At 45.9% G+C, this 71,006-nt stretch overlaps 3 protein-coding genes, 1 long non-coding RNA gene and 6 other non-coding genes across 10 annotated transcripts in view; 5 read left to right on the forward strand and 5 right to left on the reverse strand.

Annotated features, from left to right (window-relative positions):
* Nucleotides 1-2,128, reverse strand: part of LOC132884563 (uncharacterized) — an 8,529-nt gene extending 6,401 nt beyond the window's left edge. Inside the window, exon 1 of the mRNA XM_060918419.1 lies at nucleotides 559-2,128. Coding sequence (XP_060774402.1) covers nucleotides 559-2,128 — 1,570 coding nt within the window. The remainder of the gene's footprint in view (nucleotides 1-558) is intronic.
* Nucleotides 2,129-21,243: 19,115 nt separating this feature from the next.
* LOC132884564 (uncharacterized) lies at nucleotides 21,244-23,294 on the forward strand. The gene is made up of 4 exons (XM_060918420.1): nucleotides 21,244-21,525; nucleotides 21,647-22,224; nucleotides 22,422-22,447; nucleotides 22,960-23,294. Exons 1-4 carry the CDS (start codon nucleotides 21,244-21,246, stop codon nucleotides 23,292-23,294), a joined length of 1,221 nt encoding a protein of 406 aa, XP_060774403.1.
* Nucleotides 23,295-24,850: 1,556 nt separating this feature from the next.
* trnaa-agc (transfer RNA alanine (anticodon AGC)) lies at nucleotides 24,851-24,923 on the forward strand. The gene has a single exon. It is a non-coding gene; the product is annotated as a tRNA-Ala (tRNA).
* An 805-nt stretch (nucleotides 24,924-25,728) lies between these two features.
* Nucleotides 25,729-25,801, forward strand: trnaa-agc (transfer RNA alanine (anticodon AGC)). The gene has a single exon. It is a non-coding gene; the product is annotated as a tRNA-Ala (tRNA).
* Nucleotides 25,802-31,513: 5,712 nt separating this feature from the next.
* Nucleotides 31,514-32,157, reverse strand: LOC132884357 (uncharacterized). The gene is made up of 2 exons (XR_009654445.1): nucleotides 32,070-32,157; nucleotides 31,514-31,944 (listed from the first exon to the last, which is right to left on the reverse strand). It is a non-coding gene; the product is annotated as an uncharacterized LOC132884357 (long non-coding RNA).
* A 19-nt stretch (nucleotides 32,158-32,176) lies between these two features.
* LOC132884565 (uncharacterized) lies at nucleotides 32,177-35,150 on the reverse strand. The gene is made up of 6 exons (XM_060918421.1): nucleotides 34,349-35,150; nucleotides 34,172-34,252; nucleotides 33,427-34,063; nucleotides 32,971-33,295; nucleotides 32,313-32,856; nucleotides 32,177-32,244 (listed from the first exon to the last, which is right to left on the reverse strand). Exons 1-6 carry the CDS (start codon nucleotides 35,148-35,150, stop codon nucleotides 32,177-32,179), a joined length of 2,457 nt encoding a protein of 818 aa, XP_060774404.1.
* Nucleotides 35,151-41,124: 5,974 nt separating this feature from the next.
* Nucleotides 41,125-41,197, forward strand: trnaa-agc (transfer RNA alanine (anticodon AGC)). Its single transcript has one exon. It is a non-coding gene; the product is annotated as a tRNA-Ala (tRNA).
* Nucleotides 41,198-48,310: 7,113 nt separating this feature from the next.
* trnaa-agc (transfer RNA alanine (anticodon AGC)) lies at nucleotides 48,311-48,383 on the forward strand. Its single transcript has one exon. It is a non-coding gene; the product is annotated as a tRNA-Ala (tRNA).
* Nucleotides 48,384-68,512: 20,129 nt separating this feature from the next.
* LOC132885563 (U2 spliceosomal RNA) lies at nucleotides 68,513-68,705 on the reverse strand. The gene has a single exon (XR_009654612.1). It is a non-coding gene; the product is annotated as a U2 spliceosomal RNA (small nuclear RNA).
* A 187-nt stretch (nucleotides 68,706-68,892) lies between these two features.
* Nucleotides 68,893-69,007, reverse strand: LOC132885575 (U5 spliceosomal RNA). The gene has a single exon (XR_009654616.1). It is a non-coding gene; the product is annotated as a U5 spliceosomal RNA (small nuclear RNA).
* Nucleotides 69,008-71,006: the final 1,999 nt, after the last annotated feature.

Consider the following 71,006-nt stretch of genomic DNA (forward strand, 5'->3'; position numbering starts at 1 on the left):
GGTAGGTCTTTTGGAGAGCCTCAACTGGGTGTGAATGAGGGGACAGTCCCAGTTCGGGTGATGTGAAGGCCCGCTGTATCTTGTACCGCTGCTGCGGTTGACTGAGGGATGACACAGAGAAGGACACTGACCTCCCCGGCACCGTTCTGATGTCATGACGGATGGTGCGGAGGGCCAGATTCTCACTCTGTCCTTTGAGGCCAAGCTGCTGCGCTGCTTGGGGGAGGAGCATGGTGCGCTCTGACCCGTCATCGAGGATGGCGTAGGTCTCCATCTTCTTGCCCCCGTGATGAAGGAGCACCTTCACCATCTTCAGCAGCACACAACTACCTCTCCGTGCTGGGTCGAGGTAGTAGGTGGATGGCTGGCTGGGTGAAGACAGTGTCGCAGTCTCCGGCCTGCTTTGTGCATTCACCTCATGCAGTACCTCGAGGTGCCGGCGATTGCACTTCGGGCACCGTGCCTTGAGGTAGCACTGAGCTGCTTGATGGTCGCGTCCACACCTCCAGCACTTCTTCCCGGTCTTGATCCACTGGAGCCTTGGTTCCAGTGACATACTCTTGAACGCAGTGCACTGGTTGAAGTAGTGCTCCGTGCTGTTGCAGAAGGGGCAGTACTTCTTTGGAGGCTCCACCTTGGCGGGTGTACGTGGAGCTGACTTTGATGGCTGCTGAGCTGACTTGGCTGGGGGGTCTACCAGCAGGACCGTGGTGGAGCGTGTGGCTGCCGGCTGCTTGCCTCTGGTGCTCCGCTGCCGCTCTGCCTGGCTCGCTGTTGCCTTTGGCGGGTCGTTGGTCTCGTCCAGCTGCACACCAACCTCGTGCTGTAACCATGCGGTGAAGTCCAAGAGTGTGGGGACAGGCACACGGTCTGGGTCGATGTACCGCCTGAAGGCAGTACGCAGCTCGTGAGGCAGCTTGGGCAGCAACCGAGACACATGCGAACCACACCGTAGCTCAAGCTGTTCCTGGGTCTCCATCTTATCCAGCATCCCCACCAAGGACTGCACCTTCAGGGCGAAGTTCCTGAAGCCTCTCTGGTCACCGCTCCTGACAGGGGGCTCAGCCAGGACCTGGTTGATCTGCCTGAGTGCCAGTTTGCGGGGCTGCCCAAAGAGCTTCGTGAGGGCTGCCATCGTATCACTGTAGGGATAGCTGCTGTGGCAGTAAGCATCCGCTACCAGGACAGCATCCTCTAGCTTCAGGTGGTCCAGCAGGATCTGATATTTGAAGCGCTCTGTCGCGTCGGGTGGTAGGACGTTGTCGAGCGCCAGCTGCATCCTGTTGAACTGCCGTGGGTCGTCCTCGGTGAACGCTGGGATTCTCATCTTGGGCCCGCGGTAGGTCAGCTCCTGAGGGGGAAGAGATGTCAGTCGCTGTGGGACAGGTGACAGCCTGTGATGATCTGGTGCCACTGCCCTCTGACCGCCCGACACCGGTGATGACGTCCGCTGTCTCTGAGCAGACGAAGGGCGCCGTGGGCTGAATGGCGCTGAGTACTGTGGGGTGGCAGGAAAGGGTGAGGATGACGTGAATGAATGACCCCGTGGCAGATTCATGCTCCTCAGGTGCTCTGTCAGCTCTGCCGTCAGTGGTGTTGGCAAATGGGGAGCTCCTCCGTGTGGCGGTGTGGACGTCGCTGCTTCAGCTCCTGCGATGTGTGGCCGAGGTAGAGGTGACGACTGCTCTGCCACCGGGGCGCGGCGATGTCCACTGGTTGAGTCAGCAGGGCTGTATGTTCTGTCATGCTGCAGTGGTGATGATAAGACTGCTGGGGGGGTTCCAGGCGTGACGGCTGGAACCTGGATGTCCCTCGCTGGAGTGCGTGGAGGTGATGCATAGTGTTGTTGCAACAGGTACTGCACATCCCGCTGCAGCTGCCGATTGTCCTCCCGTATCTGCTGAAGGGCGAGGAGGATAGCTGCTGACGTGTCCAGGGGAGTCTGCCCAGCAGGGGGAGTGTGTGATGGCTCCCGGGGCCTGCTGTCTCCCACATGGGAAGAATCATCCTGGGTGTGTGCGCCGTCCTGTGGCAGCCGTCGTTGAGCCTGGGTCACCACGTAGTCATCCAGGTGCCTGGGGTGGTGGTGCTCACGGCGAGGACGGGCACTGCCATCATGAGTGGACATCCTGACTGTGTAGAATGCTGTATCCGGCTCGAAGGACCATATAAAAATGGGTGTCCGGTGATGGACAGGGTAAAGGACTGTATAAGGGGGACACTGGATCGGGTATACAGCAAGCTACACAGGCTGTCCGGTTAGAACAGGAATTAATGGATGTCCACTCACGAGAAACCGTGTAAACCGTGGTTTTACTAGAAAACAGAATAAAATACAAATACAACAAGACATGAGCAATAATATACACACAAGCAATAATGTAAATAATAACAATGATATAAATACAAATACACATCGCATTAAATATATATTAACGCAAATGAATAATAATTATATACAATGTAATACAAATATAAAACACACAAATGAATACTATATAAGTAAAACAATGTAAAGCCCAATGAATGCTATTTACACCCCATAATAAATAACACAACACACTAGATACTGACTATATACACGATATGTACACAATATGTACAATGTGTACAACGTACACGGAGGATGAGGATAGCTGCCTACAGCAGCTATCATTACCAAGGTGCGTGGTGCAACTGCTTACAGCGAGTCACACCCGCATGAAGACACAGAGTGTGTCGGCTGAATGAAGGGGAGCGTGGCTCCTTTAAGCGCTGCCCCGCGCTGTATTGCGCATAGAAGGTTAGAATATGTGGCGCGGTTATGAACTGTACATACCACCACTACACTCCCAACACGGCAATGGCTAATAATGAAATGTGCTCCCGTAACAAACCGTGGTCGAGAAAACAAGCGCTATCATTACATGGCTACTGAACAGAACAGAACAAACACGTAAGAAAATAGACAGACACAGGATGAGAGAAAAGGAGAAGAAATACTCGCTAGCCTTACCGCTACATGTAACAGTTACAGATAACGAGTACACACATAACACAGTAGCTACGCAACAATAAACAACTTACATTCAAGGACGCACGGAATGCACACACGGCGCAAATGATGGACGTTGGATCCTGACACGTCCGCGATAGAAAGATAGAAAGCACGAAAGAAATGAAACCGAGGGAGAAAGAGAGAAACGGATCCAAATGTTCACTGATGAGAAGCAGGTGTTGCATGGAGTCCCCGTCTGTTGTGTGCCGTGTTTTCCTCGATGTTTGTGCGCATCTTATATAGTCCACGCAGCACAGTGTGATGGACAGTGGCGCCAGGGTGTCTGAAGTTGGCGTGTGATGGACAGTGGCGCCAGGGTGTCTGAAGTTGGCATGTTGTAACATGCCCTGACAACTAACGAGTTGGGAGCCACTATGTCTGACAAGGGTGCCTGTTTACTACTTTTAAAGGTCAAAATAATTAAGACCTGGCACCGCAATTCTGAACAGGAAAGGTAAGGCAAAATGATTAACGCAACATACTGCATGCATGCATATTAACAGTTGGTGAATACTGAAAACCACTTACAGGGTTTCACAGGTGACACAAGTTTTTTGGCCAGCTGTGAGGGAGGCAAGTGTTTGCCACGTGCCAGCAGAGCTTTTACAGAGGCAGGCGTCCGTGGACCCGTTTGGATGGTGGTAGGTGACGGGGCAGGAGAAGAGGCGCTGGCACTGGAGGCTGGAGATGGCTGATGCTCCCTGGTACTGGTACCCTCAGCTGACCGTCTTTTCAAAATATATGCCTTGAAAAGGGCCATGTTGGTGTTGAGCCATGCATTTGACTGTAGCACGTACCTGACGAGTTTCTGGGCCCCGTGGCTCTGGTCCTCGTACACCTCTTTCAGAGAGCGGCCCTCAAAGTCTCCAAACTCCAACAACAAACAGCCCGTGTCTCCTGTTGCCTGCGCTTGAGCCTGAAGCTCTTTCTTCTTGGCGTATTTCTCCACTTCTCCAGGCAACTCTTTAATGTGCGATGTGTACTGAAGAAACAGTTGCTTATTTTCTGACAGAGGGTTTGGGAGTGCTGTTTCATTGGAAATGCTATGCAGCATTTCCATGAACATAGGCTGTTAGCTGTAGTCATCTTCAAAACAACTATACTATACTACAATAAATGTATTACGCCATGTAATTTAATTTAATTTCTACTGATTACTTGTCTACCCTTACTCTTAAAATAGCTGGACCTGTATGGGGTAGTAGTAAATCATGTAATGATTTAACCAGCTGGCATGCATTCTATTTAAGTGTGGGATTACAACATTGATTGCCTTCCCCCATGCTTAATGGCAGTGGACAAAAGACGGCATTCCAGTGGTGGAAAAACACGACCCATCTACATAATTGCCCATCACAGGTGATAGAAAATAATGACCACCGAAACTTCTCACAATAGCCTTATTTTCTCATTGTCGTTAATGAGTTTCTCCTCATGACCGCAAGATCTCGTAATTAGGCGACTGTAAAGACTGTTTCTTTTTTAACACGAATAAAATAAAATCTGCTATTTTCGATATTCAAACCGCTTGAGACATTAATATGACGGAATATACTAGAGCATACATCAACGTCACATATTCTTCTGTTTACTCGACATTCGGTAGCACTGTTTACAGTCTTTACATCTGCACATTCCTCATTGAATCGGCTAAACCATGGTCGGTTTTAAAACAAATAAACCGTTTTGAGTACATACAAATACATTTCAGTACGCAGTTTGCCTTTTACATTTAATCGGTTTAGTCTGATTAAACAAATGCGACAATTTCCCCCTTCCTCATACAAGTAAGCCAGATTTCAGGTGGGCAGGCTGTTTGTTTGACCATTTAACCCGTTTTCACCAGAAATGAAGCACAACAACAAATTTTAAACCGTTTGGGTTTAATATCTTTTCGTATAAGTAAGAGATTTCCTTTACAGCCACCTACGTTAATGGTAGTCAATTACCACAGGCAGAAGAACAACACCGTGTATCACGAAACTTTACGAATTTTACGCTCAGCATTTTATGTAAAATCAAGAATCAGTAGCGACTACATTTCTCCGTATCATCCACCAAAAATCTCAAAGTTACATATACATTTACCGAGGAGAAATGCAAGTCCACTTACCTCGTTGAATCGCTGTGATGTTCCGATCACGAATGACAAGAGAAAGAGCGGGCAGGGCCTAAAGTAAGCCCATGGGAGGCAACCTCATTGGTCAAAAGTAAGCCCACTGGCCCAAAGTAAGCCCATGGGAGGCAACCTCATTGGTCAAAAGTAAGCCCATGTCGGACCTGATTGGCCACTGTGGGCTTACTTTAGCGGTAACAGTGAGACACAGTAGGCGCACGTAGGAGGTAGTGGGATCGATGCCCACATTCTCCAAAGCACCCACTGACCTTGTGATTGCATTTTACAGAGAAAAACTTTCTTGTCATCTTGCAAACCAGCCGAATCATCTGCACTTTCAGCCAAGTCAAGATCAAACTTCTTTCGCCACATTCAAAGCAGCACATCTGTGAAAACAGCCACTATTTGGATTAAACCCACAACCTTGGCAATGACCAAATCAACTAACTGCACACTACTTTTCTGCTGATATGCTCCTCTGATGAGCTCCGAAGGTGAGCTATCACAGATCCCTTTCAGTTTGCTTGGCTTGATTCCTTGAATTGCCGAATGACCTCAGTATCTCCAAGTCACATTTTTCAACAGGCTTGTCATATTCCCACCATCCACTATGAAATTCTAACTCTCGCTCGAGTGCAAAGTCAGCTGAGACAGCTTTTACAAACTGAAAATATGATGCTTACCTGCTTGTATTCTTCAAGCTGCTGGGGAAAAGCAAGCTGCTGTCCTGAAAAGGCACTTTTCACCACCTTCCGGCCAGCTTCTCTCATTTAACAATGAAGCAACAAATGCTTCCTGAGGCCTGCCCCCAAAGTGTGAGAAGCATGCCAGGGACTCCATGTGAGGAGATTGGGTTGTTTTAGGGGCAAAACCCTTGAAGCTCACCAACTGGTATTCATGCAAATGGGAGTCAGAACGCACTCCCCCAGAACAAAAGTCCGCTTCTGGGCAGTCGCTCACTTGAAAATAAACAAACAACCAATGGAAACTCAGGCATGGTTCCAGAGAGCAACGAGCAGGTCAGGAAGTGTAGTTTGGTGGGCTTACGGTAGTTAGTTGGACAAACCCTCAAACACAGCAGGGGATTTAGCTCATGGCCGCAGCTATCAGGGATTGGACTGTATTCTTAACTGCTAACCATTCCTAACAAAATCCTAACCGTTTCTAAAGAAGTCCTATTAAATCCTAACAAAGTCCAAACAATTCCTAATAAACTCCGAACTAAAGTTGTAACATCCTAATAACAGGGGCAAAAGAGCCAATGGCGTTCTTCACCACTCCCATGGCGACAAGACAGCCGATCACAGCTTGCAGGCTAGAGACGGCGGCGATTGTGAACAAGTTTATTCTGAGGCAATTTCTCTCGGCGGCGTTTTCATCTTTCTCGACACTAATATCCGAATGACAAGTGTTTACAAGTAAGTACAATTCACCAAAATGACATAAATGAGTGAATTTAAGTTGCGTTGGTATATGACTTGTGATTTTGTTATAAATATAGCAATGTAAACAAAAGTTAGCGGTGTTTGATTAAGGTCGAGGTCTGTGATGTGATGCTGTGATGTTTAATAACACCAGGAATATGTTGAATTCATTATTGATAGAGAACAGGCGGTAGCCTCTTTAAATTTTGTCATAAAATAACATAACCAGATATAACCACAATCTGGTATATTTGTTCCGTTTTATGTCTTTTCTATTTGAGTGATTCCATGTTTATGGGTACTGAAATGGGGACATGAACTTATAATAATTATTTTTAAAAATTCACCTAAAACCATTTCTTTTTTTACCATCAGGTCACAAAACATGTAATCTTTAATAATTGATATGTTAAAAGATAACTTTAATTTTCTGAGATGTAATAAAAACATATTTATATGCCAAAGTCAGAACGTAACAGAAGTGTTGTGGACATATATATTCTCAATTTTAACAATGTAGAATTACTTTTTGAAACATAGGAAGGTGATGTTTTAGCAAATATAATTAATAAACATGTGTAGTAGAATAAACATACACATTCTTTCAATAAGATTAACATGGTATATAGCTAGATTGTAATTAATTTGTAACAGACGCGAGATGGACAATCGTAACAGAAGTAATGTAACAGACATCATTTTGGAACTCATAGGCTTGACTTTGGCATATAAATATGTTTTCATTACATCTCAGAAAATTAAAGTTATCTTTTAACATATCATTCATTAGAGATTACATGTTTTGTGACCTGATGGTAAAAAAAGAAATGGTTTTAGGTGAATAAGTTCATGTCCCCATTTCAGTACCCATAAGCGTGGAATCACTCATTTGTAGTTGCAAATGCTTTTTGTAATATATAAATAAGGACCGTTGCATACACAACAGCAAAATTGCTGTTTCAAGTATTTGCTTTAAAAAAAAACATAAACAAATAATAAAAAAAAAGCACACAACTCTTGTGGTGTAACAGTAACATGTCCACCCTTTGGGTGGGAGACTCCAGGTGCAAGAGTGTGCACTTTGATTTAAACTTCTCCTCTACATGCAAATGTAATGCAGCTTGTTGTTCAAATAATACATAACTTCATATGGAGGGATATTGAGGTATTATGAATATTTCACTTGGAAACTTATGGAAACCTGGAATATTCCTTCTAATTTGCATATTAAATTTCAAAAATAAACTATTGATGACACCTTAAGATTAATAAAATCTTTAAAAGGAAGGCAACAATGTTCTACAAACACACCCCTCAGCTATGATGATGTAATGTGCCAGTACATGGAAGATGGTTCTTTCTGTTTGAGTTCTAGATGAGAACATGCCCATTATTTCACTGGATAGGCCATTTAAAGCTGCTACGGAAACACCTACAAGATCACACACCAATGTTGTTGTCAAGCTCTTACAAATAGCAAATAAAATATCTGAATGGCTGGTTTGCAAGGTGCAGATTCAAAAGTGTCTGTCTTTTATTTTTCACAAAGTGAACATAGCTGACTTTTAGACATATTGTTTATAAGGTTATAATGGTACTGTATTGAAATAAAAAAAACTCATTTATTTACATTGACTTGACTGTTTTTATTGTTCTTGAAGATTAGAGCCAAGATTTTAACAATGTATGTAACTTTTGCAGGAATGTTTTTAGAGGAAGAATTTGAAAATGTCAAGGTTTAAAAAGACTGAAATCATTCCAATGTCTCATACCCAAAAAAATATTTTTTTCCTATTTTTTCCTTTTTCTCTTCTTTTCCCCCTTTTCTTCTCTTTCTTTTTTCTTTTCTTCCCCCCTTCTGGCAATGGACTGCTAATCCATTGTGCTCTGCATGAGTGGGTTCGAATCCCACCCTCGTCACAGGCCTGTTGTTTTGGGCGGCATGGTGGTGTAGTGGTTAGCACGGTCGCCTCGCAGCAAGAAGGTTTAGGGTTGAACCCAGCAGCCGGCGAGGGCCTTTCTGTGTGGAGTTTGCATGTTCTCCCTGGGTCTGTGTGGGTTTCCTCTGGGTGCTCTGGTTTCCCCCACAATCCAAAGACATGCAGTTGGGTTGACGTGGGGCGGCCTTGGGCTGAGGTGCCCTTGAGCAAGGTGCTGCTCACTGGGCGTGTGTTCACTGCTTCAGATGGGTTAAATGCAGAGGATGAATTTTACTGTGCTTGAACTGTGCATATGACAAATAAAGGTTTAAAAATAAATTAATATTAACATAGAGTATATAAAATGCTATTTTAACAAACAAAGGTTTAGGAAAAATGTAAACACCTGTAACTGAATTCATGACACTTTTTCTCTGTTATCTGTACTATTAATTCAGATTTATTCCCTTTGCAGACTTTTTAATTCAAATCAATGTCTTTAAGTGTCAGATAGAAACACATCCTGGCTGATCGCTTCATTGGGGGAAATGGGGGAACTGTCCTTAAACTGCTCACACACACAAAATACATTATGATTTAATGCTGTGACAAAATACAGACAGACAATAATCAGCAATTATTGGTCGATAGTGATGGCCGTCTGAAGCCGAGGCTCTGAAGCGCGTGCTGAATATAAGGGGGGCGTGGCAGATGAAGCCCCGCCTCGAGGCGTGGATCGTTCGGAAGAAAACCATGTGAGGGAACCACGTGAGGCTGGGGAGGGAATTTCTAAGAAAAGGAATCACCTCAATCCAAAGACAGTGAAAAAAAATCTGTTCCAAAACAAGAATCAATAAAGATTCCCCTAAAAGTTACTCTGTGCACTGCACGGCTGCAGTAGCACTCACAGTCCCATCACACAAGCACTGAACACAAAGGTTACTCCCTTTATGTTTATGTACACCTTTTTATTGTGTAGACAAAATTATACTGACCATAAATCCATAGAAAGAGACAAAGGCCCAATCCCAATTCTAATTTCTACCCCTCCCCCTCCCCCTTCCCCTCCGCCTTCCCCTTGGCCCTTCCCCTTGAAACTGAGCTACAAGGGATAGGGCTTGAAATTCAACCCTTACGTATTGGGATAGCCCTTCAACGATCGCATACGTCATCGCGTACCTCCGTCAGCGTTTACGTTAGCAAAACGCGACGCGTCATTGGCTGCGACCAGCCGCTACAGTCAGAGCCAGAGGCAGAAATCTCTGCTGGCAGGGTGTGATTTGTTAACTAACACCACTGAATGGGATATCTTTGGCGCTTCGTGCACCACATCCGACAGAATGAGGTGTCAGAACACTCATGTAAACAATAAAAGCGAGAATAACAGAACAAAACATACGCAGTAAAGCAACCGAAAACAATACTCACTCCCAAAACTTTTTAGCAGCAGCTTGGATTTCAGAAATCGCTGCTCATTCTCAGCTCGAAAGCGAATCAAGCGGCGTGTTTCCTCTGGATAACAACTTAAAACACGTAAATAATGGAGAAAATACATTTATGACAATCTTTCGCCGCGGGAACCGCCATCTTTCTGAAATCCGCATGAAATCTCGCTGAAATCCGCATGGCATTGTGGGAAATCACTCAAACCCCTTCGTTCGGAGTCTGCTCCAGGAAAATCTCCGTTTGGAGGGGTACAGAAGCCCTACGCCTTCCCCTACCCCTCCGCGTTAACTGGGATTGGGATGCCCCTACCCCTTCACGTGAACGCGCAAAATGGAGGGGAAGGGCTAAGGGGTTGGTCCAAGGGGTGAAATGGGATTCGGCCAAAGTGTGTAAAATTTACTGCGATTGGTTTCAAATGATTATAATTTCATTTTCAGTCAGACTTCAGATGAGCATTTTAGACGGATTTATTTTTGAATATGTAGTTTTCACATTTTCATAACAGGCTTATTAAATAAATATACAGCAATAATGTGTGTGTAAGAGAGAGAGACAGAGGGTAAAAGGGTCAACACCAAATAACAAATAGGCAAATAAATAAAACAAACAAGCAAAAAAAAATCTGATGACATAAGTTATTTTAAAATGGAACATTGTGCAAATTACTGTACATGCAAAGAATAATGTAAAGTGGCAGAACATTGACATGAGGTAGAAATTAAACATACTGTACATTTCTCTTAGCAGTAGGTCGCTAGTGAAGTCTGCTGAATGAGAGTCTGAGTAATGAACCTTTTAGTGAATCACAACCGAGGCCTTGTTTATCATGGGTCATGTGGTTTTCTGCTCAACGATACAAAGCCTCAAAGCGGGGCTTCATCTGCCCCCTTTTTCTTGATATGCGCTTCGAAGTCTCATTTGGCCATCACGATCTTTAAACAGTGATATCAATTAAAACTATGGTCAAGTTAAGGTAGGACAACAAATGCAAGTGTATGTTGATCTTTGTGGAGCTTATTAAATATATAGCTCAGTAACTGGCAAGGCAAGTCTAAAATGCCCATGAGTCTTGAAAGTATTTGTGTGTGTGTGTGTGTGTTTTGAATATATTATGAAGCCACTGACAACAACAACAAAAATCTACGAAATCATTGTACTTAGCAACCAAAAAGTGTGATCCTGAGTGTGAACATAGATCTGGAGCAGGAGATCGAGCCAAGACACCTTATCTCATCTCATTATCTCTAGCCGCTTTATCCTGTTCTACAGGGTCGCAGGCAAGCTGGAGCCTATCCCAGCTGACTACGGGCAAAAGGCAGGGTACACCCTGGACAAGTCGGGGTGACACATAGACACGGAAAACCATTCACACTCACGGTCAATTTAGAGTCACCAGTTAACCTAACCTGCATGTCTTTGGACTGTGGGGGAAACTGGAGCACCCAGAGGAAACCCACATGGAGAACATGCAAAATCTAAAAGGTCCTTGCCAGCTACGGGGCTCAAACCCAGACCTTCTTATTGAGAGGCACCAGCCATTACACCACCATGCCACCCCAAGCCAAGACACACTGAATATATATTTTATTGACTGATCTCACCCCCCATTTATTTATTTTAACTCATTATATCATTGATATTATATCATCTGGAATTATGTAACTTTGACAAGTGATCAGCCTTCAGTATAACGTAACTGTGTGAATGTTTTTGTCCAGTGCAGTTGGAGTTCCTGTCACTGTGGGCTGCAGAGCACAGTAGTATAGTGCAGAGTCTGATACAGCAGCAGAGGAGATGAGCAGATCCACTTGGTTATTCTTTTCATCAACTTCAGCAGAGAGACGTGGTGGGATTAAATCACTCTTATATCCACTTTGTGATATAAAAAGAAGGAAGTCAGGTTTAAATTTTGGATATTGTCTGTACCATTGCAGGTAGTTTCCTGTACCACTTGATTTGTTGCTGCAGGACAGAGTAACATCACTGCCTTCATCTCTAATTGTATGAGTGAAAAGTGGCTTTATTGAAGCTGCCATGGAGTCACCTGTCATAGAGAAGAGAACATGTACATTCTGATTTTTCTTCCCACCACACAGAAGAATAAATCACTAATTCAACACTTAATATTTCTGCAAGAACAAAAGGTCAAAGTTAACTCACTGAGTGAAAGCCACAGACACATGAATATAACAGTGAACATGATGAATGGTCTCAGCTGAGTGAAAGTATTCTTTCTGTACTATGATATGTTCACATCATAAAGGTTCATGAAGCTCCAGCCCACAGCACCACATGACAGTGTCACCATTGTTACTGACAGAGTGTTGATTCTTACTGAAGCATCCTGGCTTTACATTCAGCCTCACATGGGGAACCTGTATTCAACTCTGACTGTCAGCAGAATTCATATAATTATGAAAAATCAATCATTCTGGTCTGTAAAAATATAATCGAATAAATAAATCTTTAAATTTCATGTTACATTTGTTTTTAAAAGTGGTTTTGCTGCATTAGGGACTTTGGTCTTATCAGAAATTGCTGTGAATAAGTCATGATAAATAATTTAGTATAAAAGCTACTATTATTATAATGTGATTGATTTATTGACTTTGTAATAATGAAGCCTGTTATTTCACTGAGGTGAGGAACAAACCAGCTGCTGCTCTTGGTAATATTATGAAAGATGCCACCAAGCCATTAGCTTATAATCAAAGGCTCGAATTTAGCTTTTCCCTGCTATTAAAAAACACAACCTACATAGTTAATGGTATTACATTACTGCACTGACGGTTAATGCAAAAACAGTTAAAGATTATTAAACTCACCTGGCACTGATGCTGCATAAAAAACTCACGAGTCTCTCGACAATCCAGTTTTCCAGTTGCACTCACTACAGACAGTGTTGTATTGCTCCGCTTATTTTAACAGGCCATTGTTAGGGAAATAGTCTTCTTCCGCCGGTGGAAGAAGTCCCTTCTTGTTTACTGCAAAATGTGTATATTTTGGATAGAATTCAAAATATGACTTATCTGCAATGTATTCCCATTCTTCAATGTTGCCTTAAAGACACTGCAAATAGTTGTTTTTTTCTGTAGCTCCCATCCCCCATTCCAACCTTATTTTTCCTCTCCTTTTTTCCAACTGATGACTTACAAACCCAACTTCAATCAAATCTGACAAATTCCCAAATAGTCAACACAATGAATAACTCAGTTTTAATTTCCCGCCTTTTTTCTTCTCCTTTTTTTTCAACTGATGACGTACAAACCCAAGTTCAATCAACACATACAAATCTGCGAAATTCTCAAATAGTCAACACAATGGATAGCAATAAGTTTTACTTTCTAAAACTCATAAAGTTGAGTTCAAAATCCAAAAATGTCAGAGCTCTTTGTGTTAAAGAGAGGTAGTAAGTGGACATAACTAAATGAGGCTGCAATTTTTTACAGTGTACGGTTATTCCGCAGTTTCAAATGCATTACTGTTTCTGAAATTTGATCAGGAAATTTTACTGGATCACAGCAGATACTGCGGCATGTGCCCCAGTAAAATGGGTCTGGCGACACCGATGGACAACTCATAAATTCAAGCAACAGGTTAAATGCAAGCTTGACCCTTCCTGTGTGGTGAGCTCTTTGGGATGACACTTCTGACTTTTGTTTCCAGATTGTAGGAACTGCTCCGCGTACCAGACATCAATCAAATCCTTCTATGTGAATCTGCCTCACAAATTTATCTTTTGGAAAATGTATGGAGCAGACACCAACCCATCCTGTCAGCTTGAAGTTACCTCTCTTTGTTGGTACAAATCAAACCCATTCATTCCGCAAGTGTCCTGCTGACTTTGGGCTACAATGGATCAAAACTCTACTTTTTTCATTGGCTACACTTGAACAGCCTTGAAGGACACACCCCTTAGGAGGCATGCTTTGGTTTTAGTTTTGTTGTGGAATTTAAAAAAAAGTTTAAAATGTGCTACTGTAGCGTGGCAGCAGCAGTGCCAAGAGAATATATTTTCGACTACGCCACCAGGGGAAGACAAATCCCCCCTGGAACTAAAGTAGATTCACAGTTTACCCGCCAAAGGCGCTCAGGTTCGTGCAAAGTGAACAGAGACAAGGTTCTATTTCCAATCATACAAATGTTTATTTTCCTTTAAATATTCTCATTAATAAAATCTTTAAACAGTCGGTAGTGCACAGTCCACGCACACACATACACAAACACACACACACACACACACTGTGGTGGGGGTGGGGGCTAATTGGCCCACCAATGGTACAGTACAGCAATAAAAAAAAAACAATTAAGAGTAAACAAAAGAAAAGGACAAAAACAAAAAATATAAAAATACACTGTACACAGATTCGCGGTGCCGGCCAAGCCCACAGAGCCGGTAATCGGCAATTCAAAACTCAAGTGATAGCATACACACAGAGCACGCTATACACCAATCACAGCAAATATCAAATCCCCAAGGGCACAGCAAATATTGCATCCCCCCCAAAAGGGCACAGCAAGGCACCTTAACCAGCACAGCATTCGTGAGGACCAACGTGAAGCCCACCCAAACCCTGTAGCACAACCAATGCCCCACGAGATAAGTACAAAAGAAATACAAACAAAATACACAAAAACAAACCAAAATAAATACAAAAACCAAAGCAGTCAAACAAAACACTGTACCCACTAGTGGGCACCTAGCACCCGCTTCACACCCAACTCACAGTCGCACGCTCTCACCTCCACATAAACACACAACCACACACACCAACATACAACCACACACACCAACATACACACACTCGTTACAATGGACCCTCACTCACTCGCGGCGGCTACTACTATGGGGTGCGGCCCCTCAATCGAGTGCGGCCGCACAACAACGTTTCTATACCACAGCGTGAGGGCCGTAGTCCAATGAATCAAAAGCAGAACAGCAGCCGAAAACAGAAGAGGTGGATACGAAGATCCGTAGGGCAGGCCCAGTCGTAGCGCAGCGCCCGGCAGCCTAAAGGCAAACAATGGTTGCCAGATTAGCTAAGCTAGTTATTAAATGTTACTAGTCGCAATACACATCAGTCTTAAAAATAACATTACTTACCCGAAGCCCGATGATATAGATACCAATATACACAGAAACCGAGTGAGCCAAATGCTCAGAGACACACAACACAACAAACAGTTACCCTGCATGGAAGGAGAAAGCGTTAGCCATGGGACAATGCAAAAACATAAAGCTGAACCCCATGTTAGCGAGAGCTACGTACCAGAAGCAGCTCCCAGGACGGGCACAACAGCATACCAGATGCTGGTACGAGTGTACGGACAAGCAGGCTATGGTGGTTAGCCTCCCAATAAAGACGCTAAAACAAACAATGCGAGATGCTCGCATTAGCAAAAATTCATGCAACATTAGGTCTCATCTCTTAACCAAGGAAATGTCGGTCCACATACCTTCCGTTGAGAGCGTGAGCCCACCACACGCTGCCTACACAGCTGGAGCAGCTCCCAGGCCGAACACAACGCGAATCAAATGCTGGTACGAGTACAACCAACAAAGCTTACTCACTGGTAGCGGTGGCGTTCCCAGCCGTACTAAGGCTACCGGCGCACGTAATGACGTCAACGTGACGCCATATGCTGTGACGGCAGCACGTAAAGGCACAGGAGCACCACTACACTACACTTTGCAAAGCAGACGAAGCCAGAAATGCCACGAACTTTCAAGCGTTTTGCATATGATGTCACTTCTTTGAATGAACAGTAACTTACCAGGAATGTGTTTGTGTAATGGCGGACTCAAAGAGCCAAACTTTACCAACTAAACAGAACATGTCCCTGGTCTCATATTAAAATACAATTTAGACAGTAAACTATTTAACATGTCTAGTATTATAAGGTGTAATTTCCAGTGGTAATGTAATTTTAGTAAGACGAGCACTTTAACGGAAACAAAGAGTTTGGGACATGACAGCTTGCTTGACCAAAATGACTCTCTAGTTGAGACAATCTGCAAACAAAAGCTCTACAGAGATTTGAACTCAGATCACTGGAATCAAAGTCTACAGTGCTAACCATTATACCATTGAACAGAGGTCAGATTACATTCACCACCAAATTACTGGCATATACAGCGACCTGGCAAAAAAAAAAATCAAAGACAAACTTGGTCAAAGGCTTAAATGAACACACACCACACGCCTCAATACCTGGGATTGAACCAAGGACCTTTAGATCATCAGTCTAACGTTCTCCCTACTGAGCTATTTTAGCAAGTATCTACCACCATCTGGGCAGTCATGTTGCCGATATAAACATTAGTAGTTGCTAAATCCAATCAGTAAGGTCACATGGTGTTCCTTTTGAACCAAAATCTAATGAAATATAAAGTGTTTAAAATAATAGATAGTATCATCTGGAAGCATTACATATCTAATGTGGTAATTGATTAATGAAACTCTTTTATGTTGTTAGCAATTTGTTTTATTCCAAGCATGTTTTTAATTAAATGAACAAACGTTCACTCAAAAGAATGAGCAAATAATAAGCTAAATAATGAGGTAAATGTGTTCTCTGTGCTCGCTTATTTCACTGTTACCCCCCAATCATGCAGTCTTGATTATTTCAACTGTTATCCACAGTGTCAAGTAGATAATGATCTCCCTTATAAGTGCACACACGCACAGAGAGAGAGGTTTTGATCTGTGTGTAGTGTATAAAATAGATTGTGAAATAAAAAACTGAATAAAGAATAGAGAGATTTTGATTATATGATCAAAATCTTTGTCGCACTCTCTTTCTCTCACACACACACAGATGTGCAGGAGAGATGGCATGAGGTCGTTGCAGTGCAGGTCGAGGACAAAGCTGCGCACTGGTGTCAGCTCTACTCTCCCGTTTGCTGCCCTGTGTTTGGTCTGTCTGGGGTCCTGGGGGAGGTGATGTGGCCCATTGGTGGTTTCTGTATCGGGTGGGATGATGGGGTTTTTGCACTATCTTTTACTGTTCTTTTGTATTGCAATCATTGTGTAGGTATTGTGTAGGTTTTGTCATTGCTCTTTTCTTTCTATTGTCCCTGTTGTTCTAATTTTTGTATCCCCTTGTTTCTTCTGCAGTCTGTTCTCATCTCATCTCATTATCTGTAGCCGCTTTATCCTTCTACAGGGTCGCAAGCAAGCTGGAGCCTATCCCAGCTAACTACGGGCGAAAGGCGGGGTACACCCTGGACAAGTCGCCAGGTCATCACAGGGCTGACACATAGACACAGATAACCATTCACACTCACATTCACACCTACGGTCAATTTAGAGTAGTCTGTCACTCCTGTGGGAATTTTTTTTTTTACTTTTTTGTATGTCACATAGTTCTGTGTGTGTTCCATATGTTTGGGGTTTTTTTTCAAAGTTTTGGTGTCTCCAGTATTGTTCTGCAGTGTAGAAAATGGTAATAGAAAAAAAAACTGATACAAATCATTGATACTGTATAAATCACTTAAGGATTTAATTTGCACTTTTGAAAATCTACCTATTCATTTGGTTCATTGCACATCTTGTGCTCATTGTTTGTGCACTGTTGTCTTTGTCTATTGTCTTTGTTTTGTTGTACTGTATAGCAGTGGCGGCTGCTGGTTTTTAAAACAGGGGAAGCCCATTTTACGCATTCATCGTAAAACCTGTTGGCCGGATATCAAAGCATAGAAAGGTGTGCCCCATTAGCATAGTGAACTAGACAACCCTACCTAGCGGCAGAAAGTATTTTTGCTTGTACATTTCATGTTATAGTCTGGCTTGCCAGGCTAGTGCCTCATATCCTTAATCAAAAATATCAAACATCCAAAAATCACTGGCTATTCAACGAAGAGCCTTGAACATCATACCCTGATATGCAACACAGAGTCTTTAACACAACACCCAGCTGTGCAACACATCCTTGAACATCTTCTGCAACACAGTCTGGAAATTCATAACCAGGTAGGCTATGCAACACACAGAACCTTGAATATTATACCCAGGTATAACCTATAACACAGAGCCCACCATTCTCTTAACATTACTGAACAATATACACACTTCAGATTCATGAACATGATATGATGCACACTATTTATACACAAATTCTGCCCTCCGCTCCTTTTCCAGAAAATGGTCTGTGACCCTGTCATACTAGCTGGTTGTGCTTTCCAGAGACTTCACCAATTTCTGTTAGCAGCTAGCACTGCAGATCCCAATAAGGCTCAAGCTAGCCTACAACCAGATTGAACTACAAATGAAATAAATGAGTGAATTCGCGAATGATCAAACTGATAGAATGGATGAAAGTTAACGGAGCACAACGAGTAATATTTACATTTATTTACAGAGTAATGTACAGAGACATCAATGAGAAGAAACGTTTATATGAAAAGAAAGTCGGACAGCACTTTGGCACACGACTACACTTTCTCGACATCCGCTGGGGACTGACTGATCATACTTCCATGTTCCTCGCCGACGCCGAAGTACAGAGCCCGCCCTCCTCTTGTCTTTCAAACACTACCTCCAATAATCCTTCATCAGCCCGGCTTCTTGTCCCTCCCACTGTCTCGTTTAGTCCCAGAGAAGCCCGGCTTCCCTGGAAGTGATGATTTTGTCGATTTTAACCAATAACAACTAGCCAAAAATGGCTGTTCAGAGCCCTCTCATAGACTGCAACGGATACCTGGCTGCCAGCCATAGAGCCCATTGAAATAAGAAAGGTTACAGCCAGTGTTGCCAGATTGGGCGGTTTTAAGTGCATTTTGGCGGGTTTTGAACATATTTTGGCTGGAAAACGTCAGCAGTATCTGGCAACGCTGGTTACAGCCTGGCAGCAAAGGTGATTCTCGTAGTGAACTGCAAGTTCGTCAGACATCACTCAAATAAGTTACAGGATAGTTATGAACGTAAATACAATCTTGGGCATATGTTATGCAAGTTATTGTTTTAATGAGAATTCAACGTCGTAGTTGCCGCAGTTTGGGGAGAGAATTTTAGGGGAAGCTCAGCTTCCCTTGTTGTCTCTGAGAAATCGCCCCTGCTGTATAGCTTTTGTGTTGGTATAAAAAAAAATAGATTATGAAAAAAAAAACCTGAAAAAAAGAATATAAACCCCAAATATCCAAACTCGCTTTTAGCAGAAGTCATCAAGGAATCACTGAACATTTTTGTGAAACACAGTATTTTTTCATTGAAAAACTGTCATTAAATATAGACCCCTTCGCAGTAAACGTCATTTATACGTAAGCGGAAATTGTGCGCGCAGCCTGGACCCAAAAAAGACTCAGAAATGCCTAGTTGTTGTGTTGTCGGGTGTCAGAATCGTAGCAGTGATGGGGTTAAAATGTACAGAATTCCAGCAGGATCTCCGCCATTCAAAAAAAATTGCCGACGTCTATGGCTACAAGCCATCAAACGTGTAGACTGGGATGAAAGCACTATCAAAAATGCGCGGGTTTGCAGCGCCCACTTCATCACAGGTAAGATCAGGCTATTTATTAAATCTTTCTTTTTTATTCTTTCTAGTCTTCGTTTATTGATGTAGCAAAATACTTTGGTAACGTTTGTCTGATTAGCTGGGTCATAGTTACACAATGTAATGAATATTGTTAGCATGTTAACTTAGCTTTGCATGTAATTTTGTTTGTAGGAGAGGTCTCGCTTGACTCAAGCAGTCCAGATTTTGTGCCATCATTATTTGTGTATGCCGAAAATCACAATTTTAAAGCAAGGATGGAAAGGTAAAATTGTGTGCCCTCACTCTAAATGCCAAATTATGTTGACTGCTCTAACCTAGCTCCCGCCCCGTTCAGTTCCATTTCTGGTCTCTGCCTCTTGCTCTTTACGCAGCTCTGATTTCTCTTAGCTGCACTCTTTACACTATCATTCCTTTCATGCCATTACCTCCTGCAAATTGCTGTTTAGTGTTGGTATTTGCTGTTGTAACTAAAGCCACATTGCCATCACATCACTGGCATAATTTGATTAAAACAAAATGAATATGAATGTCCCATTGTTAATCAAGTTGTACATGCCCGCACATCATACCTGTCAACCCTCCCGTTTTTCCCGGGAAATCCCTTATTTTGACTTATTTCCCGCTGTCTTCCCGTTTTTTAATTTTCCCGAAAATATCCCGTATTTTCACATTATATAAAAGTAGGTAGGTCCAGAATTCATGACGCGCCTCTGACAGGAGTTTACAGCAGGAAGTCGGGCCATGAATTCACGTCCCCGCCCTCTCCAGTACAGCAGGTGGCAGTCTAGTAATTACACATTGATTTTACAGTTTTTTTCAGTTGCTAACAAGCATTCGTCCACTCATTTGGCACATTTTCAAAACTCTTCACACAATCACCACACCACCACACTTTTGTGGCCATACCATTCAGACGTTTCATGACATTTTCACACAATTTGCAGTCAGTAAACACATTTCCTCATTGCTTACATTTTCATAACAGACAAGATATGCCTCTTAACAAAATGATAGACTATTTTTGTATTATTTACAATTGTTAACACACAACTTCCCAAAATAGCAAAAACAATATTCCAAACTATACATACAGCATAAATACACTTCCCTCAGCAATGATATCAGTTCAAAAACTATATATCTCAGCTGATTGACAAATATGTAATTGAATAATTGACAGCAGATATTTATTGGGTAAATTGGACCAACCACAGCTGATCATAGTATGGCTCAAATGTAGACACTTACAAAAGGAGGCCTTTGTGGAGTAATGCTTGTAATGGAGTAAGCAGAAAGAGAATGTCTGGACGAGGAAGACTAAGAGTGGGGGGCCAAGGGAGAGGTGCAGGCCCAGGAAGGGATGCAGGAAGAGGGGTAGCTGCAGGAAGAAGGGCAGATGTTGCAAGAAGGGGTGCCGGTGCAGTGAGAGGTGCAGCCCCGGTAATAGGTGTGGGCCCAGTAAGAGGAGCAGGCCAGAGGAGAGGGCATGGTAGAGGGGTCAGGATGCGTGGTGGAGGCATTAGAAGAGCTGCACGAATGGTGGTGACTGATGAAATCCGTGCCACTGTCATTGACCATGTGGTAAATCATGGTCTGTCCCTAAGAGAGGCAGATGAAAGGGTGCAGCCCAATGTGCCAAGGTCAACAGTTGCCAGTATTGTTCGCATATTTCAACAAACCAACAGGTACGTATTTACATGGATTGTGTCTATTTTCATTGGTAAATTACTGTATACAGTAAGTATTTGTGGTAATTTTGTGTTTTTACATACTGTATTTTCCCTTTACTGTATTTTACTGTAAAGGATGGAACGCCTTCCTCGCTCTGGGGGAAGAGGAAGGCTCCTGAACAATGACCAAGAGCTGGCCATTGTGGCAATGGTTGTTGCAAACAACGAAATCAGACTGCGCGAAATTCAGGCCAGAATTGTTGACGAAAATGAAGTGTTTGAGAACATCAACAGCATCAGTCTCACTACCATTGCACGCACACTATCAAAACACAGAGTGCGAATGAAGCAGCTCTACACTGTACCGTTCAATCGGAACAGTGATCGAGTGAAGGATCTACGAAGGCTGTATGTGCAGGTATACTGTATTTTCAATTCTATATTCAATTCTGTTTGCTGACCACTACTGTAATCATTACAATACAGTATGGTATACAGTAATACTGTAATTTGACTTACGTAAATGAACTTTGTTTCAGAGAGTCATGGAATTGGAGGCCAACCAGGTCCCTCACGAATTTATCTTCATCGACGAGGCTGGCTTCAATGTGTCAAAAAGGCGTCGTCGCGGAAGAAATGTAATAGGAAAAAGGGCTACAGTTGATGTACCAGGGCAGAGGGGTGCCAACATCACTATGTGCGCAGCAATAGCACATACAGGCTTACTTCTGCACAGGTCTCAGGTCGGGCCTTACAACACAGAGCGCCTCATTGCATTCATGAATGACCTTCACCAGCAACTGGTTCCAAAACAATATGATGAGGGTGACAACATCAGCACCTTCGTGATCACGTGGGATAACGTTGCTTTCCACCACTCACAGGCAGTGACGGCATGGTTCAGGGACCACCAAAGATTTGTACGCCTCTTCCTTCCACCATATTCACCATTCCTAAATCCGATAGAGGAATTCTTCTCGGCATGGAGGTGGAATGTGTATGACCATCGGCCACATGATCAAATGACCCTCCTGGATGCCATGGATGCTGGCTGTAGGGACATAACAGCGGAAGACTGCCAAGGCTGGATCCGGCACTCAAAGCGTTTTTACCCTAGGTGTATTGCCTTGGAAGACATAAGATGTGATGTAGATGAAAACATGTGGCCAAACCCAGATGATAGAAGAGATTAGAGACGGATTTTTTTGCTGTATTGTTTGATTGTTTCTCTGCTTTACGTATCTGGGCATTTTTATTTGGAAGTATTGATCTTTTGTGTTATTTTTTGTTTGTTTTTTTTCTGTTCTGTCACAGTATTTCAAATGTACCTACTGAAGCAGGTACTGTAAACAGTAAAGGAAAAAAAATCTATTTGCTTTTTACTGAAATTCTTTTGAGTGTGACTATTACATGTCAACATACAAGATATTTGGGGTAAAACAGTGGATTGCATTTTTGCATGCAAATACAGTACATTTACGTAAAACTGAAACAGAAAAGTCTATGCACTTTTTGTAATGTCAGCAATATCCAGTATTTTGAAACCTGGTGTACTTTGATAGACTCCATGTAACTTGTGAAGTGAAAACAAATGTTATTGTTTGACATAAGTATTTAATTTTGAGTCAGAATTCTTGTGTTTTGGGGAAGTTAGTATGTACAGAAAAAGATTTGCTCTATTTTGAAAAGAATCTTTGGTATATATTTAACAGTATGTGCTTTTGAGAAGAAAATTAACCATTTGGCCAATTGTGTGCCGTAGGTGTCAGTCTGTGTTAAGTGTTTAGAAAAAGTATCATAAGTATGGGTAAACGCTGGTTAGCAATTGAAAAAAACTGTAATGTATTTTTAGCAGAAGCTGCTGAGAACAGCATTAAACCAGAACAAACCACTATATCTGGAACTGAAGGCAGCAACATCACACTGTCCTGCACATATACTGGCTCAGCTTACAGTCTTCACTGGTACCAACAAAAACCTGGATCAAGACCAGAGTTTCTGCTGCTGATTGATGAAAGAAGTGATCATGTCACAAAGTCTCAACCAGCTCATCCACGAGCTTCCATCAAACTTGATAAAATGAGTATGAAAGTGGATCTGTTCACCTCCTCTGCTGCAGTGACAGACTCTACACTGTACTACTGTGCTCTGGGGCCCACAGTGACAGGAAACCCAGCTACACTGTAAAAAAAGCACTACACATGACTGGAGCAGAGTCGTGCTTTTCTCACAAGATGGAGCGCTTTACATGTTTACCTCTGCAGGCTCAACCCTCAGTCTATGATTTCAGTTTGCTTTTGTAGATAAACCATCATTTGTGTATTAATCTGAAGTTTATTTTTAAATTAGACCTAAACATCATTCTTACCAATGGTATAATATTTTGAAGGTTTTTTTTTTCAGTTATTTACTAGAATAGATTTGTTAAAATAAAAAAATATCGTCACATTTCCTGTTAAATAACTATTGAGTTTGGAGCACAATAAAGAATGCTTGTTTAAGCAAACTGGAATATCCTTGATCGAGGAAGTAAAAGAAGCTAAAACTTATTTATTTTTCTATTCTATGAAAATGGTACATACCTTTTTCCAGTATGACAGTGAAATTCACGAGAGAGAGAGAGAGAGAGAGATTGGCATACAACAGACAGATGTAAAATCAGAACGGGGTGTTTATAAAGAGCACTGTGAATCAGATCCAAATCATGATGTAAAAGGCAGTGTCAAAAAACAGGCAAAGGTCAAGCGAGGCACAAACAGAACATCAAAGGCAGGTCAAAACCAGAATCAGCTGAACAATAACAAAAGGCTTAAAACCAGTAGTTAGTTGGACAAATATGCAAGCACAGCAGCGGAATTAGCTCAAGTGGTAGCGTGCTTCCTTAGCATGTAAGAGGCAGTGGGATTGGTGCCCACATTCTCCAAAACTACTGCCTTGCTTGCATTTTACAGAGAAAAACTTTCTTGTCATCTTGCAAACCAGCCGAATCATCTGCACTTTCAGCCAAGTCAAGATCAAATTTCTTTCGCCACATTCAAAGCAGCACATGTGTGAAAACAGCCACTATTTGGATTAAACCCACAACCTTGGCAATGACCAACTCAACTAACTGCACACTACTTTTCTGCTGATATGCTCCTCTGATGAGCTCCGAAGGTGAGCTATCACAGATCCCTTTCAGTTTGCTTGGCTTTATTCCTTGAATTGCCGACTGACCTCAGTATCTCCAAGTCACATTTTTCAACAGGCTTGTCATATTCCCACCATCCACTATGAAATTCTAACTCTCGCTCGAGTGCAAAGTCAGCTGAGACAGCTTTTACAAACTGAAAATATGATGCTTACCTGCTTGTATTCTTCAAGCTGCTGGTGAAAAGCAAGCTGCTGTCCTGAAAAGGCACTTTTCATGACCTTCCGGCCAGCTGCTCTCATTGAACAATGAAGCAAGAAATGCTTCCTGAGGCCTGCCCCCAAAGTGTGAGAAGCATGCCAGGGACTCCATGTGAGGAGATTGGGTTGTTTTAGGGGCAAAACCCTTGAAGGTTACAACCTGGGATTCATGCAAATGGGAGTCAGAACGCACTCCCCCAGAACAAAAGTCCGCTTCTGGACAGTCGCTCACTTGAAAATAAACAACCAACCAATGGAAACTCAGGCATGGTTCCAGAGAGCAACGAGCAGGTCAGGAACTGCAGTTTGGGGAGGCGTGCGGTAGTTAGTTGGACAAAACCTCAACCACAGCAGGGGAATTAGCTCAAGTGGTAGAGCGCTTGCTTAGCATGTAAGAGGTAGTGGGATCGATGCCCACATTCTCCAAAGCACCCACTGACCCTGGGCTTGCATTTTACAGAGAAAAACTTTCTTGTCATCTTGCAAGCCAGCCGAATCATCTGCACTTTCAGCCAAGTCAAGATCAAATTTCTTTCGCCACATTCAAAGCAGCACATGTGTGAAAACAGCCACTATTTGGATTAAACCCACAACCTTGGCAATGACCAAATCAACTAACTGCACACTACTTTTCTGCTCCGAAGGTGAGCTATCACAGATCCCTTTCAGTTTGCTTGGCTTTATTCCTTGAATTGCCGAATGACCTCAGTATCTCCAAGTCACATTTTTCAACAGGCTTGTCATATTCCCACCATCCAGTATGAAATTCTAACTCTCGCTCGAGTGCAAAGTCAGCTGAGACAGCTTTTACAAACTGAAAATATGATGCTTACCTGCTTGTATTCTTCAAGCTGCTGGTGAAAAGCAAGCTGCTGTCCTGAAAAGGCACTTTTCACCACCTTCCGGCCAGCTGCTCTCATTGAACAATGAAGCAAGAAATGCTTCCTGAGGCCTGCCCCCAAAGTGTGAGAAGCATGCCAGGGACTCCATGTGAGGAGATTGGGTTGTTTTAGGGGCAAAACCCTTGAAAGTTACAACCTGGGATTCATGCAAATGGGAGTCAGAACGCACTCCCCCAGAACAAAAGTCCGCTTCTGGACAGTCGCTCACTTGAAAATAAACAACCAACCAATGGAAACTCAGGCATGGTTCCAGAGAGCAACGAGCAGGTCAGGAACTGCAGTTTGGGGAGGCGTGCGGTAGTTAGTTGGACAAAACCTCAACCACAGCAGGGGAATTAGCTCAAGTGGTAGAGCGCTTGCTTAGCATGTAAGAGGTAGTGGGATCGATGCCCACATTCTCCAAAGCACCCACTGACCCTGGGCTTGCATTTTACAGAGAAAAACTTTCTTGTCATCTTGCAAGCCAGCCGAATCATCTGCACTTTCAGCCAAGTCAAGATCAAATTTCTTTCGCCACATTCAAAGCAGCACATGTGTGAAAACAGCCACTATTTGGATTAAACCCACAACCTTGGCAATGACCAAATCAACTAACTGCACACTACTTTTCTGCTCCGAAGGTGAGCTATCACAGATCCCTTTCAGTTTGCTTGGCTTTATTCCTTGAATTGCCGAATGACCTCAGTATCTCCAAGTCACATTTTTCAACAGGCTTGTCATATTCCCACCATCCACTATGAAATTCTAACTCTCGCTCGAGTGCAAAGTCAGCTGAGACAGCTTTTACAAACTGAAAATATGATGCTTACCTGCTTGTATTCTTCAAGCTGCTGGTGAAAAGCAAGCTGCTGTCCTGAAAAGGCACTTTTCACCACCTTCCGGCCAGCTGCTCTCATTGAACAATGAAGCAAGAAATGCTTCCTGAGGCCTGCCCCCAAAGTGTGAGAAGCATGCCAGGGACTCCATGTGAGGAGATTGGGTTGTTTTAGGGGCAAAACCCTTGAAAGTTACAACCTGGGATTCATGCAAATGGGAGTCAGAACGCACTCCCCCAGAACAAAAGTCCGCGTCTGGACAGTCGCTCACTTGAAAATAAACAACCAACCAATGGAAACTCAGGCATGGTTCCAGAGAGCAACGAGCAGGTCAGGAAGTGCAGTTTGGGGAGGCGTGCGGTAGTTAGTTGGACAAAACCTCAACCACAGCAGGGGAATTAGCTCAAGTGGTAGAGCGCTTGCTTCGCATGTAAGAGGTAGTGGGATCAATGCCCACATTCTCCAAAGCACCCACTGACCCTGGGCTTGCCTTTTACAGAGAAAAACTTTCTTGTCATCTTGCAAACCAGCCGAATCATCTGCACTTTCAGCCAAGTCAAGATCAAATTTCTTTCGCCACATTCAAAGCAGCACATGTGTGAAAACAGCCACTATTTGGATTAAACCCACAACCTTGGCAATGACCAAATCAACTAACTGCACACTACTTTTCTGCTCCGAAGGTGAGCTATCACAGATCCCTTTCAGTTTGCTTGGCTTTATTCCTTGAATTGCCGAATGACCTCAGTATCTCCAAGTCACATTTTTCAACAGGCTTGTCATATTCCCACCATCCACTATGAAATTCTAACTCTCGCTCGAGTGCAAAGTCAGCTGAGACAGCTTTTACAAACTGAAAATATGATGCTTACCTGCTTGTATTCTTCAAGCTGCTGGTGAAAAGCAAGCTGCTGTCCTGAAAAGGCACTTTTCACCACCTTCCGGCCAGCTGCTCTCATTGAACAATGAAGCAAGAAATGCTTCCTGAGGCCTGCCCCCAAAGTGTGAGAAGCATGCCAGGGACTCCATGTGAGGAGATTGGGTTGTTTTAGGGGCAAAACCCTTGAAAGTTACAACCTGGGATTCATGCAAATGGGAGTCAGAACGCACTCCCCCAGAACAAAAGTCCGCGTCTGGACAGTCGCTCACTTGAAAATAAACAACCAACCAATGGAAACTCAGGCATGGTTCCAGAGAGCAACGAGCAGGTCAGGAAGTGCAGTTTGGGGAGGCGTGCGGTAGTTAGTTGGACAAAACCTCAAACACAGCAGGGGAATTAGCTCAAGTGGTAGAGCGCTTGCTTCGCATGTAAGAGGTAGTGGGATCAATGCCCACATTCTCCAAAGCACCCACTGACCCTGGGCTTGCCTTTTACAGAGAAAAACTTTCTTGTCATCTTGCAAACCAGCCGAATCATCTGCACTTTCAGCCAAGTCAAGATCAAATTTCTTTCGCCACATTCAAAGCAGCACATGTGTGAAAACAGCCACTATTTGGATTAAACCCACAACCTTGGCAATGACCAAATCAACTAACTGCACACTACTTTTCTGCTCCGAAGGTGAGCTATCACAGATCCCTTTCAGTTTGCTTGGCTTTATTCCTTGAATTGCCGAATGACCTCAGTATCTCCAAGTCACATTTTTCAACAGGCTTGTCATATTCCCACCATCCACTATGAAATTCTAACTCTCGCTCGAGTGCAAAGTCAGCTGAGACAGCTTTTACAAACTGAAAATATGATGCTTACCTGCTTGTATTCTTCAAGCTGCTGGTGAAAAGCAAGCTGCTGTCCTGAAAAGGCACTTTTCACCACCTTCCGGCCAGCTGCTCTCATTGAACAATGAAGCAAGAAATGCTTCCTGAGGCCTGCCCCCAAAGTGTGAGAAGCATGCCAGGGACTCCATGTGAGGAGATTGGGTTGTTTTAGGGGCAAAACCCTTGAAGGTTACAACCTGGGATTCATGCAAATGGGAGTCAGAACTCACTCCCCCAGAACAAAAGTCTGCTTCTGGGCAGTCGCTCACTTGAAAATAAACAACCAACCAATGGAAACTCAGGCATGGTTCCAGAGAGCAACGAGCAGGTCAGGAAGTGCAGTTTGGGGAGGCGTGCAGTAGTTAGTTGGACAAAACCTCATCCACAGCAGGGGAATTAGCTCAAGTGGTAGGGCGCTTGCTTAGCATAGGCAGGGGCCCAATCTTTGAGCTCTCGGCGCATGCAGGAAACATCGCGAAAATAAATGCCAACGGAGTGAAGGGGATTTGGTGAAATTCTACCGTGGGCTTTTTGTGTGGAAGTGTATTAATGTTGTGTTTGAGTTGAAAGTTTGCAGGTTGTCGCGCCGGACGGGATTCGATACCGCGACACTTCTACATGGGGGTCTGGTGATCTTCTCTGTCGTTCTGAAAAAAATAAAAAAACAGCGCAGCGCGTCATTCGTTTATTTGAAATGTTTATCTATGGCTAACTGTACTCTAACTTATGGCAATGCAATGCTATGACAAATGGTGGTAATAAAAGAAAATGTCTTTACCTTATATTAGCAGTGACAAGAACTGTGTATATTAATAGTAATGCTTTCCCATGTTCATGTTAATTGTTTGATGGTAATAATAAAGTGGCACAGACACAATATGCTGTTTTTTTTAGCTGCTACAACTGTTGACTTAGGATGATACACAGGATACAGTAACTTTATAGTAGACCTAATAGGGAGAGGTGTTTCTCCTTATATTAGTAGAATTACTACTAAAAGTTTGCCAATAATAATTATCTTCATATTGTCAGTCCATTTAATGTTCAGGTTGTTTGATGGTGAAGTTAAGTGCACAAAGACAGTAACACAATATGTGGTGTATTTTGTATGATAAAGTTTTTTTTTTTATGATGATACACAGGCCGAGACAAATACATCTGAGTGCAATCAATCACTTTTAATGTATCTGAAATTGGACAGTAAAAAACAAGAGATGAAACATCAAGTTTAAAAACCAAGCATGTATTTAATCACTCACACAAACCAATGTACAATTTACAGGGAGAAATGTGCATGAGTAAAGGGGGAAGGTTGTCAGGAAAACTATGTACATGTAAAAACTACATAATATATGTGGTATATACACACACACAAACACACTATATACAAGCAATAGCAGCAGAACTTATACACACTATATACATATTGTACAATAGAAGAACTACTTTTGAGCTCTCTGTTCTTCCAACCACTCTTCAACAGACTTGCCACCTGAGGCCTGGGAACAGAAAGTCGCGCTCCCAAAGCGACTATGCCCATACTCTTTAGTCTTGGGTTTGCCACATTGGCTACACATGTTATATGTCGCACCCCTTACATATTTTCTTTTCTCCGCACTACCACTGGCCTCTTCAGCGGCTCGCCGACGCCTGTTCCTCTCTGTGTACCGTGAAACAGGAGGTGGTGGGCCAGCGGGAGGAGGCGGCGGGCCAGCGGGCGGAGGTGGCGCAGGTACAGATGGGGCTGCACCAGGTGTTGAGGCAGCCAAAGTCGTGGCTGGGAGCTGGAGAAAGGGAACAGGTGGTGCAGGAACAGTCATTGCTGGGAGCTGTACCAATGTGAAGGGAGTTGGCACTGGCAGTGCACTGGTGCCTAATGTTGCAGGGAGAGGAAAAACGGGTGGTGGGGTGGGGGCAATTGGACGGTCTTGGCGGTCTTTGGGGCGACGGCCTGGGCGTAGCAGAGGAGCCCGGCCCTCCAGATTCGGGGGGAACACAAATTCATGTCGTTGCCCAGATGATGCAGGAGGGACGATCAGTTTTTCCTGTGGCTGTGGAAGCTGGGCAGGGGCGATGGGAATTTGGGGTGCTGGAGTCAGTCCCTGAGTGAGTGTACTCATCTCCTGACCTTTCAGCCGCTGTTGAAACCTGAAATGAGAGAGTTTGTGGGAGGGTCATTTGTGTGTTCATGGGACAATTATGAGACCATTATTGTGTAAATTTGAGGGAAATCAATAAAAAAGGGGGAGACCTACCACTGAATAAGTGTCTGCTGGTTGATTTGAAACAACTGAATTGTTGTATCTGCCATCAACCGTGGGCTGGCGATGATCAAGTCACGGATGTGGTGGTAATCATCCAGAATTCTGGTCCACCTGGGAGTGGAAACACCGGCCTTCCTGGTAGTGCACTTGTGCAAAGTGCACAAGCGTGTGCACATGGCGTCTACCAAGCGGCTGGTACCAGGCCACTGAGCCGGCCCCCCAGGGTGACCTATCAAGCTGCGCTTGACGCTCTCCACACCCGGTGTGACTCCAGACCGCTTCGGTGCCTTGAATCGACCAGACGACAGCCGCTCCTGGTGACGTGGCTGGTAGTCGATCCTCTCCTTGTCGCTGTCTGGGAGTGCCGCCCACAGCTGGATGACCTCGGTCACCTGTGGCTCAGTGAGGTAGGCAGCATCTCGCAGGTCTACCAGGTAAGCAGCCAGCTCTTGCACTTTGTCCCACCCAGGAATGCCATCCGGTCCAACGACGACGCCCTAAATAAAAAAAAATTAAAAAGTATTCATTAGTAGTGGTAAATGTAAAATGTAGTAACATTAACTTGGAATTGAAATATCTGTTAGTGTCTTACCTGAGCCCCTGAAGTGGTGGCAGCAGCAGTAGCAGCAGGGTGCAGTCCTTGACCCGACGTGGACGGAACGGCGGCAGCAGCAACTGGACGCTGACCTCCACCCGTGGACGTGGACGGCAGTTCTGGTAGAGGTGGTGGTGAAGGTGCCCGACGCCTTGTGGTTGAGGGCCTCCTTTCAATGTCATGGTCATCGTCAGTCAGCACAGGAACTGTGATGTCCTCTGTCTCCTCCTCAAAGCCTTCATCCTCAATGTCCTCGTCATCAATGTCCTCCACCAGCTGGTCCTCCTCCTCTTGGTTGTGGAGCGTTGGAGTAAGTGATATGCCAGTCTGGCTGTACAGGTACTCCATGGCCAACAATTCACCTATGAAAAGTAAAACAGAAAAACAGAAAATTGTTCATATTCAAGTAATACATTAAAATGTAACTATATGATACACTGCCTGAGGTAATTTTGTCCTTTTTGAATAAGTGATCAGTGCTAACCTGTGTAGACTCCAGGACTGCGGTACTGCTCATCCCAACGTTTTCCCAGAACGGCTTGGCTGAGCCGATCCACGGCCTCCTGCAGAACACTGCCGTAGGTGCGTATGGAAGTGGGTGCTTGAACAGAGTCCTTCATTCTGTCCTCGTTCCAGCACATCAGTCCTTCCAGAAGATACGCCTGGAAATGCGAGGCGCTGGCACTGGTTCCTGATGGATAAATACATGAACACAAAAAAGTCAGGACCCCAGGTCACAGAATTATATGCCATGCTCCTCCTGTTATAACACAATTTCCATTACAACCAGACATACATTACAAAAGGAGTGTTACGCTCACATCACAAGTGAGAAATAATGTAGAGGAGGCATGGAGCCAGTTCACTTATTTTACTTTTCAAAGCCAGCGCTACAAATTCAACCAAAGAGTGAAACAAAACAAAAGCCAGAATATGAACTTTAAAGTCCTTCAAAGAGGCACGCCGCTCAAGATTGAACGGGAGGCACTGAGAAGGACGTCGTCTTGCCCTCGCTGCTCTCTCCTACGTAGAAAAAAGAGCCAGGTCATTTTGAAGGAGCATCAGGTGGACCCACGCGTCCCTCGTCAGCCTAATCGGCTACATCTTGCACACCTGAGAAGACACAAAAAAAAGCAGGAGGGTGGAAAAACCAAGACACGCCCTTTGGGCCGCCACAAGAAGTCATATCAAACTATTAATAAAGTACCCCCCCCCCCAAAAAAAGAGAAAGTAAATACCTGGGATAAACCTAGTCAGGTGAAGATGGAAAGACTCCAGGGAGGTGGAGCCACGGGCACACCTGTAGCAGTTGAGCACCACGTCGCCCTTCTTCAGGGTGCCCGTTTTAATGTAGAGGGGGAAGTCTGGGTCCTGGATGCAGGCCACGTGCTTCTTCTGATCCTTCCATATTCCCTGGATCCATTCGTGGTCGAGCAGAGGAACACCCAGAGTGTCCTTCCCAGCTGGGCTGTCAAACAGACTGATCAATGCTTCAAGCAGTCTGGAGGTCTCCTCCACGCCCCTGGTCCTCCTCCGACAGTGCAGCGCCAACTCCCTCCGAGATATCCGGGCATTGAGAGCCTCCTCTGTGATGTCCAGGATGCCCTTCGCCGCCAGCTCGCTCTTCTTAGCTTCACGAAGAGCAGACACATCCTCGGGATCCCACTCAAAAATGCACTTGGACAGGCGCATCATAAAAATGCCATACAGGGGATGAGCCTCTGTGTTGACACCTGCGGCAAAGCGGCGCATGAAATGCCACACGTCAAGGCGCACTTGGAGCTCATCCCAGTCGGCAAACATCCTGTTCACTGCCCCACTGCAGCAGTCTCTGTCCACGTACATAATGTCGGGTGGAGCTACACCTGCCTCCCTGTACCGCTTCATTAGGCCTGTTGCCATCCCATCCAGAGCATGTCCCTCGGAGGCCGTCAGGACTGAAGTGAGTACTTGGCCGTACTCATTTCCCACGTTTGTACACCAAGCAGCTGTACCTGCAGCGGCACCAGACAGCTTTTTGGTGATCTGCTGAGGAAAGGCAATAAGGATCAAACTCTGTCAGTTCAAATATTACTAAAGTGAGATAATTCACACGTCACATTGTGATGACCATTTCGGATTTGAAGAGGGATGCAATACCTTTTTCGTGGAGTCCATCTTGAGGACAGAGCCAAAGGTGTTTGTAATTTTGGCCTTCACTTCATTCAGCCTCCCAAGGACATCTCTGGCAAACACGGCCAACAGCCACTTCGGTTTTGGGATGGCAGGTAAGGCTGGGGGATCTGCAAATACTGGGCAGATGATTGCAGACCTTGTAAACGGCTCGCAAGCTGTCAGGTACTGCAGGAAGCGCTGCATCCACGCCTCACTGTGCTGCTCGTTCAGCTTCTTGTACAGCTGGGTAACACTGTTGCCCAGTGTCTTCTCCCTCATCATCCTTATCACCCGGTTGTCACATGAGTACCTGAGGAAAGAAACAATGTATTGTAACAATGTAACAAGGTAATGTAATGTAATATGTACTACATGCGCATACACACACACAACAGTCCATAGAAGCAGCTACTGAAGGTTTCTATTCATAAGACAAATTACGTGTAAGTTAGCAGAGCTGGGAACTGGCTGCGGTGGCCAACATCCAGCTGGGCCAAGATATCCTCAGACCACGCAGGATATTTCTTGGAGCACCGCTTGCACTCCAGGTACTCAGTTGCAAGGTCATACCACCCGTCTATGTCCAGGACCTTGCGCACGGTCCTATACAGTCCGGCTGCTGTAAGGCTGTACTTTTGGCATGATGGACGCACGCAGACTAGTGGGTACCTCCACATCTTGTGAGGCATCCACAGGAACAGGGGGCGACAGAAGAATTGATTAGGTGACGCCGGTGGCTGGGTGTGAATGAGGGTGGGCTGAGGAGGATGCCACCACAGCTTCAGCTGGGTCACCAGCTCCGGTTTCCCAGTCTTTGGGTTCGCCTTGAACAGTGTGTGGCGAATCCACTCCTGTTGGAAGGGAGGAAGATGGTCCTTCCAGTGAGAGGGGAGATCCACCGATGGCTGTGGCTGAGCAACTTCTACTGGAGGAGGCATGGCGGCTGTTGGAGGAGGCATGACGGCTGTTGGAGGAGGCATGGTGGCTGCTAGAGGAGGCATGGTGCCTGCTGTTTGCAGCTGTGTCTCACACTCTTGTGTGGCACGCACAAGTTCCTCATCGTTGGCCTCAGAAGGGCCTGGAGCACAAATAGTAAAATTGTTAGGTAGGCCTACAGTTACACACAGACAAATGTACACAGAGACAACACACAGACATGAATGTATGGAAGATGGTGCTTGCTTACCACAGAGGAAGCGCAACTGTTGGGGAATGGGTTCTGGGCGCCGATGTGCAGTGCTGGAGCCAGACAATTGCGGTGCTGGAGCTGAAAAAAAAAGACCGGAAAGGTAAGGCAAAATGATTAACGCAACATACTGCATGCATGCATATTAACAGTTGGTGAATACTGAAAACCACTTACAGGGTTTCACAGGTGACACAAGTTTTTTGGCCAGCTGTGAGGGAGGCAAGTGTTTGCCACGTGCCAGCAGAGCTTTTACAGAGGCAGGCGTCCGTGGACCCGTTTGGATGGTGGTAGGTGACGGGGCAGGAGAAGAGGCGCTGGCACTGGAGGCTGGAGATGGCTGATGCTCCCTGGTACTGGTACCCTCAGCTGACCGTCTTTTCAAAATATATGCCTTGAAAAGGGCCATGTTGGTGTTGGGCCGTGCATTTGACTGTAGCACGTACCTGACGAGTTTCTGGGCCCCGTGGCTCTGGTCCTCGTACACCTCTTTCAGAGAGCGGCCCTCAAAGTCTCCAAACTCCAACAACAAACAGCCCGTGTCTCCTGTTGCCTGCGCTTGAGCCTGAAGCTCTTTCTTCTTGGCGTATTTCTCCACTTCTCCAGGCAACTCTTTAATGTGCGATGTGTACTGAAGAAACAGTTGCTTATTTTCTGACAGAGGGTTTGGGAGTGCTGTTTCATTGGAAATACTATGCAGCAAGGCTAATGCGTAGCCAAGCGAGTTCTCCAGAAGCCAAATGAATCTCTGACCCTGGTATTTACCAAACTGTAGCAGACAGTGAGCCAACACCAAAAACTGGTCAGATGGATCTCCCCCATTGCTCCTGACAAAGTTGGATGCCTCCTTCAGTACCTCCTCTTTGGGTTGGGCCCTTGCAGACACTTTGTTTTCCACGCGGTTGGCCTCGCTTGTGGGTGCCATGAGGAGCCGGGCTGATGTGGCTGACTGCCGACGGAAAACTGGATACGCATGCATTTTCTGAAAGAAAGTGAACATAGGCTGTTAGCTGTAGTCATCTTCAAAACAACTATACTATACTACAATAAATGTATTACGCCATGTAATTTAATTTAATGTAATTTCTACTGATTACTTGTCTACCCTTACTCTTAAAATAGCTGGACCTGTATGGGGTAGTAGTAAATCATGAAATGATTTAACCAGCTGGCATGCATTCTATTTAAGTGTGGGATTACAACATTGATTGCCTTCCCCCATGCTTAATGGCAGTGGACAAAAGACGGCATTCCAATGTTGGAAAAACACGACCCATCTACATAATTGCCCATCACAGGTGATAGAAAATAATGACCACCGAAACTTCTCACAATAGCCTTATTTTCTCATTGTCGTTAATGAGTTTCTCCTCATGACCGCAAGATCTCGTAATTAGGCGACTGTAAAGACTGTTTCTTTTTTAACACGAATAAAATAAAATCTGCTATTTTCGATATTCAAACCGCTTGAGACATTAATATGACGGAATATACTAGAGCATACATCAACGTCACATATTCTTCTGTTTACTCGACATTCGGTAGCACTGTTTACAGTCTTTACATCTGCACATTCCTCATTGAATCGGCTAAACCATGGTCGGTTTTAAAACAAATAAACCGTTTTGAGTACATACCAGGGACGTGTTTAGCCTATTTTTGGGGGTGCTCAAGCACCCCCAAAAACGAGCTCAGCACCTCCTAGCTCAGCACCCTCAAAAACACTGCTTTTGGACGTAATTTTCAGAAATAAGTGCCCTTGCGCACTGCGCAATGAATGTGTGCGCGGGCGTGTGTGTGTTCTTGAATTCACCTGTTAGGTGATAGTTCTATGAGCAGTAAAATCCCTCTCCTCCTTGCGTCCCCTCTGATTGGGTTGCCTGTCTGCGCGAGTGCTTCCTACGACATGGTGGGTTTTTTTTTTAACTGGATTCCACGCCGATGAGGAACTCGAAGTAGCACCTGAGTATTACTGGCATAGCAAGATGTGAAGGTACGGACTGGAATTACAATTGTTAAACACAACACAATAATATGCATAATGCAATATTGATGTTCCCTGGTCTATGAATAGAATGATAAAAACGACATTTATCATCCATATCGAGATACTTTTGTGCAGAGCTGTACGAGTGCTATGGTGCTAGACCACCGTGTGTTACTCAGTTTTATTTAATGTAACATAGCGTTTACGTTTGCTTATCATTCACAAATCCAAACCCTGGTCATTGTCTGGGGGGACAGTGAGTGGGGTTTGGATATAGCCTACATTTTCAAAAGAACACCACCAAAATATAACAAATATAACAAAAAATATAAACTAATGTAAACTAATGTAAAATCATAATAATACACACTATTATTACACAATACACAATAACACATTAATTAACAATTACCACTGTTCAAAATGAATAGCTCCAACATTACAAATGCAGTAGGTCTTGTTTAGTTAAAAATATAACGTAAATATTTGTGTCAGTGGCTGTAAATGTGTAGATATCATAGTTTATTGGGTCAGCTTCTGTTAAAACATTGCACAAGTCTAGTCTTGTCTAGTCTAGTCTTCTTGTCTAGTTAAGTCTAGTCTAAATGCGGAATAAACGTGGAAACACTGTCGTTCAAGCCAGGTGTCTCTGTCAGCTCTGGGGGCTGAGCACCCCCAAAGATCAGATGCTAGAATCACCCCTGGTACATACAAATACATTTCAGTACGCAGTTTGCCTTTTACATTTAATCGGTTTAGTCTGATTAAACAAATGCGACAATTTCCCCCTTCCTCATACAAGTAAGCCAGATTTCAGGTGGGCAGGCTGTTTGTTTGACCATTTAACCCGTTTTCACCAGAAATGAAGCACAACAACAAATTTTAAACCGTTTGGGTTTAATATCTTTTCGTATAAGTAAGAGATTTCCTTTACAGCCACCTACGTTAATGGTAGTCAATTACCACAGGCAGAAGAACAACACCGTGTATCACGAAACTTTATGAATTTTACGCTCAGCATTTTATGTAAAATCAAGAATCAGTAGCGACTACATTTCTCCGTATCATCGACCAAAAATCTCAAAGTTACATATACATTTACCTAGGAGAAATGCAAGTCCACTTACCTCGTTGAATCGCTGTGATGTTCCGATCATGAATGACAAGAGAAACAGCGGGCAGGGCCTAAAGTAAGCCCATGGGAGGCAACCTCATTGGTCAAAAGTAAGCCCACTGGCCCAAAGTAAGCCCATGGGAGGCAACCTCATTGGTCAAAAGTAAGCCCACTGGCCCAAAGTAAGCCCATGGGAGGCAACCTCATTGGTCAAAAGTAAGCCCATTTCGGACCTGATTGGCCATTGTGGGCTTACTTTGGGCTTACTTTAGCGGTAACAGTGAGACACAGTAGGCGCATGTAAGAGGTAGTGGGATCGATGCTCACATTCTCCAAACCTGCCATGTTGCTTGCATTTTACAGAGAAAAACTTTCTTGTCATCTTGCAAACCAGCCGAATCATCTGCACTTTCAGCCAAGTCAAGATCAAATTTCTTTCGCCACATTCAAAGCAGCACATGTGTGAAAATAGCCACTATTTGGATTAAACCCACAACCTTGGCAATGACCAAATCAACTAACTGCACACTACTTTTCTGCTGATATGCTCCTCTGATGAGCTCCGAAGGTGAGCTATCACAGATCCCTTTCAGTTTGCTTGGCTTTATTCCTTGAATTGCCGAATGACCACAGTATCTCCAAGTCACATTTTTCAACAGGCTTGTCATAGTCCCACCATCCACTATGAAATTCTAACTCTCTCTCGAGTGCAAAGTCAGCTGAGACAGCTTTTACAAACTGAAAATATGATGCTTACCTGCTTGTATTCTTCATGCTGCTGGTGAAAAGCAAGCTGCTGTCCTGAAAAGGCACTTTTCACCACCTTCCGGCCAGCTGCTCTCATTGAACAATGAAGCAAGAAATGCTTCCTGAGGCCTGCCCCCAAAGTGTGAGAAGCATGCCAGGGACTCCATGTGAGGAGATTGGGTTGTTTTAGGGGCAAAACCCTTGAAGGTTACAACCTGGGATTCATGCAAATGGGAGTCAGAACGCACTCCCCCAGAACAAAAGTCCGCGTCTGGACAGTCGCTAACTTGAAAATAAACAACCAACCAATGGAAACTCAGGCATGGTTCCAGAGAGCAACGAGCAGGTCAGGAAGTGCAGTTTGGGGAGGCGTGCGGTAGTTAGTTGGACAAAACCTCAACCACAGCAGGGGAATTAGCTCAAGTGGTAGAGTGCTTGCTTAGCATGTAAGAGGTAGTGGGATTGATGCCCACATTCTCCAAAGCACCCACTGACCCTGAGCTTGCATTTTACAGAGAAAAACTTTCTTGTCATCTTGCAAAGCAGCCGAATCATCTGCACTTTCAGCCAAGTCAAGATCAAATTTCTTTCGCCACAATCAAAGCAGCACATGTGTGAAAACAGCCACTATTTGGATTAAACCCACAACCTTGGCAATGACCAAATCAACTAACTGCACACTACTTTTCTGCTGATATGCTCCTCTGATGAGCTCCGAAGGTGAGCTATCACAGATCCCTTTCAGTTTGCTTGGCTTTATTCCTTGAATTGCCGAATGACCTCAGTATCTCCAAGTCACATTTTTCAACAGGCTTGTCATATTCCCACCATCCACTATGAAATTCTAACTCTCGCTCGAGTGCAAAGTCAGCTGAGACAGCTTTTACAAACTGAAAATATGATGCTTACCTGCTTGTATTCTTCAAGCTGCTGGTGAAAAGCAAGCTGCTGTCCTGAAAAGGCACTTTTCACCACCTTCCGGCCAGCTGCTCTCATTGAACAATGAAGCAAGAAATGCTTCCTGAGGCCTGCTCCCAAAGTGTGAGAAGCATGCCAGGGACTCCATGTGAGGAGATTGGGTTGTTTTAGGGGCAAAACCCTTGAAGGTTACAACCTGGGATTCATGCAAATGGGAGTCAGAACGCACTCCCCCAGAACAAAACTCCGCGTCTGGACAGTCGCTCACTTGAAAATAAACAACCAACCAATGGAAACTCAGGCATGGTTCCAGAGAGCAACGAGCAGGTCAGGAAGTGCAGTTTGGGGAGGCGTGCGGTAGTTAGTTGGACAAAACCTCAACCACAGCAGGGGAATTAGCTCAAGTGGTAGAGCGCTTGCTACGCATGTAAGAGATAGTGGGATCGATGCCCACATTCTCCAAAGCACCCACTGTCCCTGGGCTTGCATTTTACAGAGAAAAACTTTCTTGTCATCTTGCAAACCAGCCGAATCATCTGCACTTTCAGCCAAGTCAAGATCAAATTTCTTTCGCCACATTCAAAGCAGCACATGTGTGAAAACAGCCACTATTTGGATTAAACCCACAACCTTGGCAATGACCAAATCAACTAACTGCACACTACTTTTCTGCTGATATGCTCCTCTGATGAGCTCCGAAGGTGAGCTATCACAGATCCCTTTCAGTTTGCTTGGCTTTATTCCTTGAATTGCCGAATGACCACAGTATCTCCAAGTCACATTTTTCAACAGGCTTGTCATATTCCCACCATCCACTATGAAATTCTAACTCTCGCTCGAGTGCAAAGTCAGCTGAGACAGCTTTTACAAACTGAAAATATGATGCTTACCTGCTTGTATTCTTCAAGCTGCTGGTGAAAAGCAAGCTGCTGTCCTGAAAAGGCACTTTTCACCACCTTCCGGCCAGCTGCTCTCATTGAACAATGAAGCAAGAAATGCTTCCTGAGGCCTGCCCCCAAAGTGTGAGAAGCATGCCAGGGACTCCATGTGAGGAGATTGGGTGGTGTTAGGGGCAAAACCCTTGAAGCTTACCACCTGGGATTCATGCAAATGGGAGTCAGAACGCACTCCCCCAGAACAAAAGTCCGCGTCTGGACAGTCGCTCACTTGAAAATAAACAACCAACCAATGGAAACTCAGGCATGGTTCCAGAGAGCAACGAGCAGGTCAGGAAGTGCAGGTTGGGGAGGCGTGCGGTAGTTAGTTGGACAAAACCTCAACCACAGCAGGGGAATTAGCTCAAGTGGTAGAGCGCTTGCTTAGCATGTAAGAGGTAGTGGGAACGATGCCCACATTCTCCAAAGCACCCACTGACCCTGGGCTTGCATTTTACAGAGAAAAACTTTCTTGTCATCTTGCAAACCAGCCGAATCATCTGCACTTTCAGCCAAGTCAAGATCAAATTTCTTTCGCCACATTCAAAGCAGCACATGTGTGAAAACAGCCACTATTTGGATTAAACCCACAACCTTGGCAATGACCAAATCAACTAACTGCACACTACTTTTCTGCTGATATGCTCCTCTGATGAGCTCCGAAGGTGAGCTATCACAGATCCCTTTCAGTTTGCTTGGCTTTATTCCTTGAATTGCCGAATGACATCAGTATCTCCAAGTCACATTTTTCAACAGGCTTGTCATATTCCCACCATCCACTATGAAATTCTAACTCTCGCTCGAGTGCAAAGTCAGCTGAGACAGCTTTTACAAACTGAAAATATGATGCTTACCTGCTTGTATTCTTCAAGCTGCTGGTGAAAAGCAAGCTGCTGTCCTGAAAAGGCACTTTTCACCACCTTCCGGCCAGCTGCTCTCATTGAACAATGAAGCAACAAGTGCTTCCTGAGGCCTGCCCCCAAAGTGTGAGAAGCATGCCAGGGACTCCATGTGAGGAGATTGGGTGGTGTTAGGGGCAAAACCCTTGAAGCTTACCTCCTGGGATTCATGCAAATGGGAGTCAGAACGCACTCCCCCAGAACAAAAGTCCGCGTCTGGACAGTCGCTCACTTGAAAATAAACAACCAACCAATGGAAACTCAGGCATGGTTCCAGAGAGCAACGAGCAGGTCAGGAAGTGCAGTTTGGGGAGGCGTGCGGTAGTTAGTTGGACAAAACCTCAACCACAGCAGGGGAATTAGCTCAAGTGGTAGAGCGCTTGCTTAGCATGTAAGAGGTAGTGGGATCGATGCCCACATTCTCCAAAGCACCCACTGACCCTGGGCTTGCATTTTACAGAGAAAAACTTTCTTGTCATCTTGCAAACCAGCCGAATCATCTGCACTTTCAGCCAAGTCAAGATCAAATTTCGTTCGCCACATTCAAAGCAGCACATGTGTGAAAACAGCCACTATTTGGATTAAACCCACAACCTTGGCTATGACCAAATCTACTAAATGCACACTACTTTTCTGCTGATATGCTCCTCTGATGAGCTCCGAAGGTGAGCTATCACAGATCCCTTTCAGTTTGCTTGGCTTTATTCCTTGAATTGCTGAATGACCTCAGTATCTCCAAGTCACATTTTTCAACAGGCTTGTCATATTCCCACCATCCACTATGAAATTCTAACTCTCGCTCGAGTGCAAAGTCAGCTGAGACAGCTTTTACAAACTGAAAAAATGATGCTTACCTGCTTGTATTCTTCAAGCTGCTGGTGAAAAGCAAGCTGCTGTCCTGGAAAGGCACTTTTCACCACCTTCCGGCCAGATGCTCTCATTGAACAATGAAGCAACAAATGCTTCCTGAGGCCTGCCCCCAAAGTGTGAGAAGCATGCCAGGGACTCCATGTGAGGAGATTGGGTTGTTTTAGGGGCAAAACCCTTGAAGGTTACAACCTGGGATTCATGCAAATGGGAGTCAGAACGCACTCCCCCAGAACAAAAGTCCGCGTCTGGGCAGTCGCTCACTTGAAAATAAACAACCAACCAGTGGAAACTCAGGCATGGTTCCAGAGAGCAACGAGCAGGTCAGGAAGTGCAGTTTGGGGAGGCGTGCGGTAGTTTGTTGGACAAAACCTCACCCACAGCAGGGGAATTAGCTCAAGTGGTAGAGTGCTTGCTGAGCATGTAAGAGGTAGTGGGATCGATGCCCACATTCTCCAAAGCACCCACTGACCCTGGGCTTGCATTCTACAGAGAAAAACTTTCTTGTCATCTTGCAAACCAGCCGAATCATCTGCACTTTCAGCCAAGTCAAGATCAAATTTCTTTCGCCACATTCAAAGCAGCACATGTGTGAAACCAGCCACTATTTGGATTAAACCCACAACCTTGGCAATGACCAAATCAACTAACTGCACACTACTTTTCTGCTGATATGCTCCTCTGATGAGCTCCGAAGGTGAGCTATCACAGATCCCTTTCAGTTTGCTTGGCTTTATTCCTTGAATTGCCGAATGACCTCAGTATCTCCAAGTCACATTTTTCAACAGGCTTGTCATATTCCCACCATCCACTATGAAATTCTAACTCTCGCTCGAGTGCAAAGTCAGCTGAGACAGCTTTTACAAACTGAAAATATGATGCTTACCTGCTTGTATTCTTCAAGCTGCTGGTGAAAAGCAAGCTGCTGTCCTGGAAAGGCACTTTTCACCACCTTCCGGCCAGATGCTCTCATTGAACAATGAAGCAACAAATGCTTCCTGAGGCCTGCCCCCAAAGTGTGAGAAGCATGCCAGGGACTCCATGTGAGGAGATTGGGTTGTTTTAGGGGCAAAACCCTTGAAGGTTACAACCTGGGATTCATGCAAATGGGAGTCAGAACGCACTCCCCCAGAACAAAAGTCCGCGTCTGGACAGTCGCTCACTTGAAAATAAACAACCAACCAATGGAAACTCAGGCATGGTTCCAGAGAGCAACGAGCAGGTCAGGAAGTGCAGTTTGGGGAGGCGTGCGGTAGTTAGTTAGACAAAACCTCAACCACAGCAGGGGAATTAGCTCAAGTGGTAGAGCGCTTGCTTAGCATGTAAGAGGTAGTGGGAACGATGCCCACATTCTCCAAAGCACCCACTGACCCTGGGCTTGCATTTTACAGAGAAAAACTTTCTTGTCATCTTGCAAACCAGCCGAATCATCTGCACTTTCAGCCAAGTCAAGATCAAATTTCTTTCGCCACATTCAAAGTAGCACATGTGTGAAAACAGCCACTATTTGGATTAAACCCACAACCTTGGCAATGACCAAATCAACTAACTGCACACTACTTTTCTCCTGATATGCTCCTCTGATGATCTCCGAAGGTGAGCTATCACAGATCCCTTTCAGTTTGCTTGGCTTTATTCCTTGAATTGCCGAATGACCTCAGTATCTCCAAGTCACATTTTTCAACAGGCTTGTCATATTCCCACCATCCAGTATGAAATTCTAACTCTCGCTCGAGTGCAAAGTCAGCTGAGACAGCTTTTACAAACTGAAAATATGATGCTTACCTGCTTGTATTCTTCAAGCTGCTGGTGATAAGCAAGCTGCTGTCCTGAAAAGGCACTTTTCACCACCTTCGGGCCAGATGCTCTCATTGAACAATGAAGCAACAAATGCTTCCTGAGGCCTGCCCCCAAAGTGTGAGAAGCATGCCAGGGACTCCATGTGAGGAGATTGGGTTGTTTTAGGGGCAAAACCCTTGAAGGTTACAACCTGGGATTCATGCAAATGGGAGTCAGAACGCACTCCCCCAGAACAAAAGTCTGCGTCTGGACAGTCGCTCACTTGAAAATAAACAACCAACCAATGGAAACTCAGGCATGGTTCCAGAGAGCAACGAGCAGGTCAGGAAGTGCAGTTTGGGGAGGCGTGCGGTAGTTAGTTGGACAAAACCTCAACCACAGCAGGGGAATTAGCTCAAGTGGTAGAGCGCTTGCTTAGCATGTAAGAGGTAGTGGGAACGATGCCCATATTCTCCAAAGCACCCACTGACCCTGGGCTTGCATTTTACAGAGAAAAACTTTCTTGTCATCTTGCAAACCAGCCGAATCATCTGCACTTTCAGCCATGTCAAGATCAAATTTCTTTCGCCACATTCAAAGCAGCACATGTGTGAAAACAGCCACTATTTGGATTAAACCCACAACCTTGGCAATGACCAAATCAACTAACTGCACACTACTTTTCTCCTGATATGCTCCTCTGATGATCTCCGAAGGTGAGCTATCACAGATCCCTTTCAGTTTGCTTGGCTTTATTCCTTGAATTGCCGAATGACCTCAGTATCTCCAAGTCACATTTTTCAACAGGCTTGTCATATTCCCACCATCCAGTATGAAATTCTAACTCTCGCTCGAGTGCAAAGTCAGCTGAGACAGCTTTTACAAACTGAAAATATGATGCTTACCTGCTTCTATTCCTCAAGCTGCTGGTGAAAAGCAAGCTGCTGTCCTGGAAAGGCACTTTTCACCACCTTCGGGCCAGATGCTCTCATTGAACAATGAAGCAACAAATGCTTCCTGAGGCCTGCCCCCAAAGTGTGAGAAGCATGCCAGGGACTCCATGTGAGGAGATTGGGTGGTGTTAGGGGCAAAACCCTTGAAGCTTACCACCTGGGATTCATGCAAATGGGAGTCAGAACGCACTCCCCCAGAACAAAAGTCCGCGTCTGGACAGTCGCTCACTTGAAAATAAACAACCAACCAATGGAAACTCAGGCATGGTTCCAGAGAGCAACGAGCAGGTCAGGAAGTCCAGTTTGGGGAGGCATGCGGTAGTTAGTTGGACAAAACCGCAACCACAGCAGTGGAATTAGCTCAAGTGGTAGAGTACTTGCTTAGCATGTAAGAGGTAGTGGGATCGATGCCCACATTGTCCAAAGCACCCACTGACCCTGGGCTTGCATTTTTCAGAGAAAAACTTTCTTGTCATCTTGCAAACCAGCCGAATCATCTGCACTTTCAGCCAAGTCAAGATCAAATTTCTTTCGCCACATTCAAAGTAGCACATGTGTGAAAACAGCCACTATTTGGATTAAACCCACAACCTTGGCAATGACCAAATCAACTAACTGCACACTACTTTTCTCCTGATATGCTCCTCTGATGATCTCCGAAGGTGAGCTATCACAGATCCCTTTCAGTTTGCTTGGCTTTATTCCTTGAATTGCCGAATGACCTCAGTATCTCCAAGTCACATTTTTCAACAGGCTTGTCATATTCCCACCATCCAGTATGAAATTCTAACTCTCGCTCGAGTGCAAAGTCAGCTGAGACAGCTTTTACAAACTGAAAATATGATGCTTACCTGCTTGTATTCTTCAAGCTGCTGGTGATAAGCAAGCTGCTGTCCTGAAAAGGCACTTTTCACCACCTTCGGGCCAGATGCTCTCATTGAACAATGAAGCAACAAATGCTTCCTGAGGCCTGCCCCCAAAGTGTGAGAAGCATGCCAGGGACTCCATGTGAGGAGATTGGGTTGTATTAGGGGCAAAACCCTTGAAGGTTACAACCTGGGATTCATGCAAATGGGAGTCAGAACGCACTCCCCCAGAACAAAAGTCTGCGTCTGGACAGTCGCTCACTTGAAAATAAACAACCAACCAATGGAAACTCAGGCATGGTTCCAGAGAGCAACGAGCAGGTCAGGAAGTGCAGTTTGGGGAGGCGTGCGGTAGTTAGTTGGACAAAACCTCAACCACAGCAGGGGAATTAGCTCAAGTGGTAGAGCGCTTGCTTAGCATGTAAGAGGTAGTGGGAACGATGCCCATATTCTCCAAAGCACCCACTGACCCTGGGCTTGCATTTTACAGAGAAAAACTTTCTTGTCATCTTGCAAACCAGCCGAATCATCTGCACTTTCAGCCATGTCAAGATCAAATTTCTTTCGCCACATTCAAAGCAGCACATGTGTGAAAACAGCCACTATTTGGATTAAACCCACAACCTTGGCAATGACCAAATCAACTAACTGCACACTACTTTTCTCCTGATATGCTCCTCTGATGATCTCCGAAGGTGAGCTATCACAGATCCCTTTCAGTTTGCTTGGCTTTATTCCTTGAATTGCCGAATGACCTCAGTATCTCCAAGTCACATTTTTCAACAGGCTTGTCATATTCCCACCATCCAGTATGAAATTCTAACTCTCGCTCGAGTGCAAAGTCAGCTGAGACAGCTTTTACAAACTGAAAATATGATGCTTACCTGCTTCTATTCCTCAAGCTGCTGGTGAAAAGCAAGCTGCTGTCCTGGAAAGGCACTTTTCACCACCTTCGGGCCAGATGCTCTCATTGAACAATGAAGCAACAAATGCTTCCTGAGGCCTGCCCCCAAAGTGTGAGAAGCATGCCAGGGACTCCATGTGAGGAGATTGGGTGGTGTTAGGGGCAAAACCCTTGAAGCTTACCACCTGGGATTCATGCAAATGGGAGTCAGAACGCACTCCCCCAGAACAAAAGTCCGCGTCTGGACAGTCGCTCACTTGAAAATAAACAACCAACCAATGGAAACTCAGGCATGGTTCCAGAGAGCAACGAGCAGGTCAGGAAGTGCAGTTTGGGGAGGCATGCGGTAGTTAGTTGGACAAAACCGCAACCACAGCAGGGGAATTAGCTCAAGTGGTAGAGTGCTTGCTTAGCATGTAAGAGGTAGTGGGATCGATGCCCACATTCTCCAAAGCACCCACTGACCCTGGGCTTGCATTTTACAGAGAAAAACTTTCTTGTCATCTTGCAAACCAGCCGAATCATCTGCACTTTCAGCCAAGTCAAGATCAAATGTCTTTCGCCACATTCAAAGCAGCACATGTGTGAAAACAGCCACTATTTGGATTAAACCCACAGCCTTGGCAATGACCAAATCAACTAACTGCACACTACTTTTCTGCTGATATGCTCCTCTGATGAGCTCCGAATGTGAGCTATCACAGATCCCTTTCAGTTTGCTTGGCTTTATTCCTTGAATTGCCGAATGACCTCAGTATCTCCAAGTCACATTTTTCAACAGGCTTGTCATATTCCCACCATCCACTATGAAATTCTGACTCTCGCTCGAGTGCAAAGTCAGCTGAGACAGCTTTTACAAACTGAAAATATGATGCTTACCTGCTTGTATTCTTCAAGCTGCTGGGGAAAAGCAAGCTGCTATCCTGAAAAGGCACTTTTCACCACCTTCCGGCCAGCTGCTCTCATTGAACAATGAAGCAAGAAATGCTTCCTGAGGCCTGCCCCCAAAGTGTGAGAAGCATGCCAGGGACTCCATGTGAGGAGATTGGGTGGTGTTAGGGGCAAAACCCTTGAAGCTTACCACCTGGGATTCATGCAAATGGGAGTCAGAACGCACTCCCCCAGAACAAAAGTCCGCTTCTGGGCAGTCGCTCACTTGAAAATAAACAAACAACCAATGGAATCTCAGGCATGGTTCCAGAAAGCAATGAGCAGGTCAGGAAGTGCAGTTTGGGGGGGCGTGCGGTCGTTAGTTGGACAAAACCTCAACCAAAGCAAGGGAGTTAGTTCAAGTTGTAGAGCGCTTGCTTTGCATGTAAGAGGTAGTGGGATCGATGCTCACATTCTCCAAACCTGCCATGTTGCTTGCATTTTACAGAGAAAAACTTTCTTGTCATCTTGCAAAGCAGCCGAATCATCTGCACTTTCATCCAAGTCAAGATCAAATTTCTTTCGCCACATTCAAAGCAGCACATGTGTGAAAACAGCCACTATTTGGATTAAACCCACAACCTTGGCAATGACCAAATCAACTAACTGCACACTACTTTTCTCCTGATATGCTCCTCTGATGATCTCCGAAGGTGAGCTATCACAGATCCTTTTCAGTTTGCTTGGCTTTATTCCTTGAATTGCCGAATGACCTCAGTATCTCCAAGTCACATTTTTCAACAGGCTTGTCATATTCCCACCATCCAGTATGAAATTCTAACTCTCGCTCGAGTGCAAAGTCAGGTGAGACAGCTTTTACAAACTGAAAATATGATGCTTACCTGCTTGTATTCTTCAAGCTGCTGGTGATAAGCAAGCGGCTGTCCTGGAAAGGCACTTTTCACCACCTTCCGGCCAGATGCTCTCATTGAACAATGAAGCAACAAATGCTTCCTGAGGCCTGCCCCCAAAGTGTGAGAAGCATGCCAGGGACTCCATGTGAGGAGATTGGGTTGTTTTAGGGGCAAAACCCTTGAAGGTTACAACCTGGGATTCATGCAAATGGGAGTCAGAACGCACTCCCCCAGAACAAAAGTCCGCGTCTGGACAGTCGCTCACTTGAAAATAAACAACCAACCAATGGAAACTCAGGCATGGTTCCAGAGAGCAACGAGCAGGTCAGGAAGTGCAGTTTGGGGAGGCGTGCGGTAGTTAGTCGGACAAAACCTCTCCCACAGCAGGGGAATTAGCTCAAGTGGTAGAGCGCTTGCTTAGCATGTAAGAGGTAGTGGGATCGATGCCCACATTCTCCAAAGCACCCACTGACCCTGGGCTTGCATTTTACAGAGAAAAACTTTCTTGTCATCTTGCAAACCAGCCGAATCATCTGCACTTTCAGCCAAGTCAAGATCAAATTTCTTTCGCCACATTCAAAGCAGCACATGTGTGAAAACAGCCACTATTTGGATTAAACCCACAACCTTGGCAATGACCAAATCAACTAACTGCACACTACTTTTCTCCTGATATGCTCCTCTGATGATCTCCGAAGGTGAGCTATCACAGATCCCTTTCAGTTTGCTTGGCTTTATTCCTTGAATTGCCGAATGACCTCAGTATCTCCAAGTCACATTTTTCAACAGGCTTGTCATATTCCCACCATCCACTATGAAATTCTAACTCTCGCTCGAGTGCAAAGTCAGCTGAGACAGCTTTTACAAACTGAAAATATGATGCTTACCTGCTTGTATTCCTCAAGCTGCTGGTGATAAGCAAGCTGCTGTCCTGAAAAGGCACTTTTCACCACCTTCGGGCCAGATGCTCTCATTGAACAATGAAGCAACAAATGCTTCCTGAGGCCTGCCCCCAAAGTGTGAGAAGCATGCCAGGGACTCCATGTGAGGAGATTGGGTTGTTTTAGGGGCAAAACCCTTGAAGGTTACAACCTGGGATTCATGCAAATGGGAGTCAGAACGCACTCCCCCAGAACAAAAGTCCGCGTCTGGACAGTCGCTCACTTGAAAATAAACAACCAACCAATGGAAACTCAGGCATGGTTCCAGAGAGCAACGAGCAGGTCAGGAAGTGCAGTTTGGGGAGGCGTGCGGTAGTTAGTTGGACAAAACCTCAACCACAGCAGGGGAATTAGCTCAAGTGGTAGAGCGCTTGCTTAGCATGTAAGAGGTAGTGGGATCGATGCCCACATTGTCCAAAGCACCCACTGACCCTGGGCTTGCATTTTACAGAGAAAAACTTTCTTGTCATCTTGCAAACCAGCCGAATCATCTGCACTTTCAGCCAAGTCAAGATCAAATTTCTTTCGCCACATTCAAAGCAGCACATGTGTGAAAACAGCCACTATTTGGATTAAACCCACAACCTTGGCAATGACCAAATCAACTAACTGCACACTACTTTTCTGCTGATATGCTCCTCTGATGAGCTCCGAAGGTGAGCTATCACAGATCCCTTTCAGTTTGCTTGGCTTTATTCCTTGAATTGCCGAATGACCTCAGTATCTCCAAGTCACATTTTTCAACAGGCTTGTCATATTCCCACCATCCACTATGAAATTCTAACTCTCGCTCGAGTGCAAAGTCAGCTGAGACAGCTTTTACAAACTGAAAATATGATGCTTACCTGCTTGTATTCTTCAAGCTGCTGGTGAAAAGCAAGCTGCTGTCCTGAAAAGGCACTTTTCACCACCTTCCGGCCAGCTGCTCTCATTGAACAATGAAGCAAGAAATGCTTCCTGAGGCCTGCCCCCAAAGTGTGAGAAGCATGCCAGGGACTCCATGTGAGGAGATTGGGTTGTTTTAGGGGCAAAACCCTTGAAGGTTACAACCTGGGATTCATGCAAATGGGAGTCAGAACGCACTCCCCCAGAACAAAAGTCTGCTTCTGGGCAGTCGCTCACTTGAATATAAACAACCAACCAATGGAAACTCAGGCATGGTTCCAGAGAGCAACGAGCAGGTCAGGAAGTGCAGTTTGGGGAGGCGTGCGGTAGTTAGTTGGACAAAACCTCAACCACAGCAGGGGAATTAGCTCAAGTGGTAGAGCGCTTGCTTAGCATCGGCAGGGGCCCAGTCTTTGAGCTCTCGGCGCATGCAGGAAACATCGCGAAAATAAATGCCAACGGAGTGAAGGGGATTTGGTGAAATTCTACCGTGGGCTTTTTGTGTGGAAGTGTATTAATGTTGTGTTTGAGTTGAAAGTTTGCAGGTTGTCGCGCCGGACGGGATTCGATACCGCGACACTTCTACATGGGGGTCTGGTGATCTTCTCTGTCGTTCTGAAAAAAATAAAAAAACAGCGCAGCACGTCATTCGTTTATTTGAAATGTTTATCTATGGCTAACTGTACTCTAACTTATGGCAATGCAATGCTATGACAAATGGTGGTAATAAAAGAAAATGTCTTTACCTTATATTAGCAGTGACAAGAACTGTGTATATTAATAGTAATGCTTTCCCATGTTCATGTTAATTGTTTGATGGTAATAATAAAGTGGCACAGACACAATATGCTGGTTTTTTTTAGCTGCTACAACTGTTGACTTAGGATGATACACAGGATACAGTAACTTTATAGTAGACCTAATAGGGAGAGGTGTTTCTCCTTATATTAGTAGAATTACTACTAAAAGTTTGCCAATAATAATTATCTTCATATTGTCAGTCCATTTAATGTTCAGGTTGTTTGATGGTGAAGTTAAGTGCACAAAGACAGTAACACAATATGTGGTGTATTTTGTATGATAAAGTTTTTTTTTTTATGATGATACACAGGCCGAGACAAATACATCTGAGTGCAATCAATCACTTTTAATGTATCTGAAATTGGACAGTAAAAAACAAGAGATGAAACATCAAGTTTAAAAACCAAGCATGTATTTAATCACTCACACAAACCAATGTACAATTTACAGGGAGAAATGTGCATGAGTAAAGGGGGAAGGTTGTCAGGAAAACTATGTACATGTAAAAACTACATAATATATGTGGTATATACACACACACAAACACACTATATACAAGCAATAGCAGCAGAACTTATACACACTATATACATATTGTACAATAGAAGAACTACTTTTGAGCTCTCTGTTCTTCCAACCACTCTTCAACAGACTTGCCACCTGAGGCCTGGGAACAGAAAGTCGCGCTCCCAAAGCGACTATGCCCATACTCTTTAGTCTTGGGTTTGCCACATTGGCTACACATGTTATATGTCGCACCCCTTACATATTTTCTTTTCTCCGCACTACCACTGGCCTCTTCAGCGGCTCGCCGACGCCTGTTCCTCTCTGTGTACCGTGAAACAGGAGGTGGTGGGCCAGCGGGAGGAGGCGGCGGGCCAGCGGGCGGAGGTGGCGCAGGTACAGATGGGGCTGCACCAGGTGTTGAGGCAGCCAAAGTCGTGGCTGGGAGCTGGAGAAAGGGAACAGGTGGTGCAGGAACAGTCATTGCTGGGAGCTGTACCAATGTGAAGGGAGTTGGCACTGGCAGTGCACTGGTGCCTAATGTTGCAGGGAGAGGAAAAACGGGTGGTGGGGTGGGGGCAATTGGACGGTCTTGGCGGTCTTTGGGGCGACGGCCTGGGCGTAGCAGAGGAGCCCGGCCCTCCAGATTCGGGGGGAACACAAATTCATGTCGTTGCCCAGATGATGCAGGAGGGACGATCAGTTTTTCCTGTGGCTGTGGAAGCTGGGCAGGGGCGATGGGAATTTGGGGTGCTGGAGTCAGTCCCTGAGTGAGTGTACTCATCTCCTGACCTTTCAGCCGCTGTTGAAACCTGAAATGAGAGAGTTTGTGGGAGGGTCATTTGTGTGTTCATGGGACAATTATGAGACCATTATTGTGTAAATTTGAGGGAAATCAATAAAAAAGGGGGAGACCTACCACTGAATAAGTGTCCGCTGGTTGATTTGAAACAACTGAATTGTTGTATCTGCCATCAACCGTGGGCTGGCGATGATCAAGTCATGGATGTGGTGGTAATCATCCAGAATTCTGGTCCACCTGGGAGTGGAAACACCGGCCTTCCTGGTAGTGCACTTGTGCAAAGTGCACAAGCGTGTGCACATGGCGTCTACCAAGCGGCTGGTACCAGGCCACTGAGCCGGCCCCCCAGGGTGACCTATCAAGCTGCGCTTGACGCTCTCCACACCCGGTGTGACTCCAGACCGCTTCGGTGCCTTGAATCGACCAGACGACAGCCGCTCCTGGTGACGTGGCTGGTAGTCGATCCTCTCCTTGTCGCTGTCTGGGAGTGCCGCCCACAGCTGGATGACCTCGGTCACCTGTGGCTCAGTGAGGTAGGCAGCATCTCGCAGGTCTACCAGGTAAGCAGCCAGCTCTTGCACTTTGTCCCACCCAGGAATGCCATCCGGTCCAACGACGACGCCCTAAATAAAAAAAAATTAAAAAGTATTCATTAGTAGTGGTAAATGTAAAATGTAGTAACATTAACTTGGAATTGAAATATCTGTTAGTGTCTTACCTGAGCCCCTGAAGTGGTGGCAGCAGCAGTAGCAGCAGGGTGCAGTCCTTGACCCGACGTGGACGGAACGGCGGCAGCAGCAACTGGACGCTGACCTCCACCCGTGGACGTGGACAGCAGTTCTGGTAGAGGTGGTGGTGAAGGTGCCCGACGCCTTGTGGTTGAGGGCCTCCTTTCAATGTCATGGTCATCGTCAGTCAGCACAGGAACTGTGATGTCCTCTGTCTCCTCCTCAAAGCCTTCGTCCTCAATGTCCTCGTCATCAATGTCCTCCACCAGCTGGTCCTCCTCCTCTTGGTTGTGGAGCGTTGGAGTAAGTGATATGCCAGTCTGGCTGTACAGGTACTCCATGGCCAACAATTCACCTATGAAAAGTAAAACAGAAAAACAGAAAATTGTTCATATTCAAGTATTACATTAAAATGTAACTATATGATACACTGCCTGAGGTAATTTTGTCCTTTTTGAATAAGTGATCAGTGCTAACCTGTGTAGACTCCAGGACTGCGGTACTGCTCATCCCAACGTTTTCCCAGAACGGCTTGGCTGAGCCGATCCACGGCCTCCTGCAGAACACTGCCGTAGGTGCGCATGGAAGTGGGTGCTTGAACAGAGTCCTTCATTCTGTCCTCGTTCCAGCGCATCAGTCCTTCCAGAAGATACGCCTGGAAATGCGAGGCGCTGGCACTGGTTCCTGATGGATAAATACATGAACACAAAAAAGTCAGGACCCCAGGTCACAGAATTATATGCCATGCTCCTCCTGTTATAAAACAATTTCCATTACAACCAGACATACATTACAAAAGGAGTGTTACGCTCACATCACAAGTGAGAAATAATGTAGAGGAGGCATGGAGCCAGTTCACTTATTTTACTTTTCAAAGCCAGCGCTACAAATTCAACCAAAGAGTGAAACAAAACAAAAGCCAGAATATGAACTTTAAAGTCCTTCAAAGAGGCACGCCGCTCAAGATTGAACGGGAGGCACTGAGAAGGACGTCGTCTTGCCCTCGCTGCTCTCTCCTACGTAGAAAAAAGAGCCAGGTCATTTTGAAGGAGCATCAGGTGGACCCACGTGTCCCTCGTCAGCCTAATTGGCTACATCTTGCACACCTGAGAAGACACAAAAAAAAGCAGGAGGGCGGAAAAACCAAGACACGCCCTTTGGGCCGCCACAAGAAGTCATATCAAACTATTAATAAAGTACCCCCCCCCAAAAAAAAAGAGAAAGTAAATACCTGGGATAAACCTAGTCAGGTGAAGATGGAAAGACTCCAGGGAGGTGGAGCCACGGGCACACCTGTAGCAGTTGAGCACCACGTCGCCTTTCTTCAGGGTGCCCGTTTTAATGTAGAGGGGGAAGTCTGGGTCCTGGATGCAGGCCACGTGCTTCTTCTGATCCTTCCATATTCCCTGGATCCGTTCGTGGTCGAGCAGAGGAACACCCAGAGTGTCCTTCCCAGCTGGGCTGTCAAACAGACTGATCAATGCTTCAAGCAGTCTGGAGGTCTCCTCCACGCCCCTGGTCCTCCTCCGACAGTGAAGTGCCAACTCCCTCCGAGATATCCGGGCATTGAGAGCCTCCTCTGTGATGTCCAGGATGCCCTTCGCCGCCAGCTCGCTCTTCTTAGCTTCACGAAGAGCAGACACATCCTCGGGATCCCACTCAAAGATGCACTTGGACAGGCGCATCATAAAAATGCCATACAGGGGATGAGCCTCTGTGTTGACACCTGCGGCAAAGCGGCGCCTGAAATGCCACACGTCAAGGCGCACTTGGAGCTCATCCCAGTCGGCAAACATCCTGTTCACTGCCCCACTGCAGCAGTCTCTGTCCACGTACATAATGGTTAAACACGAATAAAATAAAATCTGCTATTTTCGATATTCAAACTGCTTGAGACATTAATATGACGGAATATACTAGAGCATACATCAACGTCACATATTCTTCTGTTTACTCGACATTCGGTAGCACTGTTTACAGTCTTTACATCTGCACATTCCTCATTGAATCGGCTAAACCATGGTCGGTTTTAAAACAAATAAACCGTTTTGAGTACATACAAATACATTTCAGTACGTAGTTTGCCTTTTACATTTAATCGGTTTAGTCTGATTAAACAAATGCGACAATTTCCCCCTTCCTCATACAAGTAAGCCAGATTTCAGGCGGGCAGGCTGTTTGTTTGACCATTTAACCCGTTTTCACCAGAAATGAAGCACAACAACAAATTTTAAACCGTTTGGGTTTAATATCTTTTCGTATAAGTAAGAGATTTCCTTTACAGCCACCTACGTTAATGGTAGTCAATTACCACAGGCAGAAGAACAACACCGTGTATCACGAAACTTTACGAATTTTACGCTCAGCATTTTATGTAAAATCAAGAATCAGTAGCGACTACATTTCTCCGTATCATCCACCAAAAATCTCAAAGTTACATATACATTTACCTAGGAGAAATGCAAGTCCACTTACCTCGTTGAATCGCTGTGATGTTCCGATCACGAATGACAAGAGAAAGAGCGGGCAGGGCCTAAAGTAAGCCCATGGGAGGCAACCTCATTGGTCAAAAGTAAGCCCACTGACCCAAAGTAAGGCCATGGGAGGCAACCTCATTGGTCAAAAGTAAGCCCATGTCAGACCTGATTGGCCACTGTGGGCTTACTTTGGGCTTACTTTAGCGGTAACAGTGAGACACAGTAGGCGCAAGTAAGAGGAAGTGGGATTGATGCCCACATTCTCCAAAGCACCCACTGACCCTGGGCTTGCATTTTACAGAGAAAAACTTTCTTGTCATCTTGCAAACCAGCCGAATCATCTGCACTTTCAGCCAAGTCAAGATCAAATTTCTTTCGCCACATTCAAAGCAGCACATGTGTGAAAACAGCCACTATTTGGATTAAACCCACAACCTTGGCAATGACCAAATCAACTAACTGCACACTACTTTTCTCCTGATATGCTCCTCTGATGATCTCCGAAGGTGAGCTATCACAGATCCCTTTCAGTTTGCTTGGCTTTATTCCTTGAATTGCCGAATGACCTCAGTATCTCCAAGTCACATTTTTCAACAGGCTTGTCATATTCCCACCATCCACTATGAAATTCTAACTCTCGCTCGAGTGCAAAGTCAGCTGAGACAGCTTTTACAAACTGAAAATATGATGCTTACCTGCTTGTATTCTTCAAGCTGCTGGTGAAAAGCAAGCTGCTGTCCTGGAAAGGCACTTTTCACCACCTTCCGGCCAGATGCTCTCATTGAACAATGAAGCAAGAACTGCTTCCTGAGGCCTGCCCCCAAAGTGTGAGAAGCATGCCAGGGACTCCATGTGAGGAGATTGGGTGGTTTTAGGGGCAAAACCCTTGAAGCTTACCACCTGGGATTCATGCAAATGGGAGTCAGAACGCACTCCCCCAGAACAAAAGTCCGCTTCTGGGCAGTCGCTCACTTGAAAATAAACAAACAACCAATGAAAACTCAGGCATGGTTCCAGAGAGCAATGAGCAGGTCAGGAACTGCAGTTTGGGGAGGCGTGCGGTATTTAGTTGGACAAAACCTCAACCACAGCAGGGGAATTAGCTCAAGTGGTAGAGCGCTTGCTTAGCATAGGCAGGGGCCCAATCTTTGAGCTCTCGGCGCATGCAGGAAACATCGCGAAAATAAACTCCAACGGAGTGAAGGGGATTTGGTGAAATTCTACCGTGGGCTTTTTGTGTGGAAGTGTATTAATGTTGTGTTTGAGTTGAAAGTTTGCAGGTTGTCGCGCCGGACGGGATTCGATACCGCGACACTTCTACATGGGGGCCTGGTGATCTTCTCTGTCGTTCTGAAAAAAAAAAACAAAACAGCGCAGCGCATCATTCGTTTATTTGAAATGTTTGTCTATGGCTAACTGTACTCTAACTTATGGCAATGCAATGCTATGACAAATGGTGGTAATAAAAGAAAATGTCTTTACCTTATATTAGCAGTGACAAGAACTGTGTATATTAATAGTAATGCTTTCCCATGTTCATGTTAATTGTTTGATGGTAATAATAAAGTGGCACAGACACAATATGCTGTTTTTTTTTTTGGCTGCTACAACTGTTGACTTAGGATGATACACAGGATACAGTAACTTTATAGTAGACCTAATAGGGAGAGGTGTTTCTCCTTATATTAGTAGAATTACTACTAAAAGTTTGCCAATAATTATTATCTTCATATAGTCAGTCCATTTAATGTTCAGGTTGTTTGATGGTGAAGTTAAGTGCACAAAGACAGTAACACAATATGTGGTGTATTTTGTATGATAAAGGTTTTTTTTATGATGATACACAGGCCGAGACAAATACATCTGAGTGCAATCAATCACTTTTAATGTATCTGAAATTGGACAGTAAAAAACAAGAGATGAAACATCAAGTTTAAAAACCAAGCATGTATTTAATCACTCACACAAACCAATGTACAATTTACAGGGAGAAATGTGCATGAGTAAAGGGGGAAGGTTGTCAGGAAAACTATGTACATGTAAAAACTACATATGTGGTATATACACACACACAAACACACTATATACAAGCAATAGCAGCAGAACTTATACACACTATATACATATTGTACAATAGAAGAACTACTTTTGAGCTCTCTGTTCTTCCAACCACTCTTCAACAGACTTGCCACCTGAGGCCTGGGAACAGAAAGTCGCGCTCCCAAAGCGACTTTGCCCATACTCTTTAGTCTTGGGTTTGCCACATTGGCTACACATGTTATATGTCGCACCCCTTACATATTTTCTTTTCTCCGCACTACCACTGGCCTCTTCAGCGGCTCGCCGACGCCTGTTCCTCTCTGTGTACCGTGAAACAGGAGGTGGTGGGCCAGCGGGAGGAGGCGGCGGGCCAGCGGGCGGAGGTGGCGCAGGTACAGATGGGGCTGCACCAGGTGTTGAGGCAGCCAAAGTCGTGGCTGGGAGCTGGAGAAAGGGAACAGGTGGTGCAGGAACAGTCATTGCTGGGAGCTGTACCAATGTGAAGGGAGTTGGCACTGGCAGTGCACTGGTGCCTAATGTTGCAGGGAGAGGAAAAACGGGTGGTGGGATGGGGGCAATTGGACGGTCTTGGCGGTCTTTGGGGCGACGGCCTGGGCGTAGCAGAGGAGCCCGGCCCTCCAGATTCGGGGGGAACACAAATTCATGTCGTTGCCCAGATGATGCAGGAGGGACGATCAGTTTTTCCTGCGGCTGCGGAAGCTGGGCAGGGGCGACGGGAATTTGGGGTGCTGGAGTCAGTCCCTGAGTGAGTGTACTCATCTCCTGACCTTTCAGCCGCTGTTGAAACCTGAAATGAGAGAGTTTGTGGGAGGGTCATTTGTGTGTTCATGGGACAATTATGAGACCATTATTGTGTAAATTTGAGGGAAATCAATAAAAAAGGGGGAGACCTACCAATGAATAAGTGTCCGCTGGTTGATTTGAAACAACTGAATTGTTGTATCTGCCATCAACCGTGGGCTGGCGATGATCAAGTCACGGATGTGGTGGTAATCATCCAGAATTCTGGTCCACCTGGGAGTGGAAACACCGGCCTTCCTGGTAGTGCACTTGTGCAAAGTGCACAAGCGTGTGCACATGGCGTCTACCAAGCGGCTGGTACCAGGCCACTGAGCCGGCCCCCCAGGGTGACCTATCAAGCTGCGCTTGACGCTCTCCACACCCGGTGTGACTCCAGACCGCGTCGGTGCCTTGAATCGACCAGACGACAGCCGCTCCTGGTGACGTGGCTGGTAGTCGATCCTCTCCTTGTCGCTGTCTGGGAGTGCCACCCACAGCTGGATGACCTCGGTCACCTGTGGCTCAGTGAGGTAGGCGGCATCTCGCAGGTCCACCAGGTAAGCAGCCAGCTCTTGCACTTTGTCCCACCCAGGAATGCCATCCGGTCCAACGACGACGCCCTAAATAAAAAAAAATTAAAAAGTATTCATTAGTAGTGGTAAATGTAAAATGTAGTAACATTAACTTGGAATTGAAATATCTGTTAGTGTCTGACCTGAGCCCCTGAAGTGGTGGCAGCAGCAGTAGCAGCAGGGTGCAGTCCTTGACCCGACGTGGACGGAACGGCGGCAGCAGCAACTGGACGCTGACCTCCACCCGTGGACGTGGACGGCAGTTCTGGTAGAGGTGGTGGTGAAGGTGCCCGACGCCTTGTGGTTGAGGGCCTCCTTTCAATGTCATGGTCATCGTCAGTCAGCACAGGAACTGTGATGTCCTCTGCCTGCTGTTTGCAGCTGTGTCTCACACTCTTGTGTGGCACGCACAAGTTCCTCATCGTTGGCCTCAGAAGGGCCTGGAGCACAAATAGTAAAATTGTTAGGTAGGCCTACAGTTACACACAGACAAATGTACACAGAGACAACACACAGACATGAATGTATGGAAGATGGTGCTTGCTTACCACAGAGGAAGCGCAACTGTTGGGGAATGGGTTCTGGGCGCCGATGTGCAGTGCTGGAGCCAGACAATTGCGGTGCTGGAGCTGAAAAAAAAAGACCGGAAAGGTAAGGCAAAATGATTAACGCAACATACTGCATGCATGCATATTAACAGTTGGTGAATACTGAAAACCACTCACAGGTGACACAAGTTTTTTGGCCAGTTGTGAGGGAGGCAAGTGTTTGCCACATGCCAGCAGAGCTTTTACAGAGGCAGGCGTCCATGGACCCGTTTGGATGGTGGTAGGTGACGGGGCAGGAGAAGAGGCGCTGGCACTGGAGGCTGGAGATGGCTGATGCTCCCTGGTACTGGTACCCTCAGCTGACCGTCTTTTCAAAATATATGCCTTGAAAAGGGCCATGTTGGTGTTGGGCCGTGCATTTGACTGTAGCACGTACCTGACGAGTTTCTGGGCCCCGTGGCTCTGGTCCTCGTACACCTCTTTCAGAGAGCGGCCCTCAAAGTCTCCAAACTCCAACAACAAACAGCCCGTGTCTCCTGTTGCCTGCGCTTGAGCCTGAAGCTCTTTCTTCTTGGCGTATTTCTCCACTTCTCCAGGCAACTCTTTAATGTGCGATGTGTACTGAAGAAACAGTTGCTTATTTTCTGACAGAGGGTTTGGGAGTGCTGTTTCATTGGAAATGCTATGCAGCAAGGCTAATGCGTAGCCAAGCGAGTTCTCCAGAAGCCAAATGAATCTCTGACCCTGGTATTTACCAAACTGTAGCAGACAGTGAGCCAACACCAAAAACTGGTCAGATGGATCTCCCCCATTGCTCCTGACAAAGTTGGATGCCTCCTTCAGTACCTCCTCTTTGGGTTGGGCCCTTGCAGACACTTTGTTTTCCACGCGGTTGGCCTTGCTTGTGGGTGCCATGAGGAGCCGGGCTGATGTGGCTGACTGCCGACGGAAAACTGGATACGCATGCATTTTCTGAAAGAAAGTGAACATAGGCTGTTAGCTGTAGTCATCTTCAAAACAACTATACTATACTACAATAAATGTATTACACCATGTAATTTAATTTAATGTAATTTCTACTGATTACTTGTCTACCCTTACTCTTAAAATAGCTGGACCTGTATGGGGTAGTAGTAAATCATGTAATGATTTAACCAGCTGGCATGCATTCTATTTAAGTGTGGGATTACAACATTGATTGCCTTCCCCCATGCTTAATGGCAGTGGACAAAAGACGGCATTCCAATGTTGGAAAAACACGACCCATCTACATAATTGCCCATCACAGGTGATAGAAAATAATGACCACCGAAACTTCTCACAATAGCCTTATTTTCTCATTGTCGTTAATGAGTTTCTCCTCATGACCGCAAGATCTCGTAATTAGGCGACTGTAAAGACTGTTTCTTTTTTAACACGAATAAAATAAAATCTGCTATTTTCGATATTCAAACCGCTTGAGACATTAATATGACGGAATATACTAGAGCATACATCAACGTCACATATTCTTCTGTTTACTCGACATTCGGTAGCACTGTTTACAGTCTTTACATCTGCACATTCCTCATTGAATCGGCTAAACCATGGTCGGTTTTAAAACAAATAAACCGCTTTGAGTACATACAAATACATTTCAGTACTCAGTTTGCCTTTTACATTTAATCGGTTTAGTCTGATTAAACAAATGTGACAATTTCCCCCTTCCTCATACAAGTAAGCCAGATTTCAGGTGGGAAGGCTGTTTGTTTGACCATTTAACCCGTTTTCACCAGAAATGAAGCACAACAACAAATTTTAAACCGTTGGGGTTTAATATCTTTTCGTATAAGTAAGAGATTTCCTTTACAGCCACCTACGTTAATGGTAGTCAATTACCACAGGCAGAAGAACAACACCGTGTATCACGAAACTTTACGAATTTTATGCTCAGCATTTTATGTAAAATCAAGAATCAGTAGCGACTACATTTCTCCGTATCATCCACCAAAAATCTCAAAGTTACATATACATTTACCTAGGAGAAATGCAAGTCCACTTACCTCGTTGAATCGCTGTGATGTTCCGATCACGAATGACAAGAGAAAGAGCGGGCAGGGCCTAAAGTAAGCCCATGGGAGGCAACCTCATTGGTCAAAAGTAAGCCCACTGGCCCAAAGTAAGCCCATGGGAGGCAACCTCATTGGTCAAAAGTAAGCCCATGTCGGACCTGATTGGCCACAGTGGGCTTACTTTAGCGGTAACAGTGAGACACAGTAGGCACATGTAAGAGGTAGTGGGATCGATACCCACATTTTCCAAACCTGCCACCTTACTTGCATTTTACAGAGAAAAACTTTCTTGTCATCTTGCAAACCAGCCGAATCATCTGCACTTTCAGCCAAGTCAAGATCAAATTTCTTTCGCCACATTCAAAGCAGCACATGTGTGAAAACAGCCACTATTTGGATTAAACCCACAACCTTGGCAATGACCAACTCAACTAACTGCACACTACTTTTCTGCTGATATGCTCCTCTGATGAGCTCCGAAGGTGAGCTATCACAGATCCCTTTCAGTTTGCTTGGCTTTATTCCTTGAATTGCCGACTGACCTCAGTATCTCCAAGTCACATTTTTCAACAGGCTTGTCATATTCCCACCATCCACTATGAAATTCTAACTCTCGCTCGAGTGCAAAGTCAGCTGAGACAGCTTTTACAAACTGAAAATATGATGCTTACCTGCTGCTATTCTTAAACCTGCTGGGGAAAAGCAAGCTGCTGTCCTGAAAAGGCACTTTTCGCCACCTTCCAGCCGACTGCTCTCATTGAACAATGAAGCAACAAATGCTTCCTGAGGCATGCCCCAAAAGTGTGAGAAGCATGCCAGGGACTCCATGTGAGGAGATTGGGTTGTTTTAGGGGCAAAACCCTTGAAGCTTACCACCTGCAAATGGCATTCATGCAAATGGGAGTCAGAGTACCAGAACAAAAGTCTGCTTCTGGGCAGTCGCTCACTTTAAAATAAACAACCAACCAACGGAAACTCAGGCATGGTTCCAGAGAGCAACGAGCAGGCCAGGAAGTGCAGTTTGGGGGGCTTGCGGTAGTTAGCTGGACAAACCCTCAAACACAGCAGGGGAATTAGTTCAAGTGGTAGAGTGCTTGCTTAGCATGTAAGAGGCAGTTGGATCAATGTCCATGTCCAAAACTACCACCTTGCTTGCATTTTACATGACGTGGTGGATAAGGCACCATACCATAAGTCCGGGGACCCGGGTTCAATTCCGACCAAGGTCATTTTCCCGTCTCTCTCCTGCTCATTTCCTGTCTCTACACTGTCCTAGTCAATAATAAAAGGTGAAAAAAGCCCAAAAAAAATCTAAAAAAAAAAGGTTTATGCAAACGTAGTGACGTAATGATGCGGCTTCCCTTAGCACTGCAAGCTATGGACAAGCAAACTCGTTCTCAGCTGGCTTGCCAGTTGAACGAGTTGTGAACCATCACTGGTCCCCAACCAGCCCTGGAACTGATTTGGTGGAAAAGGGGTATGTGGCAGCGGGGGCGTGGTCAAGCACCGGTCTGTGACAGGAGGGCGGGGTCGGGGAAGGTAAGTGGCAGATTCACTTCACCTGAGAGCAATTAACCTGTGTTTGTGTGTCTTCCCAGGGACCGCGCCCTATTTAGGGAGGGAGAGCGAGAGCAGAGGGGATCTCTCCCGAACCAGACACCTGTGTGTGTGTGTCTGGTTAAAACCTCTTGTGTCCTCTGAAAAGTGGAAACAATTAAACTGTTTGTTGAACCTGATCTCTGTCCTGCCGTCCTCTGTGCTCCACCCACACCTAGGGAAGTCTACAGTGGTGCCGAAACCCAGGAAATGGAGCACCAACCCAGCAGCCCCATGGAATCCTCCCCGTTCACCGACCTGGTCCACGCCCTCGCCACGGCTCAGCAAAGCCAGCACCAGGCGCTCATCACACTCCGAAAGGAACAAGAGCGGCGCTTCGATGCCCTGGTGCTGGCCCAGCAAGAAGATCGCAAGGCGTTCCGGCGTCTCCTCGCGTCGGCGGGGCCCACCAGCGCTCCGGCCGCGGGCCCGTCTCCCCTCACCTTAACTAAGATGGGCCCGCAGGATGACCCCGAGGCTTTCTTCACGTTATTCGAACAGGTCGCTGAAGCCTCGGGGTGGCCGATGGAGCAGCGCGCGGCGCGCCTCCTCCCCCTCCTGACGGGAGAGGCGCAGCTGGCTGCACTACAGCTCCCCGCCGATCGCCGGCTGGCCTACGCCGACCTTCGCCGGGCTGTCCTTCAGCGCGTGGGGCGCACGCCGGAGCAGCAGCGCCAGCGCTTCCGCGCGCTGCGGATGGAGGAAGTCGGCAGCCCGTTCGCGTTCGGCCAGCAGCTCCGGGACGCCTGCTGGCGGTGGCTGAGGGCCGAAGATCGCGACGCCGAGGGAATCGTCGATCAGGTGGTACTGGAACAGTTCATCGCCCGCTTACCAGCAGGAGCCGCGGAGTGGGTCCAGTGCCACCGCCCGGCGTCGCTGGATCAGGCAGTCGAGCTGGCGGAGGATCATCTGGCGGCTGTCTCGGCGGCAGGACAGCGGATGTCGACATCTCTTCTCTCCTCTTCTCTTTCTCTCTCTCTCTCCCCTCCTTCTGTGTCCCGTCCTCGCCCCATTCCCCCTCCGCGGAGGCGGGGGCCGGCACCACCCCTGCCGGCCCGCCGCACCCGCGGTGCCCTCCCGTGTCTCCCTTCTGTGTCTGTCTCTCCCCCACCTCAGGTGAGTGAGCCCCAGAGCACCGGTGCAGAGGGGAAGCCCGGGCCGGTTTGCTGGCGCTGCGGGGAACCGGACCACCTTCAACAGCAGTGCACAGCAATGGAAGTGGGCGCGGTGGTTCGGATCCCCGACGCGCCAGAGGCCGCCCTCGATCGGGCCGGAGCGTATCGCATACCGGTGAGTATCCAAGGGGCTACATATCAGGCATTGGTGGATTCTGGTTGTAATCAGACCTCAATTCGCCAAAGCCTGGTTCAAAACGAGGCATTGGGGGGAGCACAAGGGGTGAAGGTTTTGTGTGTGCACGGGGATGTTCACAGCTACCCTTTGGTGTCGGTCCACATTATTTTCAGAGGGGAAAAATTTATAGTGAAGGCGGCGGTTAATCCTCGCCTCACCCACTCGTTAATTTTGGGGACTGATTGGCCGGGATTTCGGGGTTTAATGACGCGCCTAGTAGAGAGTGGGTCCTGCCAGTTGACAGGGGGAGGTCCCGGTGTCGTTTTGGCGGGAGCAGCTGTCGCGGAGCCGTCTACGTCATCTCCGCGTCAGGGTGAGGAGCCACCGGCTCCTCCTCTCTCTATTGGGGAATCCCTCGCGGATTTCCCATTGGAGCAGTCGCGAGACGAGACTCTGCGGCATGCGTTTGACCAAGTGAGAGTAATCGATGGTCAAACGCTCCAGCCGAACGCCACCCCGTCCTTCCCCTACTTCGCGATTATGAAGGATAGATTATACCGAGTGACGCAGGACACTCAAACTAAAGAGCGAGTCACGCAGCTTTTGATTCCAAAGAGCCGCCGGGAATTAGTATTCCAGGCGGCTCACTTTAATCCCATGGCTGGACACTTAGGGCAGGATAAAACACTAGCCCGAATAATGGCCCGATTCTATTGGCCGGGGATTCGCGGCGATGTCCGTAGGTGGTGTACGGCATGCCGCGAATGCCAGTTAGTAAATCCAGCGGCCATTCCAAAAGCGCCGTTGCGCCCTCTACCGTTAATCGAGACCCCGTTTGAAAGAATTGGGATGGATCTCGTCGGGCCATTAGATCGGTCAGCACGAGGGTACCGCTTTATATTAGTTCTGGTGGACTATGCAACGCGATACCCGGAAGCAGTGCCTCTGCGCAATATCTCAGCACGCAGTATTGCAGAGGCACTCTTCCGCGTCATCTCCCGAGTTGGAATCCCGAAAGAGATTCTGACTGATCAAGGCACTACGTTTATGTCACGAACACTACGCGAACTGTATGGGTTATTGGGGATTAAGCCGATCCGCACCAGTGTATATCACCCACAAACGGACGGTTTAGTAGAACGGTTCAACCGCACCCTCAAAAATATCATTAAAAAATTCGTAAGTGAGGACGCACGTAATTGGGATAAGTGGCTCGAACCCTTGCTGTTCTCAGTGCGAGAGGTCCCTCAAGCCTCCACGGGGTTCTCCCCGTTCGAATTATTATATGGGCGTAAGCCGCGCGGCATCCTAGACGTGCTGCGGGAAAATTGGGAGGAGGGACCTTCACAGAGTAAGAATGAAATTCAGTACGTTATGGACCTGCGCGCAAAACTCCACACGCTCACCCACCTAACTCAGGAGAATTTGCGGCAGGCCCAGGAACGGCAAGCCCGCCTGTACAACAAGGGTACGCGCCTTAGAGAGTTCACACCGGGAGATAAAGTACTCGTACTCTTGCCCACGTCGAGCTCCAAATTAATCGCCAAGTGGCAAGGACCCTTTGAGGTCACACGGCGAGTCGGGGATGTCGACTATGAGGTGAGGCGAACAGACAGGGGGGGGGCGCTACAGATTTACCACCTCAATCTGCTCAAACTCTGGAACGAGGAGGTCCCCGTGGCGTTGGTGTCGGTAGTTCCGGAGAAGGCGGAGCTGGGGCCGGAGGTTCAAAAAGGGAATTTGGCATCATGTACCTCTCCGGTCCCCTGTGGAGACCACCTCTCCCCGACCCAACTCACGGAGGTCGCCCAGTTGCAAGCCGAGTTTTCGGATGTGTTCTCGCCCCTGCCCGGTCGCACTAACCTCATAGAACACCACATAGAGACACCCCCGGGGGTGGTAGTGCGTAGCCGCCCTTATAGACTACCCGAACACAAAAAAAAGGTGGTTCGGGAAGAACTTCAGGCCATGCTCGAAATGGGCATCGTCGAGGAGTCCCACAGCGACTGGAGCAGCCCGGTGGTCTTGGTTCCCAAGGCCGACGGCTCGGTCCGGTTCTGTGTGGACTATAGAAAAGTCAACGCGGTGTCTAAATTCGACGCGTACCCAATGCCTCGCATTGATGAGCTGCTCGATCGACTAGGCACGGCTCGCTTTTACTCGACACTGGATTTAACGAAGGGATATTGGCAGATCCCCTTGACTCCATTATCCCGGGAGAAAACGGCCTTTTCCACACCGTTCGGCTTACACCAGTTCGTCACACTTCCGTTTGGGCTGTTTGGGGCGCCCGCTACGTTTCAGCGGCTGATGGACCGGGTCCTCCGGCCCCACGCCACCTATGCGGCCGCCTACCTGGACGACATTATCGTTTATAGTAACGACTGGCAGCGGCACCTGCAACACCTGAGGGCCGTCCTTAGGTCGCTGAGACGGGCGGGACTCACGGCCAACCCAAAGAAGTGTGCGATTGGGCGGGTGGAAGTACGGTATCTGGGCTTCCACTTGGGCAACGGGCAGGTGCGTCCCCAGATTAATAAGACAGCAGCGATTGCGGCCTGCCCGAGGCCCAAGACCAAAAAGGGGGTGAGACAGTTCCTGGGGCTGGCTGGCTACTATCGTAGGTTTATACCTAATTATTCGGACGTCACCAGCCCGCTGACTGACCTCACTAAAAAGGGGGCGCCAGATCCGGTCCAGTGGACGGAGCAGTGCCAGCGGGCTTTCTCTGAGGTAAAGGCTGCACTGTGTGGGGGGCCACTTTTACACTCCCCTGACTTCTCTCTCCCTTTTATGTTACAGACGGATGCGTCGGACAGAGGGCTGGGGGCCGTTTTGTCCCAGCAGGTGGAGGGGGAGGATCGCCCGGTCCTATACATCAGCCGGAAGCTGTCAGTGCGTGAGGGGCGCTACAGCACGATTGAGAAGGAGTGCCTGGCGATCAAATGGGCGGTCCTCGCCCTCCGGTACTACCTGCTGGGGCGCTCTTTCACCCTCTGTTCGGACCACGCGCCCCTCCAGTGGCTCCACCGCATGAAAGATGCCAACGCGCGGATCACCCGTTGGTATCTGGCGCTCCAACCCTTTAATTTCAAGGTGGTCCACAGGCCGGGGGCGCAGATGGTCGTGGCGGACTTCCTCTCCCGTCAAGGGGGGGGGGAGTCGGCTGCGGGCCGGACGGCTGCCCGGCCTGAGTCGGGCGGTGGGGGTATGTGGCAGCGGGGGCGTGGTCAAGCACCGGTCTGTGACAGGAGGGCGGGGTCGGGGAAGGTAAGTGGCAGATTCACTTCACCTGAGAGCAATTAACCTGTGTTTGTGTGTCTTCCCAGGGACCGCGCCCTATTTAGGGAGGGAGAGCGAGAGCAGAGGGGATCTCTCCCGAACCAGACACCTGTGTGTGTGTGTCTGGTTAAAACCTCTTGTGTCCTCTGAAAAGTGGAAACAATTAAACTGTTTGTTGAACCTGATCTCTGTCCTGCCGTCCTCTGTGCTCCACCCACACCTAGGGAAGTCTACAGGGTAATAGTTTTCTGCTCGAGGGAAATTGTGTAAAATGTGTTTCTTCAATTCAGAACACGCTTAAAAAAAGTTTTCAAAAGAGAGGCAGAGGAACCAAACATTTCTGATCAAGAAGGCGGAGGCTGTTTTGCTGATTTCGTGAAAATGTTTGATTTGATTAAAAGGTGTCTGGGCCACGAACAATGTCCACATCACCATCGGGTTGTTGTTTTTGTTGTTTACATGTGTCATGTTACAGGAACTTGGTCAGGGCTCTGCAGGTCTTAACTGATGCGCTTCAAATTCAAGGTTAGCGGGCTGCTAAAGTCTGCAGGTACTTTACAAGCAAGACTTGGTGCAATATTCGCCAACATTAGCACAATCTGACATGATTTAATAATGTCTTTATGACCTTAATCAATTCCAGTTGTTGTCGGTATCAAGTCAAATTGTTATGTACATGCCACACAAATTTAGAAAACAGTCATATTTGTATGTTATCGTTTTTACACACTGAATCCAAACCGTTGTTAAGTGATTCATTTTACAAGCTAATCTAACCTACATTCCTCAAGGACAGTTTGCTAGCGACCAGCCGCTCACTGCACTGCAACCGCACTTGCTAATTGACATGGTAGTGAAAAGTGCGTGGTGCTATCATAACCATGCCCCCAAAGTGAATATTCATGAGTCAATTGGGCGTGGTGTTTCGCCCAGTGGAAACCTACAGTAACCCTTTGTGTACCGCGCACAGGGCGGGATTTTTTTTCTTCAATCAGAAATATTGGTAGGGACACGCCCATACCGCCCACACCTAATTCTACACCTGTGTTGTTGAGCATGGAGAAAACCAGAAAACAGGGAAAAAGTTAGGGCAGGCAAAATAAAGATTTTTTTTTTTAAATAAGGTAGTAACCATTCCTAAATCTACTATAATACTATATGAGCTTAGAGAACTTTAAAAAAATCCTATTTTTATTCTTTACTCTTAAAAAAATTATCAACTTCATTTAAAGAAAGTGCCAAACAAAAAAAAAATCTTTTTTTTGTGAACAAAAGCACTATTCCTAAAGATGCTACAATATCAGGTTGATGTGTGGAACCAAAAAAACAAACCCCTATTCTTGCTTCCCATTCTTAAAAAAAGTGCTTAATATAATAACCTCGCTTCCCAAATACATCAGAGATTAAATTGATAAGAATAGATACCACACTTGATCTTAACCAAAAAGCTCAGAAACAATAACTTATTGTAGTCAATGGCTTTAAATATACCACTTCCACATATTAAAATCCAGAAAGGTAACTACAGCTAGACTCCACCCCCAACAGCTGGATCCTTTTGAAGAGAGACATCGGCTTGTGGAATAAGTGGAAGTATTACGATGTAAAAAGATCAATAGTTCTAACATTTGCTGACCAAAAATATACAGCTCCGCCAGAGCAAAGCCTGCAAAAATATATTGAACTCATTCACATTTCTCTCCACATAAATCTTTAGTAAAAGGCGAAAGATTTATGTATTAATGAAGAGAAACCTGAGCTACACTTAACACTAGATCAGGTTAGTGACACTGTATTGGAGGTGCAGAAAGCTGGTACACCTTTACAGCTTTGTTAGCCATTGCACACAGGCAGAGAAATGTCTGACCAACGAGCCTTTTTGAAAGAAAGATAGATAGATAAGCAAGCAGGGTGGGGGGTGTTGAATTTTGAAAAGGAACAGTTGAGTGTTGTGTGATCTCTCCAATGTCACGGATGTAGGCCTCACACATCACACATCACATTATCTCTAGCCGCTTTATCCTTCTACAGGGTCGCAGGCAAGCTGGAGCCCATCCCAGCTGACTACGGGCAAAAGGCGGGGTACACCCTGGACAAGTCGCCAGGTCATCACAGGGCTGACACATAGACACAGACAACCATTCACACCTACGGTCAATTTAGAGTCACCAGTTAACCTAACCTGCATGTCTTTGGGGGAAACCAGAGCACCCAGAGGAAACCCACGCGGACACAGGGAGAACATGCAAACTCCGCACAGAAAGGCCCTCGCCAGCCCCAGGGCTCGAACCCAGGACCTTCTTGCTGTGAGGCGACAGCGCTAACCACTACACCACCGTGCCGCCCGGATGTAGGCCTATAAATTAAATATGAAAACATCAGCTGGAGTTTGTTTATTGACAGGAACACTGTTGACCACAGCAGTAAGTGCTTTCCATACCACATTCTGCCTTCCTCTGATGCTACTGTTCAGGCTGCCAAATAGAAATAATTTATTCCATTGGATTTGTGATGTTAAAGCTTCTATTCTGAGGGCAGATAAGTTTCTCTTCTTGACCATATTACGCCTCTCCATGTCGTAAAGTCAAGGAGCAAGGCCTCTAAACCGATAATATTTAGGATTGTGGTATTTAAATGACAATGGTTTTCACCCACCACATTTATCAATGCCCAATCTTTATTACGCCGTGATTGGCAAGATACAAACATTTCATGAATCACACATGAACCCTGTCATATGGTGATTTCTACACTTTGATCTGCACTGGTTTCTACGTTACACTGATAAATGAGGGCTCTTGCGTCATCCTTGTTAGTATGGTGGACAGTATCTTCGCCTGTCATGTGGAAGACTGGGGTTTGATTCCCTAATGGGGAGACTTCAGCAATATATTAACTTGTGCAGCAGGGGGATGTAGTGGTTTGCACTGTCACCTCACAGCTAGAAGGTTCTGGGCTGGTGGGGGCCTTTCTGTGTGGAGTTTGCATGTTCTCCCTGTGTCAGTTCTGGTTAACCCCACAGCTCAAAGACATGTAGTAAAGTTAACTTGAGCTGAAGTGCCCTTGAGCAAGGTACTGAAAGGACATACGCAGAACCATGGCCTCACTTTTTGTTTTTAAATGCCCTGAGAACTCAAAAATGCCATAGGAATAATTTTAAGCGGTAATATCTAGATTGAGGCACTGCCTAAAAGCCCATCTGTTTCTGGGTTGTAGAATTTTCTTATATCATTGCCAGCCTCTCTTGTTTTATTTCTTTACCGTTATAGTTACTATACTGTTTCCTTATGTTGTACAAAACAGACAGAAAGAGAATAGCTCTGGCCTGATGAGTAGAGTCAGGGCACTGATTTTATTTACAAATTCAATTTCACCATTGCTGAGACAATACAAAAAACATATTGGAAAAATAATATCATTTTGAAAACTAAATATAATACAATGAATCTGCTGCCCGGTAAGAAACCCCGGGATAAAACCCCAGTGGGATTAGAACCTCCCGGGAACGGACTCCTTGTCCGAATGCAGTGCATGTAGCTCCGGGGATTCGAGCTTTGACTTTCAAAAGATGATCGAGGTTTTGTTAAAAAAAAGTGCAATTGAGGAAATATTTAAAACACTCAGCATCAGCATTATCAACATACTAATATTAAGAAATTGTGTTATGACTCTAGAAAGACCATTAAAGAGTTTTCTAGAGTTATAGTTTGTTCCTTTAGATGAACATATTTTCTTAGAAGTGTGCATGTTTTGCACGAAGG

The sequence above is a fragment of the Neoarius graeffei genome, chromosome 4 (genome assembly GCF_027579695.1).
Source record: "Neoarius graeffei isolate fNeoGra1 chromosome 4, fNeoGra1.pri, whole genome shotgun sequence".
Lineage (NCBI taxonomy): Eukaryota > Metazoa > Chordata > Actinopteri > Siluriformes > Ariidae > Neoarius > Neoarius graeffei.

Excerpts from the sequence above, each read along its gene's own strand:
- LOC132884564 (XM_060918420.1), top strand. The coding sequence starts at position 21,244 with ATGGAACGCCTTCCTCGCTCTGGGGGAAGAGGAAGGCTCCTGAACAAT. Across the intron at positions 21,526-21,646 it reads TACGAAGGCTGTATGTGCAG|AGAGTCATGGAATTGGAGGC; the intron begins GTATACTGTATT and ends ACTTTGTTTCAG. Across the intron at positions 22,225-22,421 it reads TCAAAGCGTTTTTACCCTAG|TATTTCAAATGTACCTACTG; the intron begins GTGTATTGCCTT and ends GTTCTGTCACAG.
- LOC132884565 (XM_060918421.1), bottom strand. The coding sequence starts at position 35,150 with ATGCATGCGTATCCAGTTTTCCGTCGGCAGTCAGCCACATCAGCCCGG. Across the intron at positions 34,064-34,171 it reads ACAGTTGCGCTTCCTCTGTG|GCCCTTCTGAGGCCAACGAT; the intron begins GTAAGCAAGCAC and ends TTTGTGCTCCAG. Across the intron at positions 33,296-33,426 it reads CCAGCTCTGCTAACTTACAC|GTACTCATGTGACAACCGGG; the intron begins GTAATTTGTCTT and ends TTCTTTCCTCAG.